The following is a 72,089-nucleotide window of genomic DNA, read 5'->3' as shown; positions in this document are numbered from 1 at the left end:
TTTTGATGTGAGAAGCCAGCCTCATTATGATGCATTTTCCTAATTCATACGTGTACCTAGTCATACACTGACTGCATAATAAGGTTGAGTTACATTTTGAAGTTCACACTGGGATTCTAAAACTAAGAACTGGAGTAAAAAAAACAGGAAATTAAGTCAGAATGGCATCATAGGGAAACAGAGCCAAGGATATGGGGAAAGTCTGTACTGAAGGAAGACCTTCTACAGTTCCATCTCCCATGCTCACAGTTGTCACTACACCCAGAGAAGATACTGGGCTCCATGTATTCATTTGAGAGCAACTATAAGACGTAAGGATTGTTAGGTGAAATAACCCTTTTTTCCCCTAGATTTCTGACCTAAAACTTCATTGGTTTTTGATGGCTAACATTCACCAGCTTTTCTTTCTTGCATAATTTCCTGACTCTGTGATAAAGGGGTGCTGATTAACTCTTGTTTCTTCACTATTTAACGACTTTTAAAAAGCAAACTATATACTCTTTTGTTAGGTAATAAACCCCAGATATAAGGCTAGACTTATGTCATTATAAGAGGCAAAGATTTTAGTCCCAAGAGCAGATCAAGAGGTTTTAAGATGCACAGAGCAACCCAAGAACTGTCAGAAGAGATTTTCCACTTGACTACATGTCTGAAGCCTTATTATTTCCTGCTCTGTAGTCCGATTTTGTTTTGTTTTGTTTTGTTTTGTTCCAGTATATCATATTTTAGTTTTCCCCTTCCAGTTTGACACAGTGCCCTTTGGTCTTGACTAAAGGCTTGACTTGGCTTTTGGGAGTAACTTCTTCTGTAACTCCTACATAGTCCCTGTACATAAACAACTCTTCTAAATAGTTGACCATAACTTGCCACTGGAGTAATCATCCTTTTTCGAAGGCTTTCCTGAGGAGTAATTTTTCCCCAACTAAGCCAGCTGCTCTGTTTCCCTTCACTGCTCCCCTCTGGCGATAACTAGTCATTGCACTTAACCTCTCGAGTTCTGTTTGCATTCCTACATCCTCGTCTTAGTTCCTGACTCAGTCTATCAAAGTATTCATACACCTTTCCTTTCAAGAAATATTTACAGAAAAAAAAAAAAAGAAAAAAAAAGAAATATTTACAGAGTACAAACCAACTGTCACACACAGACAGTTGTACAAAATCATATTCTTTTTTGACCTTACTGACCACAGAGTGTGGTGGGGATGGTAGGCATTAATCACATAATGCCTTATCATCTACATTTCTTCCTGGATCCCTGTTATCTATAGTTATCTTAATCGCTGGGATTGTTTCTTTTGGATTTCATCGCATTTGAATGATTAATTTTTAATAAATTTTCTTATTCACTTATTCTTTCATCTGTTCATTCAATATTAATTTATTAAATTATTATGCAGTAAGTTTAAAATACTGAATATGAGACATCTCTAGCATGAAATCTATCATTAAGTCTAGGAGAAAAATAGCTATCAAGATAATTAAAATAAAATTAAGAAGAAATGCTGAACAAACTAGGAGTATATGAGAAATATATTAGAAGTATATATTTTCAAATATATAATTTCCATCTACTGATGAAATTATTACAAAATTTCCACTGGTGTTTGCACCTGCTAATATTGTCATCTTTATTTTTGTGTGTTTGTATGTGTATGCTTTTTGTGTATACATGTCTTAATTTATATAATTATAGTATTTTTTTGAAAGTAAGGAAACTACATGTAACAAAATTTTATGTGGTAAAATATCTTATTAAAATGTTCTTTAATATACTGAGTTGAAAAAACTTGTAATTTGGCACAGAGATCACAAGTAGCCAGAGAGGCAGGCAGAGAGAGAAGAAGGGAAGCAGGCTCCCTACTGAGAAGAAAGCCTGATGCAGGGCTTGATCCTAGGACCCTGGGATCATGGGCAGAGGCTTTAACCCACTGAGCCACCCAGGCACCCCTGTAATTTGCTTTTAAAAGTATTAAATAGTTAATAGTATCATAGATTCTATTCTAAATGCTTTCAGAGGTATCCAGTACATTCAAAAAAGCTATGAGGAGATATCTTTTTGTTTCTCACAGAAAAGGAAAATGATCCTCAAACAAGTTTAAGAGACTTAAGACTAAATATCTAAAAAGTGGCAGAGAGATGGAGCACTGGGTGTGGTGAAAAAATAATGAATACTGTTTTTCTGAAAATAAATAAATTGGGGGAAAAAAAAGTGGCAGAGATGAATTTTCAACTCGGAGTTTCTTCAATAACTCACCCTTCCCACCATATCAGAAAATGTTGCTGATGCTAATGTTCATTTATTACACCATCAGGGTTATGCCCACAGAGTTCTTTAAATCATGTTTAGAACTTTGCAACATTTTAATGATGTAACATCTGCCTTTTCCCCATTTCTAAAGGTTAAATATTTAGCCTATCATTAATCTGTACTGGATTGTGCCATGTGTCAAGTCTTCAAATGGAAGTTTTGTTGTTGTAGCTTCTAGCTGTGCCAGTGGCAAAGAGCCTTCTATTTCCCTCTAGGGATTGTCTCAGCTAAGGGAGTCTCCTCTCTCAAGATCATGCTCTTTTCTGAGGTGGTGTGCAATCAATCACTGATGAAGACCTGATAATTTTGGGGTGCCTGGGAAGCTCAGTGGATTAAGCCTCTGCCTTCATCTCAGATCATGATCTCAGGGTGCTGGGATCGAGCCCCTCTGGTCAGTGGGGAGCCTGCTTCATCCTCCCTCTCTGCCTGCCTCTCTGCCTACTTGGGATCTCTGTCTGTCAAATAAAAAAATAAAATCTTAAAAAAAAAAAAAAAAAAGACCTGATAATTTCAATTCAAATTGGAAAGATTCTGAAGGATCTTTCTGGTTCCATATTTCCTTGTGGTTTGCCAATTTGGTCATTGCACCTACTTTGCAGTGAGATTCTCCCTTTGCCCAAACTTCCTCTTCCTTCTCTATTTCATATATGTTGATCCCACACAAAGGCATTCCATAGCACATATCTAGGACCTCAAACTTCATCTCAGTTGAGTCTGCTTTCCAGGGAGTTAAACTGGAAACAGTTGCAGCAGTCATGGTCCAAGAAAGTAGATACAGCGTGCTTCAACCCTGGAATTACTGGTTTGAAAATTGACCAGGTGACATGAAGTGCTGCCAACTTTCATTGTAGCTCAGAACAAAAAAGAGCTCTGAATCAAATTGAGACTGTGATTATGGCAATTCTGTCTCATTGGCCTCATGACTTAATAGGTCCTTTAATATTAGAGACATCAGTAATTGAAAGAGATGCCTTAGAAATATCATGGCAAGCCCTAAAGGTAAAATCATAACATAGGCCCCTAGCATTCTAGAGTATGGCTGCACCACCTGCAGCAGAAAATCATATGCCTCTAAACACATTTACTAGAGGTCTAGTGGAGCATAATACAGGTCGAACATCTTACTATGGACACCAAATGTCCATGTGGCTATGACTGCCTATCATGAACTGACATGTCAGATGCATCAAGTCATAAGTACAGGTGACCCAAGCAATGATCCATCATTAGAAGGCAGGAATCCATCCTTCAAGTACACACCGAATCAGCGAGCAAAAACAAGATGCACAAGCTGGCTCCCATGTTGTCCACCTCCCTTGACTCGCACTTACAGTACTATACAAGGATTCTGTGACCACCTCATAGAGGAGGAGAAAGAAAATTATATGTATGGATATAAGCCAAAAATGGATGGAAATTTTCTACAGATTCATTCAGTGGTGAGCTTGAAAGACAAGAGAAAATTCCATTAATGAACAGAACATCGTGCCAAACACCTTATGGAAAGAGACATGGTGTTGGGTTGAAATTTATACTTATTAATAGGCACTAGCAGATATAAGGAAAAACAAAGGAAAGTCATGAAAGGGAAGTCTGGGTTAGAGGAAAAAGTACTGTATGTGAGAGTAGGCACAAAGTGTGAAGATGTTCATACCACAGGTTAATGATGACCAGAGAGCCTCTACCATGAACAAGGCAATAAACAAGCATGTAAAGTGACTCATCCAGTTGACATCAGCTTTACTATCACTGGCCATCATGGTGTTTGCCAAAATAGACTATCCATGGGTCCAGAAAGATGGGCTTTCACTTACCAAGACTCATACAGCTCTTGTTGCTGCAAATGTCCAACATGCCAACAACAAAAACCAAAGCTTAATCCCCATTGTCACATCCCTTGATCATACCAATTCATTATAAAAGATAAATTTGCTAAATGAACATCTTCTACCATAGGTCTGAGCACTGAGTTGAAATAGATGATGTCTCACTTTTCTTCACTCCCAGTAACACACTAAGGAACTTTACACATCCTGTATCTGACTTTGAGGTCAATTCTTAGGTCAATTTAACTTTGTAGCTCATTATGGGTATCCCCATGACTACTGGGCCTGCAGGACAACTTAGTGTTTTGTTTGTCCAAGCCTGCTCCCTCTCCTTCCCTTCTTAGGGTTTTGATCTTAAGGGCAATCTTGAATATTTCTCCTGAACACTCAACTCCATCTCAGAATCTGTACCTCAAGGAACCTAACCTGCAACATGAGCATTCTGTGATTCGGTTTCAAAGTTTTATTCCTCTCCCCCTAATTTTGCTGGGCATTTCCATATTTAATTGGGCTAGGCTCATACCTAACAATGTTACCTGTTAATGTCTTCTAGTATATAATGAGCATATTCTCTATGCTAGTATTTGATATTCTCCAGAATACTAACTCTTCCCTCAAAATTTGACACATTTAGTTATATAAAATCACTTATGATCACTCTATACATTCTACAGTTTGCATTATCTTTAGCTATTATGTAAGGTCTACCGTTCTATTGTTTTAAACTTAGGTACCTTTATTTTGTCATATACAGAATTGTGCATGTTTTTACGTGGGCTTTCATGAAGTAAGAGGGTGAGGATATTGCATTATAAGTAGATAGATATATTTAGGGTAAGAATTCATGGATACTATTATCTACACAATTTCTAAATTTTTAGATTTGATTCCATGGTTTGAATGACCATGACAATACAGCTCTGACAGTGAAACATTTCAAACTAACTTATAAATAACTATTTACATGGAAATGACTCCCTAAGCAAGTACTTTTCTAACAATTCTTATTTATATGTACTTCTAATTAAGTCAAATTATCTACATCCACCAATGCAAATTACCGTAATAGCAATTTCATGAAATTTTAGATATATTTCCACAAAGTTCGTAATTATAATCATGCTTTCTCTAATACCTATTTAACTTTTTATCCATTCATATAAGAGTGTGCATGTTGGGGGAGAGGGGCTCCTACCACAGAGATACTTTTTCAGGTTTTATCAAAATACAGATAAGTAAAGGGAATTAATTTATATATTTGAATTTTTATAAATTCAGAAAAATTGAAAAATACTAAATTAAGTCCTGTGTAGATGACCAACTGGACTAACATTTATTAATATTTTACTAATACTTTGCTACTTTTGACATGTAGGCAGCCCTCACTTTGCACACTCACAGGGTAACTAGAATTTAATCTCAATTATCACTGGAGCTTGGAAAACATGGATTCCATTCTGATCTGCATGTGTTCAATTTAATATGATACTGTGCATTTGAGGACTGCCTCTGTGTGTGTGTGTGTCCATGTGTCTGTGTGTCTGTGTGTCTGTTTATATTTACCAATAGAAAGTAAATTGTGGATATCATGACTCTTCACTCCTACATACTTCAGTTCACATCTAAGAAATACAACATCCTCTTACAGGACTACAGTGTAATAACCCTAAAATATAATATCTAATTTATAATTCAATCTTATCTCACTAATAATGTATTTCACCTTGTATGTATATGACTAACAATAATTTATATAATTATTAATAATAATAGTGAATAATGTATTTCAATTTCCCCAATAATTGCCTTTTCTCTCAGTCTAGGATCCAATCCAACTTTACATAATGTTTCTAGTTGCAATTTTATTTTTTCTTTTAAAATATACAGTTTATTTGTAACTTTTAGTTGTTTCTTACAACTTTCCTTTGATGCATCCAGGTCAGTTATCTTTGATGACCTGACCTCTGAGTTCTTTCTCCCAAGTGACTTTTGCCTTTAAATAGTTTTATTGTTAGAGACGCACATACACATACAATTATTTTCCACTTCTATTATCATTAATAAAAGATGCATTGTATTCAATCAGTTCTTTTACAAGAGCCATTCCTAATTCTCCCACCCACCTGCTTTGACATATATGGCACTTTTTCTGACAGCAAACTTCTATTTCTGTGTACTGCATAGAAAGCCTCTTTATTGAGTGGGAACTGAAATTAATTTTTGCTATTCCCCTACCAAATAAGAACTCAGGTAGTACTAAGATTTTTTTTGTTCCAAAAGGCTGAGATCGGCATAGATATTTTTTCTTCCATTATAAACGCTATTCTCTTTCCTTTCATTATGTTATCTTAAAGAAGAAAGAAAAATATAGAGCAGTGTTAGCAATTCAGTCAGGCACCAAAATAATATTCAAGGGCTTGGCATATTACATTGAAAGATTTGTTTCTTTTGAGTATCTCTAACATGCTTTCATAATTCCTGATATTTCTGCTGTAACTTCACATATACACAATCAGCCCCTGTGTAGGTAGGTGGTGGTAGGGTACTAGAACTTTTATAAACTTGCACATCTGCTTGTACCACAATGGAACACATGCGTGATTTCAGTGACTTTCCTAGCATGTATTTAGGAACTATATATGCCATACGAAAAAATGTACAGAATATAGGATGTGTAGGGTTTTTTATATTAGTAAATGTTAGCTATCTAGATATGTAATTAATATGTGTATAACTTTTTATATAAACATTTGTTTTCATGGATCAAAACTTTGTATTATTTTTAGATTTTATTCAAATTCAAGGTAGTTAACATATAGTATATTATTCATTTCAGAGGTAGAATTCAGTGGTTTATCAGTTGCATATAACACCTGGTGCTCATTAAATCAAGTTCCTCACCCACGGGCCCATCTCTCCTCCAGCAATCCTCTATTTGTTCCCTATAGTTAGGACTCTTTTATGGTTTGCCTCCTTCTCTGTTTTTTTTTTGTTTGTTTGTTTGTTTGTTTTAAGATTTTATTTATTTATTTGACACAGAGAGAGAGATCACAAGTAGGCAGAGCAGCAGGCAGAGACAGAGGAGAAGCAGGCTCCCTGCTGAGCAGAGAGCCCGATGCGGGGTTTGATCCCAGGACCCTGAGATCATGACCTGAGCCGAAGGCAGAGGCTTTAACCACTGAGCCACCCAGGTGCCCCTCCTTCTCTGCTTTTATCTTATTTCATTTTTCCTTCCCTTCTCCTATGTTCATTTTTTTTTAATTCCACATATAAGTGAAATATCTATTTTTATATGCAACAGTTGACATGTGTTTTGTTTTTCCTATGCTAAATTGTCAGTAAATGCATAAATCTGGGTTCACTATTTCTTGATTTGTATTATCCAACTTGGAAATATTTTTAAGGAACGAAACATATGGGAACATCCCAGTTTTTAATAAGAAACACTGATTCATAGTAGTTTCTGTAAGTTAGTTAATATACAATTAAACTTAGAAATTTCTACATTTTGTGATAATTGTATAAGCACATTTACATTGTTCCACCTATTTCTGTCTTTTGCATGGACAATTTTTAAAATCTAAATTTGGAGTAAATGCATTTTCCATGGTCATATGGTAAAATTTCATTTGCCTATATACCTTTCTGTTCAATTCTCTTGCTTAACCATAGAAATCCTGTTATAGTAAAGAAGTGGTGTCACAAGGCAAATTCAATAAATGCACAGATAGAACTGGACATAAATATGCCTAAATAAAATTACACTTTCTGCTTTTCCAAGAATAAAGATTTATTCACCACTCCACTGCATTATCTAACTGAAAAGGAAAATTGTAATATACAAATCATATTTTTGTCTGCCTTGATATTACTGAATATTTAAAGAAGACAGTTTAAACAGTTATCATAGTCTTTCCTTGTCAACTTAATAAAGAAAAGGACCTATTTAATAGAGATGTTTTCTATCCTGTATGAATGCGACATCATGTCAAGATGAAGCAGAATATGGGAAGTTACTATAATATAATTTTCAGTTGGCACATTGACTCTCTTCACTGTAAAAAAGGATATTAAAATCTGGCTTAAATATAAGGAATGGGAGTAGAAAGTACTGTGTATTTTTGCAGTGACAATGAAGTGTTGGGGTTGGGAATAATTAATTGTTTGTCTTTATAAAACAGCAGGAGTTCACTTAGACAAATAACCAGCATTTATAAATACTTGTAAAAAAAAAAAAAAAGGTAAGACAAACTTACCAGCAACTACTAATCTGAGAACAAAGACTATAATAACATCTGAAAATAGTCTTTATTTCAGACATGCTATCACTAAAATGTTTACTTCTCTACAAATAGAAGTAAAGCAGCTTTTGGTTAAATGTTAACTTCTGTGAAAAATGGGTACAAAAAGTACTTTATAATAGCAAATGTGCTTTACTATATTGCAAATATGCAATATAAAAACTTTGAAAATTCTATTTCTCTGGATAATATCTTAATACAATGTGCATGCAATATGCTCTAAATATCTACATTTGAATAAAGACTTTCTGAACACTCAGGCATCTCAGTGTTTCTGTATTGAATTGGCAAATAGGTCATTAGTATATTAGGATTTGGTTTACTATGTCTCAACCAAAACATTTCAGTATACCTTAAAAGTATTTACACAGGGGCACCTGGATGGCTTAGTCTGTTAAGTGTCTACCTTCAGCTCAGGTCATGATCTCAGAGTCCTGGGATCCAGCCCTGTGCTGGGCTCCCTGCTCAGTGGGGAGTCTGCTTCTCTCTCTGCCCTTCCTCACCACACACCCCCACTCATGCTCTCTCTTTCTCTCAAATAAATAAATAAAATCTTTTAAAAATATTTCTATAATATGCTAGAACTTAAATAGAACGTTAGCTGAGAATGATTCAGGAAATGTATTCATATTCTGGCTTGTTCCAATTTATAAATGTGCATTAACTTTCAGGAATGACTCAGTCCACTCACATTTATCTATTGGTAATGTGATCAAAAGAAAATATTTGGGTTTAACTTTTTTTTCAGTATTTTAAGGTACTGTTCATCTCTTACAATTTCATGTTTATGATAATAGCTAAAATATATGTAATTCTCTAGTGGTATCTTAAGTGAATATAGATATACTTAACACTTTTGCTCTACTAATGTAAAATTATATTTATTTTGTATTTCAATTCATAAAAAGAATTTTGTGTGCCTGAATATTTGTACTTGAAAGTTTTATTCTAAGGCATACATGGAATAAGGCATCATGGTCTGCATAAGTAGCAGGCATATGATAATTTTTTTCCTACTGTGGAATGTTGGTAGAAAAGACTTTGGGAACCTTACCCACGTTTAAATGATAGAAAATATTTTATCCATGTAGATGGAATATAGCGCTCATAAATTTTAGAGAGTGTGACAAGGCTGACTCCTACTGTCGAAAGAACCTAGAAACTTGAGAAGCCCAGAGGGGCGTTACCGCAATATTTTCCAATCTGGAGCTTGAAGAAGTCACATGAATTCAGTTATTCCTTCCAAAGTGTTTTCTTTGGCCCTGAATGCACAATGGGAATACAATGTAGGATTTAAGGGCTATTGAACTAGTGCTTCCCACTCAGCATTGGAAATAACAATTTAAAGTTGGATCCGGTGCCCTATAGCTACAAGTAACCCAGCTGCCTTGTAGTTTAATAGCAGAGAATATTGCAATATCCCCAAGAGCTAAAAAGTCCTATATGTGGAAAGTTTATTTTTTTCTATAATCAAAATATTGCTCAGCTACATCTATTCACTAAAGCTGGAGCTGTATTCTGAGGCTCCCATGTCCCTGCTGAGGCCCTTGCTATCCAGATACATATACCCAACATAGTGCAAGTTATGCTTCAACCACCAGAAGCCTTTGGATCATCTGCTCTTGCTAGAAGCCTGTGCTTTTGCTGACAGATGTGTTGTTGAGAATTATAGACCACGTCTGCTAAGGTTGCTCTTACAGCCATCCAGACACTCACATCGTTCTATCTCCCTTGAGCTCCAAGACTCTGCTAAGGCCCAAGAATCTTCTGAAACCCAGCACTACTGGGACCTCAGCACCCTTGTTTTAGGTCATCATAGCCCGGGTTATCATTTGCTTGTAGCCAGCCACTGCAGTCCACCTTCTCCAGAAGGCACCTTTCAAATCAGGGCAAAGCCACTGTGGATTGTAATCACCCTCTCAACTGTGCCAAACACACAGCACTTAAAAGTCTATTGTCCACCCTGGTGATCCTCAGCTACTCATACATGAGCTCTTGTCTCCTGCCCATACGTGGAATTCTAAACCCATGGCCTGGACTTATTTAAAGTTTCTCCATGTGTCTAACTTGCTCTCCTAATGTCCACTCTTATTTTATATCTAAATGTGTCAAGACTACTCACTAAATATTAGGGTCGCTGAGGTCCCTTTTTTGCTGAAATTCTGAAAAAGAAAAAGGGAATTAAGACTAGCATATGGAAACCAAACCGTCAGTTTTCTTATGAATAAAAGCTAAACCAAATGGAACAACTGCTTCCCAGAAAGGCAGATTTATGCACACTAGACTTGGGGGGAACTTGAAGACTACTCAGTGAAAGCATTCCTTTTCCCAGTGGACACAGTGGGTTCCAGAAGAGGAAAAGGACAAGGCTTTGACTAAACATGCCCAGTTTTCTTCTTCTCCATGGATGAATTAAATGGGTAGTCTTTCTTCCCCTGGTAGTTACTGTCATTACTGTTATCATCATTACTGTCTTTCTCCTGACTGTGATTTTCCACAAGTGTAAAATGGGAAATAATGAGAAATAATCATTTCTCATGTGTTTTCTAATATAAAGAAATGTGACTTTCTCATGAAAATTCCACACATTTGAGTCAAAAATCATAAATTCTCAACTTCTGTCTACTAAGACTGTCTACTAAGGATTGTCTACTAAGGACTGTCTTCTAAGACAAAAGGTTATAGAATTGACTCAAGCTCCAAGTGGTACAGGCCTTGTAAAATCTGGTGATAACATCCAATAAGCAAAGTTCACTTGCTGCAAAGCCACAGAAATGCACTGAGGGCATGACAGTCCCCATGCTGTAGGAATCTGGCAACATCCTACTCTGAGCCAGAGTTAATGAACACTTCTCAGATTTTATAGACCTCAATGTATTTTAAAGTTTGTCACCAATTCCACCTTTCTCCTAACTCTATAAAAAACAGCACTGGGAGTTTTTTGTTTCTATCCTGTCCTGGTGTCTCATCTCTTTGATATTCTTTGGTATCTCATACATAAATAGGCAGGCTTCATACACTGTGTAGAGGAAACACCCAAATAAATATTTACACATTTCTCATTCTCTACTTTTGCCTCCAAATATTCTCACAGCTGAAGACTTCCAAGATCATTAACTGTGAAGAAAAAGAAAAAGATTTTTTCTTTGAATGCATTGAGTATACCATCAGAATATGTTCTTTTTTGAAGAGTTAATATTCTAGTTTTTTTTAAATGTGAAATGAGCTAAACTACACATTTTTTATTCTGTTTTCCTTAAATATAGATCACAGCATGATAAATAATAGGTTTCTGTCGTGTTAGGCATTTGTAGTCTTAATTTGTGCTAATACCCCCTTAAAACACTGTGGTGTTTCTTTATCTGATATTTAATGAAATTGTGATAACATGCATAATATATTCCTTCTAAAATCTGCATGGTCTTTAATCATACCAATTACTAATAAAAAACATCAACTCAAGCTTATAATCCTGAGTAAATGCACCCAAGTTAAAATCAAGCTAAGGATTGAATTAAAACCCTCATTTTCCAAGGTGTGTTTTGAGTAATAGGTGAGTACATCTAGCTATCTGCTTCCTAGCTGGAAGTTTTCAGGATTGTCTAGATTCACATTACCAGTTCCCTTTGCTCATTATTCCCTTTTGGCTAATTGCCTCCTTTCCTTCATTTGTACTAATTAGACTACATTTTGTTTGGCACATTAGCTTGAATTGTGTCACCAAGGTAAAACAGCTTCAATAAAGCCTAGTTATGCAACATTGCTACTAAGATTGTTATCAATTATAAAAAGTGAATTTAAATAAAGGGTAATTAAACTAAGTAGAAGGACATATATTTCAGATTTTTTGCAAATGTATCCTCAAAAATGCTTTTTTTTTTAGATTTTATTTTTATTTATTTGACAGAGAGAGAGATATCACAAGTAAGCAGAGAGGCAGGCAGAGAGAGCAGGGAAAGCAGGCTCCCTGCTGAGCAGACAGCCAGATGTGGAGCTCGATCCCAGAAACCTGGGATCATGACCTGAGTGACCTGAGCCAAGGGCAGACTGAGCCACTCAAGAGCCCCCAAAAAAGCTTTTAAATAAAAAATAAACTATGTAGAAGGTCATATATTTCAAATATTACAATTTTAAAGAATCAATTCAATTTTCATATTTTTTATTTATCTTTTTAAAAATTTTTGTTTGAACTTCGTGATAAAATAGGCAATCTATGTTTCTTGGATGTGTAACAATTTGTGTGCCCTTAAAGTCTTGATTATGTTAGTTTTTTCACTCTCATATTTCTTGCTGTTAGATGCTGTTAGTCCCAATGTCGTCAGAAACTGTAAAAAAGTTGGTTATGATCACTGCTATTTGGTGGCAGATTGTTTCAAAAATTATAGGAGACTGCCATCCAATAGGTTCACTTGTTCTATAGTTTTTGCAAGTTGATTGTGCTGATGGATTTGTGACCATATATAGAAGCCCCACCCCAAGAGCAGAAGGTGATTTGTTTCTGGCAAAGATGTTGAAACTTACTAAGCATTTCTCCTTTGCCTGAAGTAGTTGTTCTTGTACATACAGAGGGTAAGAGAAGATTCCAATTCCATTATCTGTTGCTATCAGGATGTTACCCATGTCCTGAGAGACTGCAATCAAACTATTGTTGAGAAGTGGCCATTCAGTAAAAACAGATGGTGACAACAGACACAGGGGAATATAGACAACTTCCAGGTTTGAGAAAAATAGAAGCCTGAGCTTAGCTTTAAAAAGAACTTAAGTGAACAATTACTCAACAAGGGAGGTAAAGCATATTCAATGGATTCATGAATAAAAGGGAACAATACGACATGGCCTCGTATGGGTTTACTGCCATCTCTTAACAGAAAAGCTCTCAGACTTAAGCTGCCATAAGAAAAACCTAATGACAAGTTTTAAATTCAGAAGCAAGCTAATTGACCTTGTGGATTAAAAAAAAAAAAAAAAAAATCAGTAAATAAAAATCCTCCAAGCCCTCAAACTTCATTTTTTTCAGGAAATATTCACTTAAAATGTTATTTAAATTTGCTACTTACTCCATCACACATGGAAACTACCTTTTACTTTATGTCTATATTTCCTTTTATGACACTACTATTTGGAATTATTTTGTTTCTATAAATATTTTTTTCTTCCTCCACTAGAATGTTAGCTCAGTAAGAACAGGCACCTTGCCTCTTTTATTTACTCTGTATTGACTTAGATTGGAAAAGCACATATTCAAATTAAGTTTCCAATAAATAACTGTCAAATAAATGAATTAATTAATTAATGGGAGTAACTACATATCTGCAAAGAATCTGTACAATTTGATGAAGTAATGAATGAATCATAAGTTTATTATCAGAATTCTAATATGTTCCAAAGTTCATTTAGCTTAAAATTAAAGCATAATAGCATTTTAAAAAATATCTTGGCCAATGGACATTTAACTAATTTTAAAGTGAGTGATAGAAAACTCTTCACATCTCAATCAGAGGGAGTTCTTTTACAAAGACAATTTTTTGTGAGAAGTGTTGAGTATGTTCATTATACTAGTTTCTTCCCTCAGAATTTAATAATCATGCTACATTTGCTGGCTCAGAGATGTAATTGCAATACTGCCATAACTTGGAAAGTGTTATAAATCAGGATTCTAAGTGTTTTTATTCTGGATCTCATCCTTATTTTAATACTACCTATAATCTAATGTTTCCCTCCTTCTTTCCCTTCTTCATTCCTTGACTTGTTCATTCCTTCCTGTTCCTTCCTATTGTTTCATCTCCTTCCTGCCCTTCCTCCTTCTCTTCCTCCTTCTCTCTTCCGCTCTTCTTTTCTTTTTTCTTGATTATAGACTAGCCTGGAGCTTGAAGTTTCTAAATGACTTATAAGTCTTGCTAAATGTCACCTTATATAGTCCATTGTGTCACCCCAACGGCCAGAGTCTCTTGGGGATTCTAATTCAGTCATTTAAGTTATCTATTAATCTATGACTTTTTCTGTGTCCTAAAAATTGTTGTCAGTATTATCCAAGTTACCAACTACATTTGTAAGCAGAATTATAAAGGTGAGAGAGCCAAATATTATGATAAATTTCTCTCTAGTCTGAAATCAACACATAATTTCATACATATTTTCAGGAACACATTATGTATGACGTGAGAATTATGCAAATAGATATAACACATTAGGTTCCAATTGCATAAACTAAAATATAGTAAACATTTTCTAAACTCATTCAGACTCAGTTACTCTGTTAGGGTTGAAAGCCTTTACTCTTGCTGTAATAGCTTGTAATGAAAGCCAACAGTCAGCAACTCCTACAGCTATCCACCTGCTACCCTGGCATCAAGGAAAGTGCATCTATGTAATACAGCTTCGCTTGGGCTCTCTGCTACACAGAATATCCAAGTCACATGGTCAGGCAGTTTTCAACTTTAACCTATGCGTGGAGGGGCTAAATGCCTGAATGGAGCTGAAAAGTACAACTTTCTTCTCCATATTGTCATCCTAGACCATCCAAGATAGGGCTTGAACAGCTGTTCCAAATCTGCACCTGACAGCTGTCAGCTTGCACAGCTGCATCCTGTTCACAGCTTGCTACCGTCATTCACCCTCTCACAACCCTCCTGCCTGTGTCATACAGGAATCAAGGACAGGAAAAGTGAGAGTTGGAGGAAAGAGAGAGGGCAGTTGGAGGAAAGAGAAAGAGGGCAAAAGAATTCTTTATAAAATTAACAATTGCAGGTAGCAGAGAAATTATAAGCCTTGGATTGCAAGGAGGCACCAAAAAACTGGAAAGAGGTAGGGTGGGAAGGTTGTTGAAAATTTCTCCATCAGTCTTTACAAGGTTTATAAACACCTTTGTGGCTGTTTTTGTTTATGTACCTTTTTTCCTGTGGCTTGATTTTTTTATGATTTCACCAGCAAATTTCAGGCTGCAACAACATGTTTGAAATCCTCATATAGCAACTGATATTTGAAGAGATTTTTTTACACACATACATATATGATATTACATTTCTGATTATAGTTATCTCCAGTCATAATCTTATGGTTTCTAAAATTATGAAGATAAGCTAGACATTTCAGCAGGAACTGGATATGGCAGTGATGGCTATTTGTCTTTTCTTGACTATCATTGTTATTACAGTCATATGCTAGCAGGTTTTGATGTCACAGTAATCTACAAGAACATCAGTTAACGAACCCAGATTTCATATATATCTATCCATATCCTTGTACTCACCATTAAAAAAAGACATTACTTATTTATGTGTTCTTAGAAAATGAAGGCAACTGAACCAAAACTGAGATCTGACTCTTTTATCTCTACCATTCATAGTCCCTTTAGCACTCAAAGCACTTATTCAACAATGAGTGATTGAAAAATTAAGATGTGATCTCAAAAACATACTATTCTGATAAGCAACAAAATATAAAGAGAGAGATTTCTTTTCAATGTCCCTTAAAAATTTTTAATTGCTTTCAAAAACAGTTTTATGGAAAATAGCTACAGGAAAAAAAAATAAATTCAGGGGATGCCTGGGTGGCTCAGTCTGTTGAGTGTCTGCCTTAGGCTGGGGTCAGGATACCAGGGTCCTGGGATCCGGCCCACATCAGGCTCCTTGCTCACTGGGTAGCCTGCTTCTCCCTCTCCCACTCCCCCTGGTTGTGTTCCCTCTCTCACTGCGTTTCTCTCTGTCAAAAAAAAAAAAAAAAAATCTTAAACACACACACACACACGCATACACACACAGAGAGAGACAAAAAAAAAATTGGTTCAACTATGTAATGAAGAAAAGAGGAATAAAAGTTAAAATGACAACAGTCAGCAATTCCTAAGAATCTCACCAATTCCTGGAGTTGAAGAGTATAGTTACTTATCAGCAACCAGAAATGGAACGCCTGGTGTCAGGGGAGGGCTTTTGAAGGATGCAGAGGAAGGGGAGGCTGGAGTAGCCTGTGCAGTAAGTGGCATGAGGGCCTACGGAAGGTCGCTGGGTACCCTTGTGGATATCAGGAAACCCTTAGAAGATTCCTTATTTCTTCAATCTGGGTATTAATTCTATTCCTTTTAGGTCAAAAAGCCAGAATATGAAACGAAAGCTGGACATATACCCCATTTATTAGTATTGGCACATGCTGTTGGAGCATTTGGCAAGTTCTGGTTCCTGTATGAAGTTTGTCTCTGGTTACAAGTATTCACGAGGAAATTATCTTTCCAATTTTCAATGTCTTTGAGTCTTTACAAAAGGTATTTTACTTTTTTTTTTAAACATATAATGTATTATTTACTTCAGGGGTACAAGTCTGTGAATCACACAATTCACAGCACTCACCAGAGCACATACCCTCCCTAATGTCCATAACCCAGCCACTCTATCCCTCCCCCACTACCCCCCAGCAACCCTCAGTTTGTTTCCTGAGGTTAAGAGCTATTTTATTGGTCATTTTTCTTTGTTTGCAGTGAGAAAATTGAATCACCTACACTTCCAACTGCTATTACTGAAAACACTGAAGGTGAAATTTGACTGTTTTATCTATATCCCTAAGACTTACATATTCAAATTTGCAGAAAGTCCCTTCATGCCTTTGACCACAGACTCCCATCATTTTAGTCAGAGCACACTCTGAATCATGGAATGGCATCTCTTTCATTTATATAAAATTTTTTATACCATACCTTGGAAAAATCTATGTATCTGCTCTGCCCAAGTCTCTCTCTGGCCATTAGAAATTCTAGAATGACAGATGAGTTTTACCAACAGTTCCCCTTGTTCAAGAATCAACTTTTTGTTTAGAAAGTCATAAACCACATGATTGTTTACTCTTTCTGCTAAATAAAATAATCAGTAAGGAAAATTTAGAAATGGCTTGTTTAAATTGAAAATAACTATTAAAAATATTAAAAAATTCTGTCTTAAGATGATTTACCTTTCCATCTTAGCCTTTTCATGCTGTGAACTTGAACCCCAAGATCTTGATCTTGGCTCTAAAACTTGATTCTACTCTCTCTCCAAGTTTGTTTATTGTTGAATATACCTGCTGTAAATCAGATCTACTTTGTGTTGTTAACTTTACAAACATGTTTCATTGGCACTTTCTGGACCCAAGGATATACCTGATTGATTAATCTAGTCTTAATGCCAACAAAATAAGTTAAAAAAGCATTTCCATAGTGTCATCCAGATAGCTAATATTAATTAACATTAATTTTTATAATTTGAAATTAGTTTCTGTAATTTTTTCAGAGTCATCTATATTATTAGTTTTCAGAGTCCGTGCTCATATGCTTAAGAGGTTTTTTCTAGAGTAAACTGCATCATTTCAGCTCCTAGTTCTAATATTTATTATCTTCTATGTCAGCAAGTTACTTTGCTTTTTTTATGCTCCTATTCTCTCATTTGTAAGAGAATGACGTTACTACCTAACTCATACCATTATTTTCAGAATTAAGTATGTAATCCTTACAAAATGAAGGAAACAGTAGATGCACATGGATAAGTACTGAAATTTTAGTTCTTATTATGATTGTGATTTTAGTGTAAATTTATAGTAAATAATTTTGCTTTTATTATATGCTGAACAGTCATGCAAAAGATTGTGCAAAAGATGCATGCAAAAGATGTGCTTCCCATCTGCTATATTAATAATTATGTTCACATTATAATTAATAATACATGTTCCACATTTTCTTTAAAATACCTTACTAAACAATACTATCTCCTAACCTAATTATCAAATATGAATGAATAATTTCAATTCAGTTTTGGTAAAGATTGTGAACTACTAGATTTCTCTTATTTTTACTTTAGAACACTTATCAATTTATTAAAGGTCACATGTATTTTCCTAGATATTGATCATAAAAAAATGTTTAGGGGCTCCTGGGTAGCTCAGTGGGTTAAAGCCTCTGCCTTCAGCTCAGGTCATGATCCCAGAGTCCTGGGATCGAGCCCCACATCAGGCTCTTTGCTCAGTGGGGAGCCTGCTTCCTCCTCTCTCTCTCTGTCTGCCTCTCCACCTACTATTGATTTCTGTCTGTCAGATAAATAAATAAATCTTAAAAAAAATGTTTAAAAATCTAGATTCCTTTACCTAAGGGATAATTTCTTGATAATAATAGTAAGATGAGACTCAATTTTAAAGCCACTAATTGTCATTATCTTAATTAAGTGCCTTCTATATTTAATCTTGATATGTTGAAGTAATACATGTGCAGGAAAATAAACAATAGGGATATAGATGGAGAAAAAATTGTATGCATTTTGAATGTTGGCACAAGCTAAGGGATCGGGGAGGAAGAACACATGAGTACCCTCAATTTCACTAAGCAATGTGGGTCTATTTGTGTATAGTCCTTGATAGAGTCAAGGTTGCTGATCGGGTTGACAAAGCTCAAAACAAATATGGGCATATGTATGTTGTAATTTTGTAAGCACAAACCCACCTTGAAAGCAGTATTTTTGTCAAACAAAAGCTCTCTTAAAAGTGGCTTTCCACTAAAAACAGAGCTTGGATTTCCCCCCGCCAAGGGTAATTATTGTTTGAAAATAAAAATCACTGCTTATTAAATTCATCTAAAATATTATTATAAGATTTTTACTGTGCTGTTTTAAAGGAAGCTTTAGAAAGTTGATAAATAGAATACAAAACAACAAAACAAATTACCATTTTTCAGTGGTAGTATACTTTTAAGCCATATAGCAAACTACAGCCTTACTAATCAATTTGGAATTTGATAACTGTAAGAAACAACATAAAAAATTCATCGTTTATCATTCTCCGTTCTTAGAATCTAAAACTACATATAATCCACCAACAACTATAGCTGCCTCTGTATAAGTAAAAATGGAGCCTATGGATAAATTTTGGTATGGTCTATTTTCAAAGGTCAGAATATCCAATCATTTTAAATTATTAACTTCAAATTTATCTTTTAAAGAATTTTTATAGCATTAAAATTTGCAGTGCAGTCAGGTAATTTGCACTAAAAGCAGATTACTAAAAATTAAGATTTAGAAATGGGGAAATATAGACTTCATTAATTAAAGAATGTATAACTAACAGCACATCCTCAAAAACATCTAGAAATCCTGGAAAACCTTGTACATATTAAGAACAATACAACTAGGGAGTATTGGAACACAGGAATCCAGAGAAGTATTTTAATGTCTCAAACCAAAAAGGAATCATTTGCTGTTTTAAAATAACTAAAACAATTTTACAATGCTTGAAGAATTGATTTTTTTTAAAATTGATTTAATTATTTGAGAGAGAGAGTTGGGGGAAGAGGGGCAGAGGGGGAGAGAGAATCTCAAGCAGACTCCCCACTGGACAAGGACTCTGACTCAGGACTGGGTTTCAGAACTCTGAGATCATAACCTGAGCCAATATCAAAAGTCAGAAGCTTAACCAGTTGAGACACTCAGGAGCCCAAAGGATAGATATTTTTTTGATAGAATAATTTTCTAAAGAAAAGCAACTTATCACAGAAAGTTACTTAACAGAAACAAGTTTCAAAAGAAATTCTGCATCAATAGAATTTCATATCATTCTGTCATTTACCTTTATGGCAAAAAAAAAGTATCGGTTTTTTAATCATGACATTAATTTTTATATTTGTTTAAATGACAAAGAGAAATAGATATCTATCTATAAATATAGAGAAAAAACAATATAAAAACCGACACTGTCCACATCCTTTAATATCACTACATTTTTGGGTCCTCTCAGTGAGTCAACCAAATGGTAAAATTCTACCAATTATTATGGTAACAACTAACTGTTCTATGAAATCTTTTATTCAACATCTAAAGGTATATAATGCAATTTCCTTATCAGTTATTATATAATAATTATATCAAATTTATATGTAATCATGTTTTCTATTCAAATCTTTTCCAAGGCCACCCATATTTGTGTAAACTATGCAGAAGCTAAGCTAAACATTTTAGAATAAATTAGTTCACTCTTAGATCACTGTGGATAATTTGAATAATGTTCTTTATAATAAGGTTATCATAAGAATTTTTCCAATAAAAACTGCACTATTTTATTTGAATTGTATACATGTAGTAGTATCACAATCTAGATTACAACTAATAATTAGAGTGGTCTGTAATTTTTGGTTAATTTAGCACAGAGAATGCCATTTTATTTATTTATTTGTATGTATTTCTTTCTAAGTATTTTACTTATTTATTGGCAGAGAGAGAGCACAAGCAGGGGAAGCAACAGGCAGAGGGAGAGGGAGAAGTAGACTCCCTGCTGATCAGAGAATCCTGGGATCATGACCCAAGCCAAAAGCAGATGCTTAACCAACTGAGCCACCCAGCTACCCCTAGATAATTCCATTTTAAAGACACATTAATGAGGGTGCCTGGGTGGCTCAGAGGGTTAAAGACACATTAATGGAGGTCATTTCATATCTGACACTGTATTTATGTGTGTGTATGTGTGTGTAGGTACATTTTAGCTTAGGAAACACAAATGAAATGAGAAAAGGGTTTATAATAAAAATTCTTATTAAAAATGGAAGGAATTAAAATAGCATGAATGCAGACATGGAATAAAAATATTTATTAGGGGAAAAACAGAATATTTATTAGGGAGAAAAAAAACAAAAAATTTATCTCCTTGAAATTTTTTATCTTATATTTTTAGTGTTCTTATATATAATATAAGGCTAAGTTATTCACAAAGGTACCTTCAAACTGAAATGTTATTCTTTTTTCTTTGTTTAATTGAAATAACTTAACTAAAAAAATAGATTTCTGAATGTCTATTTTGTTCACATATTTTTATTTTCTAAACTGTTCAACAAAAAGAAAGAAAAAACACTTTGACAAAATTTTGTTATCCTCTTATCTCATGTTAAATACAAATAATGAATACCCAATGGGTTAAATTATTGCAGCCAAAACTTATGTCCCAGTTTTCCCCATTGCATATTCAAGTTCATTTTATACTACTTACTGTTCCTTTACTTTTTCATCACTTTTTTTCCCTTTTGAAGAAACAGTCTGGTTAACATTGCTGTCCACAGTGTTCTCTAACATTACAGCTAATTCTTCCTAAGACATGCAAAGAATCAAACAGTGTAATTTTTTAAACTGGTTAAAGAAAAAGGAAAGAAAATGTTGTGTCTACTTCACTCACCTATGAACCTTTTTCATATTCTCTTCCTAAGTAACTGGAAGTGCCAGGACCACAGTTTACCTTCATTCTACAGGAAAATAAATAAATAAATAAATAAATCTGTAAGAATTCCAGCAAAAACACTGCATAGGAGCAAAAGTTGATTAGGTTTTTAAATAGAACCTGCTTTAAATGCAAAGAAAGCACGTTATTCCTTGCAGTTACTATCAATTAAAAATGTAAATGTGAATACCAACAAAGATAAATCTATATATATATGCAAATTTGTTTATATTAATTAGCAGAACTACCAAATGACAAAATGAGGCAAATGATTATGTCCATAGTTACTTCTTAAGATAGTTGGGCTATCTATAAAATACTTATTTTTTAGTTACAATTCAAAATCTAACCGTTGGTGGTAATGGATAGAGAAGAGGTTGATTTAGAAGTTGTAGAAGTTGTAGAAAAAAAGAAAATTATAAATAATAAACTACAGTCTTCTAACCAAGCTGGAAAGGCAAACTGAACAAATTAAGCATATTTTCCTATTTTGTTGCACAAATTTTTATAGACTGGCTAAAATTAGTAAGTCAGGAAATGACAAATGTTGGCAGGATGTGGAGAAAGAAGAACCCTCCTACACTCTTGGTGGGAATGCAAGCTGGTGAAGCCACTCTGGAAAATAGCATGGATGTTTCTCAAAAAGTTGAAAATAGAGCTACCCTATGACCCAGCAATTGCACTACAGGTATGTACCCAAAGATACAAATGTAGTGATCCGAAGGGGCATGTGCACCTGAATGTTTATAGCAGCAATGTCCACAATAGCCAAACTACGGAAAGAACCTAGACGTCCACCAACAGACAAATCGATAAAGAGGTGGTATATGTATATATATATACATATACCACCTCTTTATATATATATATATATATATATATATATATATATGAATACTATGCAACCATCAAAAGAAATGAATTCTTGCCATTTGCAATGATGTGGATAGAACTAGAAGGTATTATGTTGAGTGAAATAAATCAATCAGAGAAAGACAATGATCATATGATCTCTCTGATATGAGGAATTTAAGAGGCAGAGTGGAGGTTGTGGGAGGTAGGAAAGGGAAAAATAAAATAAGATGGGATCAGGAGGGAGACAAACTGTAAGAGACTCTTAATCTCACAAAAACTGAAGGTTGCTGGGGGGTGGGGAGGTAGGGAGAGGGTGGTTGGTTTATGCACACTGGAGAAGGTATATGTTATGGTGAATGCTATGAAATGTGTAAGCCTGATGATTCACAGACCTGTACCCCTGGGGCAAATAATACATCATATGTTAATAAAAATAATTAAAAAATATATGTCAATGGGGTTAAATTCCTAATTTAGTCTATAGATTACAAAATATCAAGACAGAATCTGTATACAAAATAAACAAATAAATAAAATCACCATAAAACCATTATGCTAAGGTGTAGATAACTACTTTTGAATAAACTTAGAAACACATCACGTTCCTAAATCATAATATCATATCATAAAAATGTTGTTTCCCTCAAACTAACATAATGTTTGCACAAAACTTAAGAAAATATGGTAAAAGTGGGCTTAATAACCTATAGTTCCTAAAAAATGTCATCATAATTTCCAATAAAAATATTTACATAAAATAAAAAATGAAAAACATACCTTATTTTATTAAGAAATACAATGAAAGAACTCAGTATGCATCAAAAAATTACAGTATATGATAAAAATGACACTTTAATTGAATTAAAAAGTGATAGTTTATATAAAAATGCTTTGGATTAAGTGGTGTATATCTGAAATGAAACACAGAACATAGCCACAAAAGTACTATGGTACATTTAAAATCCGTATACAACTTAAGCGCCAACAAACTAACAGACTATTTATTACTATAGGAACTATGTAAAATCAAGATGTATAATCTGAAACAAAGCCCCCAAAGATACAGACGTAGTGAAAAGAAGGGCCATATGTACCCCAATGTTCATAGCAGCAATGTCCACAATAGCCAAACTGTGGAAAGAGCCAAGATGCCCTTCAACAGACGAATGGATAAAGATGTGGTCCATATATACAATGGAATGTTACTCAGCCGTCAGAAAGGATGAATATAACTTTTGAATCAGCATGGATGGGACTAGAGGAGATTATGCTGAGTGACATAAGTCAATCAGTGAAAGTCAACTATCACATGGTTTCACTTATTTGTGGAACATAAGGAATAACATGAGGACATTAGGAGAAAGAAAGGAAACATGAAAAGGAGAAATGAGAGGGGGAGATGAACCATGAGAGACTGTGGACTCTGAAAATAAAACTGAGGATTTTAGAGGGGTGGGGAAAGGGAGGATGGGTGAGCCTGGTGGTGGGTATTAAGGAGGGTAGGCATTGCATGGAGCACTGGGTATAACATGTAAACAATGAATCTTGGAAGACTACATCAAAAACTAATGATGTACTGTATGTACTGTATAGTGACTAACATAACACAATAAAAAAAAGTCTAAGCAAGGCAAAAATATTGATAACATTAGTCTGAAGTTGGATTACTATGCCAATAAAGTTATATGCTGACATATAATATAACATCTAATTTAAAAGACGGACTCTAGACTAGTCTGAATAGGTTTATATCATGGCATGAATTTATTAGTTTTGTGATATATACAGATTCCTGTCAGGTTTCTCATATGAGAAAGAATGAGGATAATAAGTCATGCATACATAGTTTATAGTTTTGTTTGAAATTATGTATCAGTGTTGACATATATCGACAGATGGTAAATGTTCAATAACTCTTAAATCTTATTACTTGTAAATATCATCAATACACAGAGTTTTTATAAATCATTAAGAAAGAAAATTTAGAGAAGGGAGCAAAGGGCATTTAGGCCAACAACTGAGAGAGAAGGAAACTTAGAAACAAATAAATGCTCTTTGATTAGATTGGCAACATTAAAGTATGAAATTGCTGATCCAGACTTTTGGAATTTGGAATCACCTCTTTAATTCTATGCTTGCCAAAGCCATTAACAGGTAATCATACTTTTCTCTTATAAATCTATTATTTGGAATTAAACATGTCTTCATGTTCCAAAAAAAAAAAAAAAAAAAGAGAGAGAGAGAGGGAGAGAGAGAGAACAAAACCCCCAAACAACTTAAATGCACAGTACTAGAGAAATGATTAGAATAATTATGCTATATCTGTATGTGATCTGTATGTGCCCCATTGTTGGGCTTGATGATGTGTGTTTTGGTTCAACATCTTGTGAATCTGCCCCTTGCTATGAGGACAGAGTGTTTCAGGGGCTCAACCAACAGCCTCAGTCACAGAATGAGAATACACAGGGAACATTAATTTTAAGTGACCTATATATAGCCTGGAGCAGAGGCTATAGTTTTCATGAAAATGAGTTGGCTGTAGTTTTCATAAAAAATGAATCAGAAATAAAATTTGTTAGAGTGTATTATGCTTAGTGAAATAGGTCAATCAGAGAAAGACAACTATCATATGATCTCCCTAATATGAAGTGGAGATGCAACGTGGGTGGCTTGGGGGTAGGAAAAGAATAAATGAAACAAGATGGGATTGGGAGGGAGACAAACCATAAGAGACTCTTAATGTCACAAAACAAACTGAAGGTGGCCAGGGGAAGGTTGGTAGGGAAAGGGTGGTGGGGTTATGGACATTGGGGAGGGTATGTGCTATGGTGAGTGCTGTGAAGTGTGTAAACCTGGACTGTACCCCTGGGGCTAATAATACATTATGTTTATAAAAAATAATAAAAAAAGAAAATTTGTTATTGTTGTACACAGAGATTCAGAGATTATTTGTTTTTGCTGCAAAAGTCAATCAATAATTCTACAGTGAGATAATACAAAGCTATTTAAATAATTAGATATATGCACATATAGTAACATGAAGGTATAACAGATATAATGTATGTGTGTGTTTATAAACTGCAACTTAATGAGTATTCTCTAAATTCTGACGTTTTTTAAAAAGCATGTTTAAGGGCGCCTGGGTGGCTCAGTTGGTTGAGCAACTGCCTTCAGCTCAGGTCATGATCCCGGACTTCCAGGATTGAGTCCCACATCGGGCTCCCAGCTCCTTGGGGAGTCTGCTTCTCCCTCTGACCTACTCCTCTCTCATGCTCTCTCTCACTCATCCTCTCTCAAATAAATGAATAAAATCTTAAAAAAACAAAAAAGCATGTTTAAAATATTTGTAGTACAGATGTTTTATATGTGTATGAAAGTCCTAGGAATTACGGGTATGGAAAAGGGCTGAACTTTAATTTTGTTTAGGATGAAAGAAAAAACAACGTTTAGGGTGGGTAAGAAGAACAAGATTGAAGGTGAAAATATTAATTTTTATACAACATTTTGCTTATTTACCTTATCAAAACTATCTTCCATTGCTCATACAATTAATAATGATAAATAAATTACTAATAATATCAAAAGAAAATGGTAAAAATTCCATATAGAACTATTTTACATCATTTTATTTCTTTAAAAACCACTGAAAATAAGGGCACTTGGGTGGCTCAGTCAGTTAAGTGTCCAACTCTTCATTTTGGCTCAAGTCATGATCTCGGAGTCATGAGACAGAGTCCCTCATTGGGCTCTGTGCTCAGCAGGGTGTGTGCTTTAGATTGTCTCTAACCCTCTTCCTCTGTTCCTCTCCCACTCTCTCTCTCTCTAAAATAAAATAAATAAATCTTAAAAAGAAAAACACTGAAAATATTCTTAAAGGAAATAAAACTTGTTAGAAATACTAACTTCAATTTTAAAATGAAATAACCCTTACTAGAATAATCTTCTAAAATCCGGAAGTTCAGAACAAATTTGGTGTGAAAACTGAGAAATGATAAAAGCTTCCTCAAATTTTGATTTTTAGGTGAATAATCTAGGGAACAACAAAACTAGAGATTGTTCACACAAAGATGCAAAAAAGCAAATGGCAGAATTGCAATTGCAAATCTAGAGGACTCTATTCTCCAAGTAAAAAGCATTCCAAGTATCTTACAGTTTCTCTAACTGACAGAAGTATAGAAGGAAGAAAGAGCATTGATCACAACACAATACTGTGGATTCAGATGAAGGTTTTTTTTCTGTTAACCACATTCACCTTATAAATGAGGAAAACTGAGTGAAGTTGGTCCATCTGGAACAGAAGATGTAACGGATGGATTCACTAGTGGGAAGGACAACAAATTAAAATTGATGAAGTTTAAGATTACCTCTGGTTTCTTCCACACCACTACACATTAATTACTTTGATGGGTATTTATGCATTTAACTTGCAAACACCAAGGAAGAATTTAGTCTTTACTGAATTTTGATGTACAGGTAAGAATCCTATTCTTAAACAGGTGGAAAAACATCTCATAGCACATCCAGTTCAGAAAACTGGGAAGCGAGTTCTACAAAATTTTGAGGGTGGACAAGTATGACATGTGACATTGATGTCTAGTCAAGTAGTCGTCCAAATAATAGACCATAAGAGCAACTGATAAAAATTTTTAAATCAAGTAAGAATTTAGGAAATATATATAGACTTTGAGTAAATTTTGAGTCAAAAAAAAAAAAAGGTTAATCACAAAATCTAGCAAAGCAAGATAGGAATCACAACACAACATATGGAAATGGGAGCCCTTCTTAAATTAACTGGTATGGCATTTAAGACATTTAAAAACTAAAGATAGAAAATAATCGTTAGGCTGTGATATGTAATATAATAGCATTGGTAACATAAATAAAATTTTGAGTTAAAAGATATAAAATAGATCTAAACATGCTTTCTGTTCTTAAGCAGCAAAATGATAATAATAATCACAAATGATAATAAACACAACAAAAGTAATTCTAACTTAAGTGTTGCCATAAAGTGTTTCATTTGGGACATACTGATACTAACAAAGTAATAGTTATCAAATTTAAGTGGATGTCCTAATTTTATTTGGCAGACTTATTGACAGAGGGGTATTTGCTGGGAATTCAAAGAAATACAGCAACATAAAACATGATACTGATTTGGATCCTAAACCGTTTAGGACAAAAGAAAGCTGTTAACATTTTTAGGAGAATTGGGGAAATGTGAATATGGAATAGGTGTTGGAAAATGAAAAACTATTGACATAGAAAATGTTACTGTTAACTAAAAAAAGCTTGGCCATATTATGTAAAATGCGATATTGATTTTATAAAATATGAATCTATGTTTATACAAATACAGAAAAAGATCCTGAAAAATATAGTTTTAAGAGTAGTTCTCTGAAGGATAGGAAATGTGGTCAATCATTTTGTTTTTATGCTTTCCTGTATTTTCTCTTCTTGAATAGTGTTATATAGATAGATAGATATAGCTATAGATATATACACACTATATATATATAAAATAATTTTTTTGTTCTCCATTTGAAATGTTGCATAATAAAAATAATATAGAGATGTATGACTACTCTGTATTTTCTGCTTAATTTTCTTTGAAACTTAAACTGTTAGAAAATATAAAATATGTTAAAAACAATATATAAACTAATATGTAAGTTATTTTTTATTTTATGTTCTCATCACAGCTCATTTTTGAAAACATATGAATGAATTTTCCTTAAGTCAGAAATTTTGGATTCTTCATTTTCCCCATAAACTTCTAATTACATTCCTCTCACATACAGTATTTCAGACCACACTATCACACTGTTTAATAAAAAAGTATGTAAATTGAAATTTAATATATTTAAAGTTTTCCTTGGACTATAAACTTCTAAGTACTGAAATATCTTCAAAATTGAATTATCATTATGAATATTATTTTTAAAAGCTAATAAAATATAACTATATTTTAAGCAGACTAAAATAATAAAATTATATGGGAAATATATCAGTAAGTGGGCTTAATGAAACTGCTTTCTTTCACTGATTTAATGTATCTATGGAGGATTCTACTTGTAACTAGAATGACATTAGTTTGCAGAAATTCAGGCACCAGTGAACAGAAAGTACGGGGCTTCTAGTAAGTGTAGGTCCTATAGAAAATAATTTAATGATTCTTATTTGATGTATTAGTTACCACAAAAGAACATATTGTGTTAGGGGTATTCTAGTAAATAATAAATGGAATAAAGAAAATAAAATCACAAGGAGTGCATGGGTGTCTCAGTTTGCTGAGTATCCAGCTCTTGGTTTGGCTCAAGTCATGATCTTAGGGTCCTAAGATTGAGCCCTACTGCTTTGGGCTGTGGGCTCTCTGGGGAGTCTGTTTGGGATCCTCTCCCTCCCCCCTACCACCCCTGCTCAGGCATGCTCTCTCTCTCCCACTCTCTCTGTCTCCCTAAAATAAATAAATAAATCTTCAAATAAAATTGAAGGGAAGTAGTTGTTGAATGAAAGCTGCTATCAATATCTCTTATTATTGTGTTTGACTTCAGAATCACTCCTCAGGAGTCAATAGAATCTTTTGGACTACTGGAGGTTGGAAAAGTCAAGATCATTACATGAAAAATGTCAAAAATGGTTCCTGTTTCCTTACTCTATCACCTGTCTATACCCAAAATACTCAAACATAGGTCAAAATATCCCATCTCTAATGTCATGCATCTGTTTTAACAGTTTTATATATAACACAGAGAATGATTAAGCCTCACAGTAGTTCACAATGGCTTGGAAGAGTAGGTTTCTCGTACACTGATATTTTAAAAATGTCCCTTTTTTTTGGAAGGTTTTACCTCTTGAGAAATGTACCAAATTAAATATCATGAAGAGTGAGAGGATAAGGCTTTATTCGGTAAAGTAGAGTTAGTGTTGCTCCTGAGGGCCTTCTCTAGCAGAGCAATTTAGGAAAGATTACAAAGAGAAGTTGATCTGAATGTTGATTCCCTTAAAGAACTTCATGCTGGAATAAACTCATTGGAAGGTCTTTTTGTACCCCAGGGTTCTCCCTAACCAGTTTGAAGGACACTTATAAAGAACAAAAACAATTTAATTGAAAATGTGGCAGCTGGAAACAAAACCTAGTACATAATAGAACACTAGTGAAAAGAGGATAAGAACATGAAAAATCAAGGGTGGATAACTTTTTTCCAAGTGGGTTGGCTATGAACAGGGAATAGAAATACATGTAAAAAGAGTAGTTTCAAAGGCTACTGAGACCACTATCCTAGATCTGAAATAGAAAATCACTGTTAGGGCCGATTTAATGGGCCTGCTTAGCCTATTAGGGCCTGCTTAGCCAGAGTGATTCTATATCGCCTAGGTAGCCATATTGTTGTTTACATCCATGGACTTCATTCTGGAAATAAACGCCCCAGTCGTTCCTGGTATCAGTTCTGGGTATCGATTCCGGGAGTAAACGCCCTAACAATAGAAGCCATGTACCTTGAGGTCTGCAGTTATGCTCTATAAAACCAGCCTGTGACATCGGGATGGGGTCGCTCTCTTTGGAGGCGGCCCTGGCCGGTCAGTCTGACTTCTAATGCTTGGTGTAGAATAAAGATTTGTGTAACTTTCACTTTGTCTCAGTCTCATTCCTTTGATAATGTACCCCATCTATCACAATGCTGAATTTATTGCTTATTATAGTAGTAAAGAACTATGCTCATAAGGACAGTCTCTTTGAGCAGAGAAGATTGCTGAGTTGATAATAGGCAAAATATTAGTGATCAGCATTTGGTGCATTACCTGAAATCTAAGTCAAGTTGGTGGGTATCTACAGGAGAAGTCTCACTCAGATAAGACTGTTTTCACTTAGAGGCAAGTTAATTGGAGAGCTACAGTCTTGATTGGAGGACAATCAGAAGCAATGGAATAATGCAGATTGAATGTCTTGCAAAAGCATGTTCCCTGAGCAAGCTGCCCTTGATCACTTAAATTGGTTTAAAATAAATTCCGGTAGATATATATATATTTTTTTTTATCATGGGCATGGGACAGTTTCTATTCCAATAGTTGCCATCCTATTGCTTCACTTCTTTGCAGCAAAATTTTTCCAAAAGAGTTGCCTATATTCACTGTCTGATTCCTTTCCTCCAATTTTGTCTTATAATTTACTCTATTTGGGATTTTTCCTATCTCCCAACACAAATGCTTTCATTAAGGTCATAGATCCTCTATGTTGTTATATCTAATGGTCAATTGTGAGTTCTAATCATGCTAACCTATTAGTGGCTTTTGCACAATTGATCACTCTTCCTTCCTCAATATTTTTTCTTTTTCATTTTACTTCTGAAACAACAAACTTTTTAAAGAAATTTTCTTCCTGCTTTAATGTTCTCTTCTTCCTCAGTGTTCTTTGATTTTTTTTTTTCATTTTTATCCTTGGACTCATATAGGGTTGGTTGTTTGAAACTTTTTGTTTTATCTCAACACCCAGTCTTATACTGATCTAATTCACTCTAATGACTTCAAATGCCATCTATACGTTAGAAATTCTCAATTTATATTTCCCCTGAATATAGTACATGTGTCATGTATCCATGTATTCCAACTGCTTTCTGAAAATTTCCTCTTGGTGACCAACTGTGACTTCAAAACACTCAAAAATGATCTGTAGGGGCACCTGGGTGACTCAGTGGGTTAAGCCTCTGCCTTTGGCTCAGGTCATGATCTCAGGGTCCTGAGATCGAGCCCCGCATCGGGCTCTCTGCTCGGTGGGGAGCCTGCTTCCTCCTCTCTCTCTGCCTGCCTCTCTGCCTACTTGTGATCTCTGCCTGTCGAATAAATAAAATCTTAAAAACAAACAAACAAAAAAACCCACTCAAAAGTGATCTTCAAATATCACTCATCAAATTCCTCTGAAGTAATTTTCTACATTTCGGTTTATAACTCTGTCTTAGAAATGCTTAGGCTTCAAATTTGAGTGTTATCCTTATTTTTTCCTTATGAATTTCATATCCAATTCATCAAACAATTATTTTGATACCCTTACAAAATCTAAAGTTTAATTACTTACCACTATCTATCCCTGGGTCTCAGTCTTTACCATCTTTCGGCTGTATTATTGTTGCACCCTCGTTACCGTCTTTCGAGCTTTCACTACTGAACATTGTCATTATGTTCTCTACATAGTAGCCTGAAGGATCCTTTTAAACATATTTAGATTGCACCACTTCTGCTCAAAATCTCCAATGATTCTCCATTTCACTGAAAGCAAAAGTTAACCTCCTCCCCCATGATCTACAAGATCCCATCCCCCTTTTCTTCCTTGACTCCATTCTCTACATCCCCTGTTCTCGCCAACTCTTCTCTAGCTACGCTGACCTTTTTGCTGTTATTCACATTTATTGAGTGCTCCTTCTCAGAATCTTTGTACTTGCTGTTTTCCATTCACTTCCCAAGATATCTTCTTGGCTTCTTTGCTCACCTTTTTCAAGTCTTTGTTCAAAAGTTATTTACTCAGCAATGCATCCTCAGTGATCTTATATAAAAATTGCATTTTTCTTTCACTTTTCTCACTCGCTATCCTCCTTAACAGCTTTTTTTTTTTTACACCTTAAAAATTCCTTCATAGTTTGTTTCTTTTTGTCCAAGAAGGCAGATATTTTTGTGTACTATGTTGACTGCTATATCCCATGATGTAGATTCTTCTCTTTTTTTTTAAGATTTTTATTTATTTCTTTGACAGAGACAGATCAGAAGTAGGCAGAGAGGAAGGCAGAGAGAGGAGGAAGCAGGCTCCCTGCTGAGCAGAGAGCCCGACGTGGGACTCGATCCCAGGACCCTGAGATCATGACCTGAGCTGAAGGCAGAGGCTTTAACCCACTGAGCCACCCAGGCACCTCTGATATAGATTATTCTTAAGCAAATAATAACCATCAAATTTTTTGAGTAATCAAATGTGTGGTCAAGTAATTTTTATTGATATTATAATTATATCTTTAAGTTAATAGATAAAATATAATTGAAATGGTGTCAATATACAAAAAAAATTTGAAAAAAGGAAAGAGAGATCATGTTAAGATTAAATATCTAGAGATACGGAAAACTGTTACTTGCAGAGTACAGATAGAAGACATTAGATAGGAGGGTCATTTCATTTGAATAAGAGGTTGGGCAAAAAGGGATTGTTTATGGATGCATATAAGTTTACAAATTTAGTGGCTAGATGTTGAAATAATTTCCCATTTGAAAGTTTCTTTTCTTCTCTGTTTACTTTGGCAATATAGTCATACTCTTAGAATGAGCTAGTTATTGGAAAAGTAGACTTACTGAGAAGTATGTAGTGATGTACATTATAGATGGTAGGTTGGTATGCATTATAAATGAAATCAGTCTACATTTTCTTTGATCCCCTGCAAAAATGTTAAATAATCTGGAATCCCAGCTTATTTATAGTATGATTTTTTGGGAAAGATTTTATAGGAATACAATGAGAATCCAAGAAAAATGATAAATATCTCAGTAAAATCATGGTTAATAGATTGACCAGGGAGTTCAGACTACACAGTGAAACGCTGAGGAAGAGGGGAAAGTGTATGAGTTTCAAAAAGCTGTGGATTCAGAAGTTATTAAAACTTTCAGAAGTTTGGGGCATCTGGGTGGCTCAGTGGATTAAAGCCTCTGCCTTTGGCTCTGGTCATGATCCCAGGATCATGAGATGGAGCCCCGCATCGGGCTCTCTGCTCATCGGGGAGCCTGCTTCCCCATATCTCTCTGCCTGCTTCTCTGCCTACTTGTGATCTCTCTCTCTGTCAAATAAATAATTAAATTCTTAAAAAAAAAAAAAAAAGCAAACTTTCAGAAGTTTAACAGTCTGGAGTGATAATTGTGAGCATGGTAGGTAAATACAGAGTTGAAGAGATGAGCAGATCTAGAAGATAATAATCTCTCTTAGGAACTGGTGATTCATACAGATCAGGTGTCTAGTTTGAGGATGGAGAGAGAGAGAAAGAGAAAGCCTGTGATCCAGGTTTCAAAAATACTTGATCAATGTTAGTGGTGTATCTATATAGAGATCTTTTTTTTTTTTAAAGATTTTATTTATTTATTTGACAGAGAGAGATCACAAGTAGGCAGAGAGGCAGGCAGAGGGAGAGAGAGGAGGAAGCAGGCTCCCCGCTGAGCAGAGAGCCCAATGCGGGACTCCATCCCAGGACCCTGAGATCATGGCCTGTGCTGAAGGCAGCAACTTAACCCACTGAGCCACCCAGGCGCCCCTCTATATAGAGATCTTACTGGTAGGTAAAATATATTTTTAAAAGGAGAGAGAAGCATAAGTAAATGACAAGAGTTCAATACGACAGTTTCCTTGTTTTGTTTTACTTTGTTTTTCATGAAAGTAGTAATCAGATTGCCAGATGGGGTCTTGGGGCTAAAGTAAGAGTGATTAAAGTCCAAAGATTTGTTCACCAAAACTGAGCTATTTTTGGTGTGATCAAGGGCAGCCTCATTTTCTGGGGCTCTTGGGAAGTCAAAGTCTTTAATAGAAAGATAGATTTCATTTCAAGCACAAAAAGGTTGGAGAAGTAGGTGATCTTATGCTTCATTAATAAGGAACTTAAGAAGCCATAGTTTCCTAAAGTTTCCCAAAGAAATGGAAACTAAGAATTCTGGTCAGAGAAAAAGCAAGAACAAAGTAACAAGATGACCAAAGACAGTGGAGACAGTGTGCAGAACAACTGTAACATGGAATTTGTGGGCATGGAATTTGTGGGCATGGAATTTGTGTTGAGACTGAAGAAATGAGCAAGAGTCTTGACATACTTAGTTGTTTGTCAGACTAACACTGAACAGTTTTCTCTGGATGATATAAATAGGCTACTCTAAATTCAGCTGTAGCTAGAATCTCATTTCTCCTTGATCTTTATTTATTTTTTTATTATTTATTTACAGAGAGAGATCACAAGTAGGCAGAGAGGCAGGCAGAGAGAGAGAGAGAGAGGAGGAAGCAGGCTCCCTGCTGAGCAGACAGCCCAATGTTGGACTCGATCCCAGAACCCTGAGATCACAACCTGAGCTGAAGGCAGAGGCTTAACCTACTGAGCCACCCAGGTGCCCTCTCCTTGATCTTTAGAGATGAAAGCCAGCAAGATATGAAGAGTGATTCTGGTGGCCACCCAGCTAGTCAGGCTGTATGAGGACTTGGTTTTTGTTGTTGTTTTTTACTCAACCTTCCTCTTTTGATAAAGTGTTTTCATAAATATATGGGGAGACTTATTTCATAGTTTTGAACCCTAAAAATTTTAAATTATTTCTAAAGCATTGGGTTGGGGATTAAGTCCCACTTACTTGATTTCAATTTCTATGTCTGATAAAATGGATTTAGTATCACAAAATATAAGCACAGTCTGGATGTGAAGCACCAAATCTAAAGGCATGAACAATTTCCACCTTACTCCTTTATCTTAAAAGGAGTGTTTTAAGGGATAGTGTCAGAAGGAAGAACAATATAGTAGCCATACAAAGCCCTATTTTTATTTTTCAACCACGAAAGTATTTGCTGGCCCACAGATAATATATTTGGAAAATGTTTACCATCATTATCATAATGTAAAACCCCTGGATTTTTGTGTTCAAAATATTACAAAGTATAAAATTCTTTAAATGTAATGTATAAAAATACACAATTCATATTATCACTATATGAAAATGACATTAAAATTTACACACTGAAATAAGTAGTCTTGTTTCATTTTATACAACCCTCTAAATTCTGTGTTTAGTATATTCCAGAAGAAATTTTTTTCTGGGACACTGAAATCCTTTATTCCTCAATTTTTAAAATAAAATTTTTTAGTATAGTTGACATACAATGTTACATTAGAAAAAATCAAAGTAAAGTGATCTCATTTCCAGCAAAATTTTATTATGGCTGTTTTATTTATAAATAAAATAAATTTAACTATGTGTAGTAAATAATTTCAAAATGCAGGATTTAAAAGTTTTGCTTTAAAATTATAATTTTATAACAAGGCAAAATTAATCCATTTTTGGCATTTTTGTATCAATGTTAGATTTTTGTATTATTATACTTAAATTTTCCTGTACATAATATAAGTTTATTATATCTGGTCTTTTTTTAGAACAATTATGAAATATTTTATATTACCGATGTATTTTGTATGTTAGGTGTGTTTTGAGTGTTAGAATTTCATACTATAGATTGGATCACTGGAGTCTAACAGGGTAATATGATAGAAGAAATAGAAATAAAAATCAGATTTCCAACATTCTCTTTTTTATTTTATTCCTAAAATAATAGTTTGACCTTCAGCCTCTCACCAGGAAATATCTATTCCACTCTGTTCAGTGATGCCTAATAATTCTTTATCAGGTGACAAAATGTGCCATTACCCAATTAGGACAAAAGACCCAGGAAAGATAAATTTAGGAAATATAAAACATAAAAATCTTTGGGCCAGAAAAGAAAAGCGCTATACCTTTATTGACTAGATAGTGCTAGTGTTCTACTTAGCACCTAATATTTCTGGCAAAGAAAATTAAAATCCAGAGAGAGGGCATAGATTAAGGAAGAAGTTAATTAAACCGAGTTTTCATTCCATAACCAGTATAATATACTGTTTTCTATTGTGTGTCATCAAAGATTTTTACAGAAAAAAAGAAAACATTTGTTCCCGTATTCCCTGCCTTTTGCTCTGTCTCTAGTAGTCATGATACCACCACAACAACGTGCATCTTGACCCCTCACCCTATTTTTAGTGTCTTTGTATACATTTGGATTAACTTACTGCACTTGATCAGATATGTCTCAAGCTATCATACCATTTAAACGTAGTATCCTAACTCTCATGCATTCATATCATTGTTTTCTGAACTTAAGTATTTATATAAGCTAGTTAATTGATATTTCATTTAGGTTATTTAGGGTAAACTATGCATACCACTTATTCCATTGTGCCATTATTGTTCTGTTGAATATATATGTACATATACACATAGGTATGCATTGACCATTTTTGCTTATCAAAATTCTGAAAAACAGTATCAAATGGTTGCTAGTCTTTTTATTTGTATTAGCTTTTATGTGCTAAAAGACAACCTCCAATTTATTCACATTTAACAGGTAAAGGTGTTCTTTGTATAAGAGCTATTTGATGTCTAGAAAGCCTGCAGAGTCTTTTATTATGAGGCCTTCTGGCCATGATTATTTCCAGAAAGGAAGTTACATTTGACAATAAAAAAAGAAAAGAAAGAAATTCTAGTCCTGAAAAATTTGACCTCAGCTTCAGACATGGAGCCCATGTTGTTTTGATGAGCTCAAACTCTAATAACATAACTTCTTAGTGAGAATAATGCCTGTGTGTATGTGTGTGTGCATGCACATGTGCGCATGTATTTTTATTGTTTTTCAAATCACCACATCAAAAATTCCAATGTCAAAACAAAGAATCTTTGAAAGCATGAAAAATTACTGACATAACTTATTTTTTTTGCAAAGTCTTACCATGAATGAATTCTCAAGGACAATCAAGAAAACTGCATCTATAGAATTTTATTGGATATATATGAATGTACTACATTTAATATCTTGATTATTTCTGCTCCTGAAATATAATGAAACTTTGAGTAATTGAAATTTAGGCAGTCTAAATTATTAATTGATCTTAAATTTATTAATTTATAATTAATCTTAAAATTGGGTTATATCATTTGTTCATTCTCATTTATGCAGAGGCAAGTGCAAAATTAGTTTAACAAATTTTTCTCTTATATCACTTTACTTGTTAATTGTTTCATAGTGTTTCTCCTTTAGAATAGCTTACTTCATAATTTCTAACAGTAAGAGCTAGAAGTACACCAACAATCAATATGTAAATATCTTGATTACAATATTAATCATGAAACTAACATCTATTTTTATTTAAAATACATCATCCTGGGTCTTGAGCTAAATTTTTTAACTATTTATTTAATCCTCACCATAATCCTATGAATGGAATATTGCTGTTATCTTTCTTTTACAAAAGTGTTTCTTACAAAACCTAGTCTTAGAAAGTTTAATCATCCCAAGTTAGATAAGAAAATAATAGAATCGGAATGAAAATTCAGGTGGTTTTACTTCAGATCACAAATGCATACATACTACTCCTTTATCTTAAGTAGGCCAGTAATGTGACATACTAAAATGATTTTTTCTTAATTTGTGTATTTTATCATATCATGAGGTATTTTTAAGCTCCTCATGCCTCTTTATTTTATTGTATATTGGTGACTTAAGGAAGGCAAAATGGCATGACAAGTGTTCAGATCAGACATTAGTCTTTTTTGACACTTCTCAGTTTTTTTGAGCTGAACTTTTCTACTTTTTTTAACCTGATGAAATAATATTGTACTTTCAATTATTGGAAAAGATGACATTACACAATATTTATAAATAAAATCTTATAATCCATACATTGTGTATATGTCAGTTGTTAACATTAAGTAGGACCATTGCTCTCTGAATTATGTGGAATAAAGAAAAAAATAGATAATAAATAGGCTACTGTATAAAAATTCATAAAATCTTTGAATTTATTTTTTCTTCATCTGTTCACTTTTCCATATTTCTTTGCTTTTAGTTTATAACTTTCCATAAAAGGTCAAGTAAAATCATTACTATTTAGTATTAAATGGCTAACATGTGGCTTCATCTCCCTGAATAATTAGGTGGATGCCTTCTTTATTCTGCTGAAGTTCTGGTACTTCACTCTGGAATCATTTCTCCTGCCCAACACCTGACAAAAGCCAGCCTTGCATTGTCCCAAATCTAATGGATTTAGAACTTCACTGTTGGCAAAAGAAGGGAAAAGAAAAGAAAGAAAAGAATAATATCTCTCTGCATGAAATAAATAACAAATAAATTCTAGTATATTGACAAGAGATGATAAATTCATTTGCATTAAAGCATGCTTGAATGATAATATATTTTCCTAAGATATTTGTATTTTAACAAACAATAAAAACTTTCACATAAAGAAATGACTAATACTGAATTTTAAGAACATGATCCCAGGGTCCTGGGATTGAGTCCTCCATCAGGCTCCTTGCTCTGTGGGAAGACTGCTTCTCCCTCTCTCACTCCCCTTGCTTGTGTTCCTTTTCTCGCTGTGTCTCTCTCTGTCAAATAAATAGGTAAAATCTTAAAAACAAAAACAAACAACAAAAAGAAAGAACTGGAAAGTTGACAGATTTTTTCTCCAACTAATGTATTTCTTTTAAAGAGAGAGTTGTTAGATGTTGGATATTTGTGACCTTCAGATTTCCTTGACATTAAATCTTTAAGTCAGGCTTCTTACATAAAATATGATTCTTAATAAAAACCTATTTCAAGACTGAGGAGTTTTGTGAAATAAGAATTACATACATGAGAGAAGTAAAACCTATTTCAAGCTACAATAGTCTATAGGATTTCAGATAAACTACCCAGACTTATGGACATTGTTCTAAAAAATTTATATGCCCTGACTAATTAACTTGTATAATAATACTTAAAGTTAGGTTCTTTTCCCATTATACAAAATGAAGAAACAGAGGCACAAATGCTATTAAAATTGCTCTCAAGTTACAAAGCTAGTGGGTGGCAGAGAAGGACTTCCAAACCTAAGCATGCAGCATCGGTAACCATTATGCAACACTGCTTTCTGATAATTCAGCATAGTTATTTTCTTGTGCTGGATCAGAAACTTCTCTGTTACTCAAGTAACTTTTTATATTAGCAAAGGAAGTCCCAGAAATCTACTGGAATTGCCATACATCATGGTTTTTGTTATCAAACTTTAGAGTTTTCACTCTGGAATCATCAGAAGTGCACTTATCTGTGAACAGAGAAAATAGACCTTTACTCTTATCTGTCCTTTTAAGGCAATAAATGTGATAAGATTCCTTTTCACTAGGGCAGCTTACTTATTTCTGACTTTTCTTGTTTTTTTTTTTTTTTTAATGGAGTAAGTTAACATTTGGCAGCTTTTTTCCTACTGACAACATAGCTAATGCTACAACCTTTCTCTTTAGTAGAAAGGTGTGTGAATAGCCATGTGTCAACCTAACCAAATTCTCAGTAAACAATCCTTCCCACTTGAATTCCCTTGTTTAAATTGCTTTTGAACACTTTTATACTCTAAATATTTTGATTTTTGAGTGAATCAACTTTTCTGAACTTAATCAGGAAATATTTATTGTCAATTAAAAACTGTAAAAGAGAATGAGAACTAATTTTTTCATTATATCTATTTTCCACTTTAAATGATCTTAACCATCTCAGGTTGATGTTAAATAACATTTTAGTAGTAAATGAATGTAAATAATAATAAGGCATTTTAATTTCTTATAGTTCTTCTTCTTATAGTAATCTGAAGAACTTTCTGAACATCTTCATCTATCTTTTTTGAATACAATGATTTTCCTCATCAACAATGTGCATTATGAAACCCACTTCCTCACAGTACTAGGCTGTGCAGTTTCAGTGTTGAAGAAAGTGTGATAATATCTCTTGAAAAGATAATACATTTCTTTCTATAGTGCATCTTGTCAGAGTATCTCTAAGCAATTAAAAATAAATGGAAAATACTGTTCTCAGGAAAATTTGTTTCACAGTTAGAAATAGGTACATCCATTTCACCGTTGGAAATATTGACAACAGATTGTGATTAGATCAGTTTTTAAAAGCCGAAAGTTTTCCAAGAACTATCCATGCAGTCTATAGACTTCCTTATGTTCTAATCTCTAAGTAACTCTTCCTTTCTTTTCCACGTAATTCAATCCATGAATTGATCTTTCCATGCACCATTTTGCATTACAGTACAAATTTAGGAATGTCAATGCAGCATAGTACATTAAACTGAATATTGGACCACGATTTGAAAGAAGGAGTTTTTAGTGTTGTGTTTACAGTTTTTTGATATGTTAACTCTAAGCAAGTATTTTCCATTTTAAAATCTTGTTCTGGGGCACCTGGGTGGCTCAGTGGGTTAAGCCGCTGCCTTCGGCTCAGGTCATGATCTCAGGGTCCTGGAATCGAGTCCTGCATCAGGCTCTCTGCTCAGCGGGGAGCCTGCTTCCCTCTCACTCTCTCTGCCTGCCTCTCTGCCTACTTGTGATCTCTGTCAAATAAGTAAATAAAATCTTTAAAAAAATAAAAATAAATAAAATCTTGTTCTGAAATAACCAAATCATTGATATGATTGCCTTGCCACTGTCAAAGAGTTTTTAGGAAAACAGATGAAATAAAAACAATACAGATTGATGCTACAACTATTACATATGTAATTTATGATGATGAATATCATGAATATCATAATAATGATAGTAATAATAATGATGATGCAGGAAAACGATATTTTTGTAGTAACAGATGAGTTATCTTCAAGAAATAACCATTAAAAATGTTTTTTTGAATACTTTCTGACTATTTCACTAAGAGTCCAATGAGCCATTGTAAGTAGACTTCTGTTAAATATATGATGATTTATTCTTGCAGGAATTCACACAATATTGGTCAAAAATATTTAATCCTTTTCAAAATATAAAATGGAAAATATTGTAGTCTCTTAGACAACTAACATTCCTAAGTATGGTTTCTTGATTAAAAAAACAAATATATTATTTTTGTGTACATAAATTTGCACAATTTCATCATCAATTTTACATAACTAACTTCCCAAAATTGGGTTCAACGTTACTTGGAATAGAACCATCCATATAAACATAGTACAGGCAGTCAATAATGGCAGCATGTCTCTTAGATCTTGGTTTAGTTATCACAGGTACAAATTATACAACCTAACTATGGTAGACCTGTCTCTGTTCCAATGCCAGTTTGAAAATTAATTGAGCCAAGTAAAAAGAAAGGAACGGAAGGAAGTTCAATTTAGCCCCAAACCATAAAAGTAATCTTTATTTACAGGCTCAACAATAAATAATAACATTTATACCTCTAATACTAAGATGCTTTGTGTAATTTCAGTATGGTTATTTACATATGGAAAAATAAAAAAAAATAATAATTCTCTAAAATATTCATTAACATTTCTTTTACAAGTGTACTAATGGAGTGACAACAGTTATGTTCCTATTTTTCAGTAAGAAACCCCAAAAGCCAGCCATAAATTTTAAAAAAATGGAAAAAATGACAAAACTGTCAGAATCAGTATCATCTGAACCTTGGAAACTAATCAAAAGCTTTTGGGAGCTCTTCTTCTGGGCCAAGGGGGTGGGAATAAAACCCCAAATCTTATTAAAAATAGTGAGTTTTGTGGCATTTTAATTTACCTTAGATTCATATTCTGTTCCCCAGCTCAGTGGTAGCCTTGAAAACACCAGTGCTGGTATAGGAAAGAGAAGTTTGGAAAACATTCACAGATTGTTTTTAGATGATGTGTCTAGTGGCTTCATAAAAGTCCCACTCAAAAGGCTTGTCTTTATATCACCAAACCTGAACTTGATTTTTACTAAAGTTTCTGTCCAGGGACATTTCTTTAAAATGTTTATAAACAAATGTTTTATTTACTGCTGCTGAGGCAATAGTTAATAATTGGGGCAAATGATAATCTAGCCAAAAAGCTTCAAAGGAAATTTTCAGGGTGAGATGCTGGGGAATAAGGGATCTAAAAAACGTTGACGTAATGGTCTGAAAATATTCATGGAATAACCTCCATCTTTTCGTACTGGTTGAAACATGACTTATGACCCAGTATGTGATTATGTGATCTATTCTGGAGAAAGTTCCATGTGCTCTCTAGAAGAATGAGTATTCTGTTTTTTAGAATGGAATGTTCTCTATGTATCTATGAGGTTGTTCTGGTCCAATGTGTCATTTAAAGTTCTTGTTTCTTTTTTGATCTTCTGCTTAGATGATCTGTCCATTGCTGTGATTGGAGTGTTTAGGTCTCCTACTACTAATGTAGTGTTATCCGTATATGGTTTTTGGTTTGTTTGTTTGTTTGGTTTGTTTGTTTTGATTATTAATTGATTTGTATAATTGACTGCTCCTACATTGGGAGCATATATATTTATAATTGTTATATATTCTTGTTGGATAGACCCTTTAATTATGATAGAATGTCCCTCTACATCTCTTACTACAGTCTGATTTAAAATCGAACTTGTCTGGTATGATCATTGTTATCCAGGTTTCTTTTGAGGTCCATTGGCATGGTAAATGGTTCTCCATCCCCTCATTTTCAATTTGGAGGTGTCTTAAGGTTCAAATGAGTCTTTTGTAGACAGTATATGGATGAGTCCTTCTTTTTTATCCAATCTGAAACCCTGTGTCTCTTGATGGGAACATTCAGCTCATTCACATTGATAATAACTATTGAAAGATATAAATTTTGTGCCATCATATTGCCTGTAAAGTCCTTGTTTCTATAGGTTTTCTGTTTCTTTCTGCTCTATGTGACTCTTGGGGTTCCTCCTTGCTTACAGAATACCCCTAATGTTTCTTGCAGGGCAGGCTTGGTAGTCACATATTCTTTCAGTTTATGCCTGTCCAGAAAGCTCTTTATCTCTCCATCTGTTCTGAATGACAGTCTTGCTGGGTAAAGTATTCTTTTTTTTTTTTTTAATATATTTGACAGACAGAGATCACAAGCAGGCAGAGAGAGAGAGAGGAGGAAGCAGGCTCCCTGCAGAGCAGAGAGCCTGATGTGGGGCTCGATCCCAGGACCCTGGGATCATGACCTGAGCTGAAGGTAGAGGATTTAACCCACTGAGCCACCCAGGCGCCCCCTGGGTAAAGTATTCTTGGTTGCATGTTCTTTTCATTTAGTACCCCAAATATGATCTGCCAGCCCCTTCTGGCTTTCCAGGTCTTCATGGACAGGAATGCAAGCTAGTGCAACCACTCTGGAAAACATGGAGGTTCTTCAAGAACCTTCAAGAACATAGAGCTACTCTATGACCCAGCAGTTGCACTACTAGGTATTTGCCCCCAAAACAGAGATGTAGTGAAAAAAGGGGCACATACACCCAATGTTCATAGCAGCAATGTCCAAAATAGCCAAACCGTGGAAGGAGCCAAGATGTCCTTCAACCCATGAATGGATAAAGAAGATGTGGTTCATATATACAGTGAAATATTACTCAGCCTTCAGAAAGGATGAATACCCACTATTTGCATCAACATGGATGGAACTGGATGGTATTATACTAAGTGAAGTTAGTCAAGCAAAGAAGGCAATTATCATATGGTTTCATTCATATGGAACATAAGGAATAGTGTTGAGGACCACAGGGGAAGGGAGGGAAAAGTGAATAGGAAGAAGTCAGAGAGGGAGATAAACCATGAGAGACTCTAGACTCGGGGGGAAAAAAAAAATTGAAGGTTACAGAGGGAAAGGGGTGGGGAGATGGGGTAACAGAGTGATGGGTGTTAAGGAGAGCATGTATTGAGATGAGCACAGGGTGTTGGATGCAACTAATGAATCACTGAACACTACATCAAAAACTAACGATGTACTAGATGCTACCTAACTGAACATAATAAAAAAATGAAAAAAAATAATAAATAAGACAAAAAGCTTCGACATATTCTTGGAAAACTAGAAGAACATGCACATGTTTAAGACCTAGAAACCTCTAACCTCTGACATCTGGCTGAGCTTGAGACCACACAAGCAGAATCAGAAGACTAAGGTAGAGTTAAAGGCTTCTTGGTTGAGTTTTAAAGGTATGTCTCAATACATACAGAACCACTCTGCAAAACTCACATGGAATTGGGAGTTTTTTCTGGTTCCAAGCATTTCAGAAAAAATGTTTAATCCTTAGACAAGCTAACAGAATAGAGATTTAGGCAGTTACATATGAGAAAGAATACATCTTTATAAAATTATTCCAGAGAATTTATTAAACAAGGAATAAATAAATGAGCAGCAGCAGCAAACTCTCATGGAGAGGGGAAAATCTGATTTCCAGAGCTGGCACATTATAATATTCAAAATGTCCAGAATTCAACAAAAAATTATGAAATAGAGTGCCTGGGTGACTCAGGGCATTAAGCCTCTATCTTCAGCTCATGTCATGATCCCAGACCCCTGGGATCAAGTCCCAAATCAGGCTCCCTGCTCAGCAGGGAATCTGCTTTTCTTCCCCTAGCTCATGTGCTTTTTCTCTCTCCCTCTTGCTCTCTCTCTCTCTCTCTCTAAGTAAACAAATAAAATCTTTTAAAAAAATATGAGGCACACAAAGAAACAAGAAGATACAACACATACACAAGAAAAAAGTGATCAAAACAAATTGAATAACCATAGGCACTAGATTAACTAGGTGAAGAGTTTAAATCAGCTATTTTTAATGGGTTTGAAGAGCTTAAAGAAACCTTGTCTAAAGAACTAAAGGGACACATTAAAATGCTATCTCACCAAATACAGAATATTAATAAACAGACATAAATTATAAAGAGACACCAAACAGAAATTGTGGAAGTGAAAAATATACTTGAAATGAAAACTCCTCAGGAAGGACTAAACTTTCTGTGAGTATGCAAAAGAAAAAAACCATTGTACTCGAAGATATGTCAATTGAAATTATCCAATCTGAGGAAAACAGAGAAATAAAAATGAAGAAAAATGAACAAAACCTCACTGATCTGTGGGACATCATCAGATTTCCTAACATATGCATAATGGGAATCCCTGAAGGGAATCAAACAGAGAAAGAGACAGAAAAATATTTGAAGAAATAGTGGCAAACCTTCTAAATTGAATGTTAAGGTAGTCTTTAACTAATATATCCAAAATATTCAACAAACTACAAGTAGAATTTAAAAAAAAGAAAAGTATGCCTGAACACATCATAATCAAACTAATGAAGTCCCAAAACAAAGAGGGAATATTGAAAGCAAGGAAACAGTTAACTTCTTACACACAAGGGACCCAGAATATGATTTGCTTATGCTATCTCATGAGAAATCCTGGAAACTAGAGGAGAATACAGAATCGTATGTTCAAACTGCTTAGAGAAAAAAATCTGTGAAACCGTAAATTTTATATTTGTAAAAACTCTCAAAACTATTGAGAAATTTTAAAAAAAGAAAAACTTTTACTAAAGGAACACTGTTCAAAACAAACAGTCTGAGATTCTTTGAATGTTTTATCTTCATACCTGGAAACAAATAGTTTATCTTGGAGAAAAGGAGTCATCATTTATCCTAATGTTGCCTCATCAATGGTTGACTTGTGAGACATTTTGCCTCTCAAGAAAGAGTCATGAAAGTAGAGCAAGAGACAGAGAAAGAGAAAGCAAGAAAGTAAAAGAAAGAGCAAGAAAAGAAAGGGAAAGAGAAAGATTGTATTTTTATTATATTTACGTATTTATATTACTTTGTTTCTATTTATTAATTTCTCCTTTCTACTATAGCAGCACATTTAATATGCAAAGATGTATTTGTATTGAATATATTGAACTAAATACATTTTACTGTAAGTAAAGAAAGCTAACATTCACACTTTGTAACTCCTTTATCTATTACTTTCAACATCAGATTTTCTCAAAAACAAATTATCTGTTTTATTTGTCTTTAAATTTCATCTCATATTATCTTCTCTAGTTTTTCCAAGCAGGCTTTCCTTCTCATAATTCTACTGAAAAATTTCATTACAGTCTCACTAATGCCCTTGACTTATTTTCAATTTGCATATAACTCAGCCTCTCAGTAGTCTTGATATCCTTGAAATTTCATCTTTATTATTTTTCTCCCTATTATAACTCATTTGTTCCATGAATTAATATGCCAGTTTTATACATATTAACTGCAGAATCTCTATTTTTAACACGGATATTGATTAGGGAATCTGACTCCTAAATAACTGTCTATCTGAAACCTCCATTTGTGTGTCTAAAAGTATCTAAAATGTAACATGATATAAATAGAAACTCTGTTTCCATATCCCACCCCCAAGTTTGCTTCTACCCAATTTTGTCTTATATTACTTATATGCTAGATTCATCTATCCAGTTACTTAGGCTTATATATAATTCTTGTCATCATCCCAAATACAACATATCAAATTAATATGAAAGATCCATTTCTCCTACCTCTTAAATATTTCTTAAAATACAGAATTTTCTCACTACTGCCATTGTTACAACCTTCATTCAGGCCACCATCCATTACCACTCACCTGGGTTATTTTCTCCAGATCCCTGGGTGCTCTACCCACCGCCACTTTTTCTCTCCTACAGTCCAATCTCTGTCCATCTCCAAAAACAAGTCAGGAAGGTAGTCTTAAGTCCAAAATTATGCCGAGTTATGCCTCTAATTAAAACCCTCTAATGTTTTTTCATTGCTGTGATATCAACTGAAAAAAGAAATTTTGTAAGGACTGGAGGAGAAAATGTTTTTTGATGTCCCTTTCTTAAATTTGACAATCATGTATTTTATAAGTCTTCCAAATTTTGTCACCACTCTCACTTCAATTCTAACTATACAACAATATAAGAAACATATTCAACAATGAAATGAGTTAGCTCGGAGTGATACTATGGTGATAAGAATAATGTAGCCACAAATACACATAAAAGATACCTGTCAAGAATACCGAGTTGATACTTCAACCAACTTAAGCAGCAGTTTTAGGAGGGAGATTTCTAAGTGTTAGAGGGGTTTTTAACATATCAGAGTCTGTTTGATAAACAACTGAAACTATGTACAAAATTGTATTTACACAAATATTTTCAACCTGTAATGAGACTTAAATTATACATCTGCATTTTTAGTAGTATTCTGGTAAAATGGAAATTGTAAGATTTTTAGTCACACTAACCTAGCAAATACATGGTGAGAGATAAAATATATATATATATATAAACAAAGTAATTGGTTTGAAAAGGGTACAAATAGCCTTTGAGTGTGGCAGTGCTCTAAGCAAAGCTATGGAGCAGTATAAGAGGTCTCTATGCTTTTCAGAAAAATACAGAAAATGAAGACATAGTATGTAAGGTCACCACAATGAGTTTTGTAACTTAAACCTGCAAAGAAACTGTCTTATCTTCCAGGTTTTTCATGTGTGCTTTTTTGTTTGTTTGTTTGTTTTACTTTGTTTTGTTTTGTAATAAATTCACTTTATTTGTGCCTATTTGGCATTATTAAATCTAATATTCCTTTTCTGGACTGATTTTTCTTAGAAGAAAATAGGGAATTAAACTGATTTTTAACTCAAGTAACATACATTTAAATTTTAAAGCTCAAAGTTTCTAGAATTATGACACCACAAGAGAATTTATGGTCAAGTTCCACCTTCAATTTGCATAGTTGAGGCTCTTACAAAATTACAACAGTACACTATTTATTTACTTACATTTATTTTTACATCCTGACAACTCATCTTCAGAGGATATCCTTTACTTTTCTCTTGCTTATTCTTTACCAATCCAACACCTACACTGAAGTTGTAGGTCTGTTCTAAGTCATATGCCAATAGAAATTTAGTGCATGCTAAGGTGTTATGGCGATAACATATATTTTCTTTTTTTTTTTTTTTTCTGTTCTTTTACCTAAGGAATTGTAGAGAAAAAAGAAAGTGGTTATGAAATCAATCGTGGGGTAAGCTCTTATACAAATGGCCAGATTTTTCATGTCATCTTTCAAAATACATATACTATTCTGTGTCTCAGTCTTCGTGTATTCTTGACATAGCTACTATGTGAAAATGATCCTGTTATGGTTTATGAAAATTTCTTTAGTCTCAGAAAGTAAAAAAAAAAAAAAATGTTTCTTACTAGAGTACAAAAAAATAGAAAGGCTATTTCACTTGATAATATAGCCACTGGCCTGAAATAATTTTGTCTTATAAACAGTAAAGCATTTTTATGTTTTAGTATCATTACACAGCATACTATTTGATTAATTTAAGAGAGATAAACAAATAACAAATTGCAGTGTTAAGAAAAAGGTTTTTGTGTGTGTATAATATGTGTGTGTATATATACACATATATACATATGCATATGTAATATACAAGTATACATATTACATATGTAATAAATTTAGTTGTATGCATGTACATATATTTGTGTATTACACATGTAATTATGTATACATACATGATACATATAGTTATATATGCATATATGTGTGAATAACTCTATACCTTTATCCTTATCATCTATATATCCATCATATACTATCTATCTATCTACCTACCTACCTATCTATCTATCATGTATCTATCTAGGGGAAGAAAATTTTTTTTTTAATTTTTTTTTCCAATTTATTTATTTTCAGAAAAACAGTATTCATTATTTTTTCACCACACCCAGTGCTCCATGCAAGCTGTGCCCTCTATAATACCCACCACCTGGTACCCCAACCTCCCACCCCCCCGCCACTTCAAACCCCTCAGATTGTTTTTCAGAGTCCATAGTCTCTCATGGTTCACCTCCCCTTCCAATTTACCCAAAAGCACATACCCTCCCCAATGTCCATAACCCTACCCCCCTTCTCCCAACCCCCCTCCCCCCAGCAACCCACAGTTTGTTTCGTGAGATTAAGAGTCACTTATGGTTTGTCTCCCTCCCTATCCCATCTTGTTTCATGGATTCTTCTCCTACCTCCTTAAGCCCCCATGTTGCATCACCACTTCACATATCAGGGAGATCATATGATAGTTGTCTTTCTCCGCTTGACTTATTTCGCTAAGCATGATACCCTCTACTTCCATCCACGTTGTCGCAAATGGCAAGATTTCTAGGGGAAGAAAATTTAAAGATGGTACAATACGTTTAGATTGATTGATGGCCTCATGGTTCTCAAGTTAATATAAAGATGACAAAACACACCTACACATACATACACATTTGAAAAACAAAATAAACCAAAAAATTTAGGTATATTATAAAGCACATATAGACCTGAAAATTAATTTGACAGTGACAATTTTCTAACTTCTATGTTTCAATATAATTCTGTTTAAAATATCTATTAATATATTTAGGTTATTTTTTAAATTTTAATACATTGAGAAATAGAGAAAAGAGTTCTATAAATGTAAATAGTAATTTGCTCTTTTCTTTGAGAGAATATGATTTTCTAGAGGGTAAATATCTAGCTCAAAAAATAAAAAAGAAACCATTCTGTAATATAAAAAGTATTACCTTCTATTTATTAACTTTGTTACACATAATCATAAAAGGATTAGTAATACTCTTTTTTTGGCTGTATTTCCTGAGCTACATTATATTTGTGAATGTTAATATCATAAGGTATTACATAATTTCTAGTGTGCTGTAAGTCATATCTATTTTTCAATAGGAAGTCTATTAAACTCAGTGAATCATATGTCTTTGCATAGGTTCAATTTACACTGCCTGGTAGTTTTTACAAAAATGTTATATTCAGTATCCCTGATACAAAATAGAAACAGAAGCCAACAAACATTTTCTGAAAATGTTATGGCTCTATAATGTGGTTTTGTAACAATTTCTTAGTGTTTTCCAAAAGAGCTAATATATTAGCATACTGGTGAAAAAATTGAATTAATACATTGCAGTTTCTAAGGCAGTTTTCATGATTTCCATCTAGTTCACACAATATAAGTATAATACATTGAGAAAATCTTAAATTTAGATTATAATGATCTATTTTGCAGCATAAAAATACTGCATACATGCTTCGCAGTCTCTATAAAGATTTTTGTTTCCTAAGTAAATGATTGATATTTGATTTTGCTAGAAAATTCCTACCCAGTTTAGTAAAACATTCCTTTCCTTTAGTAACAGTCTTTGATTAAATTTTGAGGTCTACATATCATATGCAAAAAAATCTGTTCTCATTTGCAAATAAGAAAATAAATATGAGATAAATCATCATCATCATCATCATCATAAATGTAGTTTCCTACACTTTAGAAATCCACATTCTAATGTAAAAGATAAACCAGTAGGCAATTTTAACAGTGTTCAAGTGTCATAGAATGTTCAAAGTGGTAAGAGAGCAAAAAGAGAGAGAAATCTAACACTTTTTTTAAAGACTTGAAGAAATTATAGTGATGAATAAATGGTTGCCCATGCAGCCTCCATTCTTCCTCTTTTTCCCTTTATAACATACTCATATTTTCTTTGGCAGAACCAGCCATTAATCAGCAGATAATATTTATGAATTTTCTCTGGTATTGATCCTACACTCATGTCAAGCAATGGAGACTGATTGGCAAAAGTTAGTTAGCTCGATCTCAATTATCCAGCCAAAGTGGTTGGTCTAGATTTATCGAATCAGAACTTCTGTTTCATCATGATTTAGAATCTGACCTACACCTAGATTATAGGACTTGAAAGCCAAATATCCGATTATCTGGGGTGTTCTCACTGTCTATCTTCACTTAGTTCTTTATTTGATTCTTCATGTCTAACCTCATTCATTACACAATGAGGGATGTCCTGTGTACTTTTCAAGTCAACCATTCCTCGAAATAATACAGCGTCTTATAGCACCATTAGCCTTTTTCTCTTTGCATTTGCAATTTTACATAAACTAGTTTGTTTATTTGATTAATGACATTCACCCACAAAAACTACCACCTTTCAGTCCAGGAACTATTTCTTTTTTTTTTTTTTTTTAAAGATTTTATTTATTTATTTGACAGAGAGAGATCACAAGTAGACAGAGAGGCAGGCAGAGAGAGAGAGGGAAGCAGGCTCCCTGCTGAGCAGAGAGCCCGATGCGGGACTCGATCCGAGGACCCTGAGATCATGACCTGAGCCGAAGGCAGCGGCTTAACCCACTGAGCCACCCAGGCGCCCCAAGGAACTATTTCTTAAGATTTTTTTTTTTAATATCCCTGTTGCATAACCCAGCCTATATAATAGATGATCTGTAAATAAATAGGGACATTCAGTACATCTAATTTCCTATAGGCATTGTATGTGTATGTTTTTCTGTTGCATTGATATTATTATCTTCAATTAAGCAGATAAATCTTTCCAGCTTTTAATTTTAGTGTTGGTGACAGTGTTCTTGAACCTTTTCTCAGTTTATTAAGTCTTGGTCAGTGACCACAAATACTTTTTTTCAAACTGAAGCTACCATGTGTAGCATTCCAAATTTTTCATTCATATTTTCTAATTGAGAGAAGAACTTCAATTTTCCCTGAAAAAAATATTCATTATTCAAGACTACCTTCATAAGTAGAACTGACTTTTGAGCCTGCATATTTTGTAAATATAGTTGCCCATTTGAAAATCCTAATGTGTCCACACAAAGCAATCTCTCTGTGTTGGCTCTCCAAGTAAGAATGGAATGATAGAGATGTGGAACCACGGCTTATAAACCTTATTTATATTAGGCTGGTCTCTTTCTAAAGTAAAGGTTATCTTCTAAATGACAAGGTTATTTTCCTCTGAAGAATTTTTGAATTTATGAAGGAATATTTGAGAGTGCCTAAAAGGTATTTTAAAATGTTTCCCAAACCTGAAGGCAGCAGTGAGTAAAAGAACTTTATTCCTTCCACTTTAAATACTTCAAATACTTGAGCGTATTCAAAATATCAGGTTTTAGAGATTAATTCAGGAAGATTCTTGAACAAAAATATATATTGGAATGATTATTCCTCAAAACTTTATGTTTAGGAAATAATTCTCAATATGTGACTTTAGAAAACATACTTACTATATTTTACTCTTTCTGTTGACATGTATATAAGCTTGTATTATTCATGCCAATAGCACCAAATTATTTTAATTATTATTTAATTATTATTAAGTTTAACTGCCTAGTTGTCCATCAGTAGTTCACCTTTTGAATTTTAGCTGGGCAGGTGGTCATCAAGTTAGAAATATCTTTCCCAGGGGCACTGAGTGGCTCATTTGGTTAAGCATTTGCCTTGGGCTCGGATCATGATCCCAGGGTCCCGGGATCAAGCCCCTTGTGGGACTCCCTGCTTAGAGGGGAGTCTGCTTCTCCCTCTGTCCCTCTGACCCCTCTCTCTCCCCCTCTCAAATAAATAAATAAAACCTTAAAAAAATTTTAAGCTGAAAAAAATAAAATTTCCCAGGGTCCATTACAATTTAAGTTCTACCCAATAGGATGTGAGATTCTGAAATGATGTGTGTCACTTCAGACACTGGATTTAAAACCATGTGGATGTTCTCTTAATCTGTTATGTCTTACTGCCTGAGTAACAAATACAGCAGGCATCTTGGAGCCAAACATAGAAGCCAATTGCACAATCTGTCCTGGACCTGAACTGAGAGTTAAACTTTTCTTAAGTCCTTTTTTGGTGTCTTAATTTTCCAATAACACAGCTTAAGTAGTATTCTAATTAATAAAATGAAACCTCTCATATTATTTCTAACTAAATAGTGTAAAGCTGATTATTAAACAACCATAAATACTTTCATTTTTATATCAGAAATAAGTACTATATGTTGGCTAACTGAACATAATCATAATAAAAAATAAATATTAACAGCGGGTCATTTTATAAAAATGAGTTACTTCTCTTATCGTAAGATTTTTTAAAATGTAATTTAAAAATTTTTAATTTAATAACTCTTTTATTATACCTATGTTTATAGTGACCCTTATTTATATCAAGGCATATTGCTTTGTCCTTCATGATAGTGATGTGGAATTTTCATGTGTGGATTTTCTTGGGAGTAAAAAGTCAGTAAACTTAAATAATAATATTGAGTAAGTAACTATATAGATAATACATAAATATAGCAAAAATCATGAAGCTGGCATGCAAACTATAGTGCAAAAAGCACTTTCAGAATTTGTTAATACTTCCTAAAAAGAAGCTGTTGAAAAGAATGAGATCTATCTATATTCTCCTCCAACACTGTGTGACTGAGACTCTCTCTCTGTGAATTTATTCTGTGGGTAATATTCTCAGATTATTACGCTGTAAGCAAATGTAATAATCATCCCAATACAATAAGATTGTAATGTGGAAAAAATTATATATATCTTTGAGACTGCAGTTAAATAGTTCTTGAACAGTGAGTATTCATAAGCATGGCATAGAATGATGTGTTCTAATTAGCAAAATTCCTCCACAAATTCATATTCTATTATTCATGTAGTGGAAGTACTACAAAAAGAACATTTCTGACTATACTTAGCACTAAAACTACAAAATCATCTTTCATTTGTACATCAATTATCACTAATTCATCTCTTTAAACACAATAATTTATAGTCATGTTTAGTTAAGAAATCACCAATTACACCTTGTGTACAAAAAAAATCTGGAAAATTACAAAAACATGACTTGCTGTTTACTACTACTCCAAAAGAAACTAAAGTTGTAAAGAAAAGAAAAAAGAAAAAAAAATAAAGAGAATTAAGTTGTAAAGAAATATATAAATGTTTCCCAAAAATTAAATTAAGAAATTTAAAAGAAAGGGAACTCAGTAGAAATGACAAAACTGGTTTTAATAGGTAAGATCATTCTGAAGTTAGATACTGACATTTGAACGTAAGTATTACAGCAATTAGAATCAAAGGACTAAAATGGGTTTCCGTAAATTGGTGCACTAGAGTAAAAACAAACAAACAAACAAACTTCAGTAGGTCTTAGGAATGGATAAATAATCAGGTGAATTTAATTTTTTTAGTTTAGCTGATCCGTTTTGTTGAAAAAGATAACCTATAGGTTCCCTACCATTTAATTCTTGATGAATTAGAGTTAAGTGAACACGTACCCTTTGCTTTAGTATTTCAAGCAAAGGTAATAAAGTTCTGTTTTGAGGAACTTCTGAGCATTCTCCAGCCATTCTCACTTCTACTTAGGACTTCTAGTCATATAAAAACAGTAGTTACTTGACAGATACTTGCTTGGACAGGTATTGGTTAAGTCAGGCATCATTGCACATCATAATGCAATTTTACCTTCAATAAAAATTTAATATTTTTACATTTCTAAATTTTTTTTTATTTCATTTGCTGAGTTTCCCAATTCTGCCTACTGTTTTATTTAACAACTTAATAAAACTTGTGAAGTTTATCCTTTGGATAGGCTTTAGGGAATAATTTCTTTGTTCCATTTCCTAAGGAAGAGCTTTACAATACAATAAGAATTATTGCTAACCTGCATTTATTCTTCAGGGAAAGAGCATAAGGCCTGATTTAATATGGAATTTAATTACCACTATCATTAATATGTGATGACCACTAAGAGAATAAATCATTGGAGAAAAGAACCCACAAAAAACAGGGCAACACTCCATTCACCTTAAAGTAATATATAAGTTGCAAGTGGTTGCTCAGGTAAAGTTATTGTGCCCATATTGCTTGCTTGCTTGCTTGCTTTCTGTTGTTTGTTTTAGCCCCTTTGGATGATACTGAGCTTTTTTTTTTTTTTTTTTTTTCCCCAGCTATTCTCACTCGTTACAGATTTATCTTATTATTTCCTAGATCACTTTCTCCATTCCTTTACTTACACCTTGAAAATATGCCTTTGAGAATTCAAACTTTAGTGTGATATAGCATTTAGGTCACTATTCTAAGTTATATTGAATTTAATCATAGGGTCACTTGAACCAAGTAGCTTTGCTGTTTCTAATCTACTAACTGCACATTTTCTCTGAGATTGGATAGAACCAGTCCTATTAGGATTTCTGACACAGAAGGTCAATAATTCTTTTTTTCACCCATAATTTTATATTTTATTGTCCTACAGCTTTCAAAAGTTTCATGGTTTTGGTGGAGAAAATGAAATACCTTATCACTAAAGTAGATTGTCATTTTTTTGTCTTCTTTATGTTATCATGGGACTAATTATTCTTTTTTTCTCAAATTCAAGTTCTTCACTTGGTAAATTATTTTTATCTTTTTAATTTTTAAAATATGCGTCTAATATTAAACATATAGTGCATATTCATTTCTATGAAGTTGTACTTTTGAATTTGAAACAATGTGATTTATTTAATTTGTGTTTTAATTAATATGGTAAGATTGTAAACAATTTACCTAATGCAATTTTGGTGTGTCTTCCTGAGGTTTTAAAAATAATAAGCCATGCTATGAGGCACCTGGGTGCTTCAGTGGATACGCGACCTCCTTCCATTCAGGTCATGATCCCGGAGGTTCAGAATCAAGTCCCGCATCAGGCTCCCCGCTCAGCAGGGAGTCTGCTTCTCCCTCTGACCCTCTCCCTTCTCACTCACTCTCTCAAATAACTAGATAAAATCTTTTAAAAATAACAATAAGCCATAATAATAAGCTATATAATAAGTTATGATATTTTCAGTAATTCTATGTAAATATAAGTAAACATAAGTAATATTTATCAACAATGAATTCTTTTTAAAAATTATATACTGGGTAATTAAAAATATCTAAAATGTACTTTTTTTTTAAGATTTTATTTATTTATTTGATAGACAGAGACCACAAGTAGGCAGAGAGGCAGGCAGAGAGAGAGGAGGAAGCAGGCTCCCTGCCGAGCAGAGAGCCCGATGCGGGGCTTGATCCCAGGACCCTGGGATCATGACCTGAGCCAAAGACAGAGGCTTTAATCCACTGAGTCACCCAGGTGCCCCTAAAATGTACTTTAAAACAAATGCAGAAGTATTTCATAATTTCAACTAGAAAAGTAGCTTTCACGTTAAAAGCTGAGACAACAGAACCCCATGTTCTAGACCAGACTGAGACACTATTTTCTTCGACTTTGGACAGATTGTTAAGCTTAATAGAAACTGGTGATATATTCAGTGTTTTACAGTTTACAAACTCTTTCAAACATTGCATTTGGTCTTTACAACACACTAGTTAAAAAAAACAAATTGAGATTTAAGATGTTAAATGATACATATAAATGTGATAAAGCAGTTTACTAGAAAAATATTCAGTAGAACTCAGATCTAGTTTCTTATCCCATATGTTTTCAATTGCAGAATGCTGCCTTATTCAAATCAAGTCAGTGACTCTGTTTCCAACATATGAAAATTTTATGTTATTAATAAAAAAACGAGTGACTACTTTATTGTGTTTTTATAACAAATATAAAGAAATGTAAAAATGATTTTAAAATTATAGAACAATATTTATCTTTTCAATTTTATTTTTAACATTGTACTTAATACTTTTTTAAAGGCAAATTGTCTAAATATACCAATTACAGACAGATATTGTCAAAATGGGTTAAACTCTCTAACCTAAATATATGCCATCTACATGAAACTTGCTTCAAATATGGCAAAGCCAAATTGAAAGTAAAGCATAGAAAAAGATATATATCATATAAGCACTGAAGAAAGGAAAACAACAATGGCTATATCAATATCAGATAAAGTAGATACAAAGCAAATAAAATACCAGAGACAAATAAATATTGTATAATGATAAAAGGGTTAATCTATAAAAGGTTTAACAATTCCAAATGAATATGTACCAAATGACAGAGCTACAAAATATGTGAAGCAAGAACCGAATGAAGAAATTTACAAGTAGATAATTGTAATGGTAGACATCAACATCCCTTTCTGAGGAGCTGGTAGATTAGCTGGACACAGAACCATCAAGGATATAGAAGAATTTAGCAACACTATCAAAAAGAGAGATTAATTGGTATGTTACAGAATACAGATTGATTTTTATCAAGCATTCTATTGAATAGGAGAATACACATTCATTTCAAGAGTCTACAGGACACATACCAAAACAGACCATATCCTGGACCATAAAACACACCTCAACAAATGTAAAAAACTTAAATAAGGTTATGCAGAGTATGTTCTCCAACCACCATGATAACATAGAAGTCTGTTACTATAGATAACAAGAAGATATCCAAACACATGGAAACTAAACAACACATACCTAGATGGCCTGTGGGTTAAAGAGAAAGTCTCAGGAATATTTAAAAAAAATCCCCTGCATTAAATAAAAGTATTTGTGGAATATAGCTTAACAAGTGCTGAGAGGGAAATTATTAACACCAAGTGCCTACACTAGAAAAGAATCAAATCAATAATTTTAGTTCTCACCTCAAGATCCTAGCAAAAAAGGAGCAAAATAAACTCAAATCAACAGAAGGAAAGAAAGAATGAAGAATGGAAATCACTGAAATTAAAAACAAATACAATAGATAAAATACATAAAATAGTTATATTTTTGAGAAGTTTAATAACAGTGAGAAACCTCCAGCAAGACTTTCAAAGAAAACAAGAGAGAAGACAAATTTTCCACTTTCAGGAATGAGATAGATGTATTAGTACACACTCTGTATACATAACAAGAATATGAGAATACTACAAATAATGCTACACACACGCATTTGACAAATTAGGCAAAGTGAGGCAATTCCTTCAACACAAACTATCACAATTCACTCAATAGGAAGTAGATACTCTAACTAATATTATAACTTTTAAGGAAATTGAGTCTTTAAAAAAATACTCCAAACAGAAATCAGAAGGCCCACGTGGTTTTGCAGGAGATTATGAACAAATGTTTAAAGAAGAATCAGCATCAACTCTGTGTAATGTCTTCCAGAAAACAGAAGGAACAGAGGAACAAATATTTCCCACTTTGTTATGATGCTAGCATACTCTGATACCAAAGCCAGACAAAAGCACTCTCAAAACAAACAAATACTTACATTTTAATGTTAAACTAAAGTAGAAATCAATAGCAAATATTTTTAAAACTCCAAATACTTGGAAGTTTAAAAACACGTATCTAGAAACTGTCTTTAGTGTCTTTTCATGATGGTGTAGGCAGAAAATTCTAAGAACTCCTAAAAAAATTTGAGTGATTATATGAAAAATAGTAAGTATTTTTAAAATGAAAATTACAGAAGATGTAGTCTATATAGAAAAATCAACTGCAGAAAAAATAGAAAAAATCAACTTACAGAAGATGTGGTCTATATAGAAAAATCTACTGCAGTCTATAACCAGAAATAAATGCATAGAAAATGAAATAAAAAACACTCATAATAGTATCATTAACTATAAAATTCTTAGGAATATATTTCATAAAAAAGGGACATGCACTCTCCACTGAAAAATACAAGTTTCTTTTTTTATTAAATATTATATTTATTGGGGCGCCTGGGTGGCTCAGTGGGTTAAGCCGCTGCCTTCAGCTCAGGTCATGATCTCAGAGTCTTGGGATTGAGTCCCGCATCGGGCTCTCTGCTCAGCAGGGAGCCTGCTTCCCTCTTCTCTCTCTCTGCCTGCCTCTCTGCCTGTTTGTGATTTCTCTCTCTATCTAATAAATAAATAAAATCTAAAAAAAATATTATATTTATTCATTTGACAGAGAGAGAGAGAGACAGAGCACAAGCAGGGGAAGCAGCAGAGGTAGAGGGAGAAGCAGATTCCCTCTTCTCCCTTCCTGAAGAGGAAGCCCAGTGTGGGGCTTGATCCTAGGACCCTGGGATCAAGACCTGAGCCAAGGCAGATGCTTAACTGACTGAGCCACCTAGGCGCCCCGAAAACTACAGGTTTTTATTATGATAAAATATATATTTACCCTAACGTTTGATAATTTACCCAAAAATATGAAACAAAACAAAATCCACAACCATTATTACCGCCCCCAACACAAACCCTCCAAAAACATTCCCAACTATGTAAGGACTCAAAGACCATGCTAATAGCTAAATGACTTCCCACAAATTCTACTTAGAGATGCAAGCCATGAAATAATAAATTAATTAAAATAAAATTTTGTGATAAGAAAATTGTAGGGGAACTGATGGTTGAAGTCCACTGCATCAACTTAGCATAATTAGCAGTATAGAATAAAATATATTGGATATAACACATCATTGGAACTTTAAATGTTTAAAAAACAAAATTCAGTCTTTGAAATATGAACATTTCTGCTAATTCTATTTAAATTTTAAATGTGAACTTTTATATGATATGTATTATGGAAAACAAAAATTGAATGAACATTTTTTTAGAAAAAAAAATCCCGATTTAACTCTGGGTGGCTCAGTTGGTTAAGCAGCTGCCTTCGGCTCAGGTCATGATCCCGGCGTCCTGGGATCGAGTCCCACATCGGGCTCCTTGCTCGGCGGGGAGCCTGCTTCTCCCTCTGCCTCTGCCTGCCTCTCTGTCTGCCTGTGCTCGCTCTCTCTCCCTCTGTCTCTGACAAATAAATAAATAAAATCTTTAACTCTTTCTCTTAACTCTTTATTTTCCATTATGTTATGAGTTGTTAGTGGCTGTTTAAGACTTATTAAGTACATCTTAATTTATCATACTCTACTTCAGATTTCTGCTACCTTAATTCTGGTGAGATGTGGTGAGAAATGTCATTCCTATATAGGTCTGTCCACTGATTTCTCTTTCAATGATATTTGTGTGTGTGTGTATTTACATATATAATTCTTACATATAAAATAATGTATATATAAAATTTGTGTATGTATATATACATGAATATATTTACATGTATATAATAAATTATATATGCCTTATATCTGTATATGTTACAATTCTATAATACATTGTTATAATTATTACTTTGAATATTTTTTATCTATTTTTTTTCCTTTTCTTTTTTTTCCAATTTATTTATTTTCAGAAAAACAGTATTCATTATTTTTTTCACCACACCCAGTGCTCCATGCAAGCTGTGCCCTCTATAATACCCACCACCTGGTACCCCAACCTCCCACCCCCCCGCCACTTCAGACCCCTCAGATTGTTTTTCAGAGTCCATAGTCTCTCATGGTTCATCTCCCCTTCCAATTTACCCAAAAGCACATACCCTCCCCAATGTCCATAACCCTACCCCCCTTCTCCCAACCCCCCTCCCCCCAGCAACCCACAGTTTGTTTCGTGAGATTAAGAGTCACTTATGGTTTGTCTCCCTCCCTATCCCATCTTGTTTCATGGATTCTTCTCCTATTAAAGAAGTTGAAAAATAAGAAGGAATCAAATATATATTTACAGAATTTGTTGTATTTGCCTTGTTCACCATTTCTGATTCTATTTATTTATTTATTTGGGTTAAAAATACCATCGAGTGTCATTTCTTTACCCCAACTGCAACTCTACTCTCACTAACCTCCTCTGTTCCTTCATTATCAAATATATTGCATTTTCTTTATTTTATAGGTCCAACATTATAATTCTACCTATATGTTTATACAATTCTTGTTTAAATCCGTTAAGAAAGGTAAGAACAACAAATATGCATTTGTACTATCTTTATAAATACGTAACTATCTTTAGAAGTGTTCTTTGTTTTGTAATGATTCAAATTTGATTTGGATATTCTTGTAATTGCCTAAAGAACTTCCTTTAGTATTTTTATAAGGCAGATATAATAGCAATGAAGTCTTTTAGTTTTCATCTGTGAATGGATTCATTTTGCTTTCATTGTTGAGAGGTAGTTTGCTGAATGTAAAATTTTTGGTCGCCCCCCACCCCGCCTTTTTTTCCCCTTTCAGCCCTTTGACCATGTCATCCCACTGCCTTGTGATCTCTGTTATTTCTGATGAGAAACCAGGTCTCTATCACATTGGGCTTCCTTTATACATGACAAGTAGATTTTCTCTTGTTTCTTTCAAGATTCATTGTTTTTGTTTTTGACTTCCAGCATGTTTACTATGATATGTCTGAGTATGACTCTTTTTGTATTTATCATAATTGATGCTCCCTGAGCTTGTTGGATGTGTAAATTTTTTTTTTTTCATCAGTCATTCTTCTAATATCTGTTCTTGGTCTTTTTTTCCCTCTCCTTCTAGTACTCCCATTGTGCATATGTTAGTGTACTTAAAGACGTCCCATATTTCTCTGATATTCTGTTATTTTCTTCATTCATTTTCTTTCTGTTCTTCAGATTGATTACTTTCTATTGATCTGAATCCCAATTCACTAATTCCTTCTTCTGCCAATTCATCTGCTCTTAGCCCCTCTAACAAATTAAGTCAATTATTGTACTTTTCATTCCAGATTTTTCATTTAGGTATATTCCAATTTAAAAATATTTACAATGGTTAATCTTAAATTTCTGTTATATCTGATATCTGATCCCTCTTACTGGCAATTTTTATTGCCATCTTTTTTTTCTTTTAACGTGTAAGCCGGCTGTTTCTTTGTATGTCTTATAATTTTGTTGTTGAAGACAACATTTTAGATAATATATTACAGAAATTCTAGATAGTTATTTCCCTCTGTCATTCTTTGTGGTGGTGTTTGTTTGTTTTGTGACTTAGCTAGACTATTTTGCTGAAGTCTATTTCCCCTGTAGTGTGAAGACTTTTATATTGCTTAGAGAAAAGCAGACTTAGGTTTGCTTATAGCTTAGGTTTGAGACGGCAGTGGTTTTAGCAATCAAATATTGACTTTCTCTATTCCTGATCTCTCTGGTAAGTTGTCCACTTTATTTGGTATTATATCCTTGCCCGTTAGTCTCTTCCACTTCCCACAGATTGAACTATTGATAATACCCTAGGACATAAATTACTCAGTAGTCTGATCCAATTATATCATTTGGCAGAAGTAGTTTTTGAGGTTTCTTTTACATTTTGACTCCAGGAGGGCTCTTCTTGGCAGTCTCTTTCCCTGGTTTTCTTTGGTGAACTGGACGGCTTATGGTTTAACATGCTTTTAATGGCAAGGAGCTGTTGCTTTCAAGACCACATTTAGCGTGTACTTTCCACACTCTGCTCCAAATAGCCACTCTTTGGGGGAGAGTGTTTGATTTACAAATGGTTTCTTGCCCTAGGCAAATTATCTAAGTCACTATTCTAGGTTTTGGGCCAGGGGTAGCTTCTGCTCCTTTTGGCTTCCTTCCCGCATGCATCTCCCAGTTGGAGAGTGAGGTAGATCAGCTCAGGCCCCAGTATTCTTGAACTACTTTGCCGGTGAGGGATTTTGTCCTGTGGTTAGGGCCTGGGTGGAAGAAGGAATATCCTGTCCTCTGAGCTGTACTCACCAAGAATGTAGCCTCTTCCACTTTGGATTAAAAATGCTGGAGACCTCCCCCTTACGGAGAGATATGGTGAGGCCGGATTGGAGCGTGAGGGGATTTCAAGGACAATCTTCATTTTCTTAGAGATTTCTACCTGAATGAAGCCTCCATCAAGCTGAGATGTTGGGATGGGAAGGGGCACAATGGAGTGGGTGGTGGCTCAGATGTTTCATTGACTGTGTTGGGTTTTAGTAGATTTTCTTAAAAAAAAAAATAACACTTTCATTAACTATGGCAACTTCCAGAGATTTAGAATAGTTTGGATTTTTGTTTTGCTTTTAAATTTTTTCCACCTTTTTTTGAGGGGCTGGGTGGGTAATAAACCAGTGAGCAGCTGTCAGCCTGGAAATGGAACTGACTTTCAAAACTTTTTTCTTTTTTTAATTTTCTAATACATGACACAAATAAAACTACAAATAACAAAGTTTATATTAATTGTAAAGTGATCTATAGAGATCACTGCAGAATATTGTGAAAGCCTATTTCTTGGTTCATAGATTACTGGCTTCTCACTGTGTCCTCACAACTTAGAATAGGCTAGGATAGAATAGGCTGCTCTCTTTTTACATGGGCACCAATCCCTTCCTAATGACCCAATCACTTCTCAAAGTAAAAAAGCTATACTTTTTAAAAACCTATAAAAGCATACTCAATAAGAACATTGACACTGACACTGACATAGCTTTTAAAAATACTTCCTCAATAAAAAATTATTGGTTTTTACTCTGCACACTGTCTTTATATTTATTATGCAACATTTCTGCATATTTTAATGTGCATATACTTCTTGAATCCTGGCTTTCTAAAATGCTTTATCCATTACTTACAACTAATTGAATTCTGTTCCACAGCACATCATGAAACATTCCTACTTGGCACTCTACATTGAAAACGTTGTCATAGATAAATATCTTTGGCTTTAAAAAAAAAAGAATTATACAATTTGATAAATAATAATTGATGACACAATTCAAAGAATCCTTAGTATATATGTGTGAGGTACTTACCAGTTGAGAACAGCCTTGTCTCTAAAATGTTTATAAATAAATCAATAATTAAAGTGTAAAAAATGAAAATATAAAATAATGTAAAAAATAAGTGACCTCATATAGTAAAGAGTAAGGAAGGTCTGGCTAAGTATGTTATAAAAATGAGAAACACAGACAATATAAATTTGATTACATGAAAACATCTAAAAATCACTCAACATGTAATAGTCTATATAAAATTTGTATAATCATCTGAGAAAATATATAGAAATTTCAGTCAAAGATTTAATAACCCTACTAAATCAAAAAACCAGTGAGGAATTGGGGAATTCTAATATAAAGATAGAAGAAGATCAAAATATAAACTTTATAAGGTTATTGTTGAATTTGACAAAACTGCAGACAATTTGGAATCTCTGCCTTAGTTATGGACAGTGGGGTCCATCTTTGGAGACAGAGAGGTCTCAAGTCAAATGCTTACCTAGCCAGCTACTTGACGATTATCCCCACTGTCTACTTAGATCTTTTACTACAGTATGACCCCATTCTCAAATATAAACTGTTTCTTATAGCTAGAACCCCACAAATACATAGTGTTTTTATGGGACATACATCTAGGTCTCAAGAAGCAACTCTTAGATAACTACCCTTCCTGTGTCAATAAAAGAAAATGAAATTCGTATGTGAGAAAAAAGTAATAAGTCCACATATGGTTGAAAAAGAAGCATCAGGAAGAAAATATTTGTGGGTAAAATGCCATTTATAATATGTTCTAAAGAATAGATAGGATTGTTTCTTCTTGCAGTTCAATTAGTTTTTGCCTGAAATATTTTGATTCTCTGTTGTTACATGCATACACATTGAGAATTATGTCTTCCTGGAGAACTGGCAGTTATATTTTCTAAGCCTTTCCTTACCCCTGATCATTTATCTTGTTCTGAGTTCTGTTCTGTCTCAAATTACTGCAGTCACTCCCACTTTTTTTTTTTTTAATTACTTCAGCATGGTATATATTTGTAATACCCTTTACTCTTAGTCTATGTGTATTTTTATATTTAAAGTTAGCTTCTTATAGACAACATCCTGTTGAATTTTCTTTTTTTTCTTTTTTTCTGATCAATTTTGACAATGTCTTTTAATTAGTACATTAGACACTGACTTCTAAAATGATTATTGATATAACATTTATATCTACCTGTCTTTGTCTATTCAGTTTATTATATTAAAAAAATACCACATACTAAATAACCTAAATAACAAACATTTATTTTTCACACTTCTGGAGGCTAGGAAGTCCAAGATCAAGTGTCAAGCTGCAGAATATTGTGAAAGCCTATTTCTTGGTTCATAGATTACTGGCTTCTCACTGTGTCCTCACAACTTAGAATAGGCTAGGATAGAATAGGCTGCTCTCTTTTTACATGGGCACCAATCCCTTCCTAATGACCCAATCACTTCTCAATGGCCACATATCCATATATCGTCACATTATTGGGTTTTAACATATGAATTCTGAGAGGACACAAACATTCATCTATACTGTAGTCTATTTGTTGTTTTTGTTATTTATTACTATTTTTGTGGTTTTAACTGAGCATTTTGATTCCACTTTCGTCTTTTCTTAGTGTTTCATTTATACATTTAAACTTTTTTTTTTAACAGAGAGAATCAATAATCAGATAGTTTCACTTATTTGTGGATTATAAGGAATAACACGGAGGACACTGGGAGAAGAAGAGTAGAAGCGAGTTGGGGGAATTTGGAGGGGGAGATGAACAATGAGAGACTGTGGACTCTGAGAAACAAACTGAGGGTTTTAGAGGGTGGGGGGTTGGGTTAGCCAGGTGGTGGGTATTAAGGAGGGCACGTATTGCATGGAGCACTGAGTGTGGTATATAAACAATGAATCTTGGGATACTGAAAAAATAAAATAAAGTTAAAAACATTAAAAATTAAAATAAAAATATACTTTTTTTAGGAGTTGTCTTGGGATCTATAATATACATTTACAATTAATCAAGACTACTTGGAAGCAACACTATACTACCTTGGAGTAACTGCAAGTACTTTTATTAACAAAATAACTCAATCTCTCCCTTCTATCTCTGTGTCACTGTTGTCATTCATTTCACTTTCCTTATATTATATGTCATATATATAATACACAGTATATTATATATACTGCCTATTAATATATACTCAAATACATTGTTGCTATTATTTTGAACAAACTGTTATCTGTTAGATCAATTAAGAATAAGAAAAATAAAAGTTTTTATTTAACCTGTGCTTATTCCCTCTTATGCTTTTCATTTCTTTATTTAGATCTGAGTTTCTGATTGGTATCACTTTCCTTTTACATTAGTCTATTAAAGATGTCGTAGCAAAATATCACATTATTTGGTTTAAAAAATAGGAAATTTATTTTCTCATGGTTCTGGAGACCAGAAAGTCCAAAGTCAATGTTCTGTCAGTGTTCGGCTTCTGATAAGGACTCCCTTATTGTTTGTAGATAGTTTGACCTTGCATGGCTTTTTCTCTGAGTGTACATGGAGAGAGGTTGAGAGAGAGAGAAAAATAGAGAGATTTTTAATAAGGCCAACAGTCTCATTAGATTAGAACTCCACCCTTATGATCTTATTGAAACTTAATTACCTCCTGAACTCTAGGTTTTAATACAATCACATTAAAGGTTAAGGCTTCAACATATGCATTTTTTGGAGAACACAATTCAATTCATAGAATTCTAGTCCTGATTCCCCCAAATTCATGTTGTTCTTTTTGCAAGAACATTCATTCCATTCCATCAGTCACAAAAGTCTTAACTCATTCCGGCATCAACTGTAAAGTCTAAAGTCTCTTTATATATATCATGATATATATCATCTAAATCAGGCACTGGAGAGATTTGAGATACAATTCATCCAGAGGCAGAATTCCTTTCCATCTGCAAACCTATGAAATCAGACAAGTTAGGCATTTCCAAAATAAAATGGTAGGACGGAGTAAGATATATATTCCTATTACAAAAAGGAGAAATTGGAAGGAAAAAGAGGATAATAGGTCAGTCTTATGGCAATCCAAAACAAGCAAGGCAAATTCAATTTGATTTTAAAGATAGAAAATCATCTTCTTTGATTAGATATTGTGCTCTCTAATGGGCAGTGGGTAGTCCCATTACCCCTGGGACCCTTATGTGATGGCCTATTTCCACAGCTCTACTGGGAATTTTCTCTCCTGTGGTGCTTGCTAGGCCATCCAACCCTCACAGCTTCAGGTGGTGCTATCCTGGCCTGCTGAAATTAAGCAAGAGGCTCCATTCTTTGAAACTGAGGAGGTAGCCCTGATAATTTCTGAATCACCTTTACTGCCTTTCCCTCCTTTTCTTGAAGAATAGTGATAGTGCACCATCTTAGCCAAGTAGCCCTATTGTCCAGTACTGTAGAATCCCAGAAGTATGAAAGCCTTCCTATCTCTGTTCCTTTTGGTCCAAACCGGTAGAATCTTGGCTGCCATAATCTCTTTATTGTTGATTACTGTTGTGATGGTGGATTAGATCTGTCATTCACACTCATACCAATCTCCTTACTGAATAGTTATTCAATAACATTCTTACTATTTCTTCAGGAAAAAAGCTTTCTCATTTTTTGCAGTATGGATATGTACAGAGAATTTTCCAAATCTTGAAGTTCTGGTTCCTTTTTGTTTAACAATGTCTTCAATTTATCTCTCTCCTCTCACATTTTAAAATGAGGCAGAAAGAGGGGCGCCTGGTTGGCTCAGTGGGTTAAAGCCTCTGCCTTTGGCTCTGGTCGTGATCCCAGAGTCCTGGGATAGAGTATCACGTTGGGCTCTCTGCTCAGCAGGGAGCCTGCTTTCTCCTCTCTCTTTGCCTGCTTCTCTGACTACTTGTGATCTCCATCTATCAAATAAATAAATAAAATCTTTAAAAAATAATTTAAAAAAAATGAAGCAGAAAGGAAAAGCAAAGCCACATCTTCAAAACTTTGACATTGGAAAGACAATATGGAGGTTTCTCAAAAAAAAAAAAAAAGTAAAAATAAAAATATCGTAAGATTCAATAATTGCACTTGGGTATTTGCCCAAAGAAAACATAATCACTAATTTGAATAAAACACATGCAAATCTATGTTTATTTCAGAATTATTTGCAATAGCCACAACATGGAAGCAACCTAAGTGTCCACTGATCAATGAATAGATAAAGAAAAAGTGATTTTATACACACACACATACACACACACACACACACACACACACACAATTGAATAGTATTCAGCCATGAGAAAGCATGAAATTTACTATTCACAAAAACATGAATGAACCTAGAGAGTATAATGCTCAATGCAAAAGTCAGACAGAAACAGACAAATACCAAATGTCTTCATTCATATGTGGAATCTAAAGAACAAAACAAATAACAACAATAATAACGAGAGAGAAACAGACCCATAAATACAGGGAACTAACTGATAGCTACCAAAGGGGAGAGAGTTGGGAGGATAGGTGACATCAGTGAAAAGGATTAAGGGATATAGTCTTCCAAGTTGCAAGAATGAAAAGTATACCATAGGAAATATAGTCAATAATAGCAAACTTTTTATGGTGACAGATGATAATTGCATTTATTGTGGTATTTCATAATGTATATAATTGCTGAATTACTATCTTGTATACCTAAAAATAGTGTAATATTATATGTCAACTATACTTCAATTAAAAAATAGACTAAAAGTAAATAAGGAATAACTAAATATAAAGATATTTTTTCTTTTTCTTTGATTTTCTGCAGCTTGAATATGATGGGTCTAGGTTTCTTTCTTTTTTCTGTTTTTCTTTTTTTGGGGGGGGGCTACTTTTCTGCTTGGTGTTGACGAAACTTCTATGTTACACCTTGTACAGTTGTACCACAGTTTTTAAATATTCTGTTGTTTTTTGTTTTTTTTTTTCTACTCTTTTTTTTCTTTTTCTTCCCATTTCGGAAGTTTCTTTTGTGATATGCTCAAGCTCAGAGTCATCCTTCATTGCCATGTCCAGTCTATCTATGAGCCCATCAAAGATATTTTCCTTTTTTTTAAATAGTGTTTTTAATTTCTAGTATATCTTTTTGATTCTTCCTTAGAATTTCCATATCTCTGCTTATTTTGCCCATCTGTTCTTACATATTGTCTTCTTTATTCATTATTATAGTTAGTATATTAATCATAGTTGTTTTAAATCCCGTCTAATAATTCTAACATGTCCACCATGTGCGAGTCTGATTCTGATGTTTGCTGTCTCTTCAAGCTGTTTTCCGCCTTAATATGCTTGCAATATATATATATTTTTTTGACAGCCAGGCATGATGTACTGGGTAAAAGAAATACAGTAAATAGGCCTTTATTTGATGGTGAAGTGAACGTTTTACATGTTTCCTATGACTAGGTCACTATGTTTTGGTGAGTTTATGCTCCTTCTTAACCTACAATTTCACAGGTGCTTTTCAGTGTCCCTCCATCCCCTCAGGTGGGGCAGGATGTCTAGAGTTGACTGGAATTGTGTACTTGCCTTCTCCCAGATCAGTTAAACTCTGATAAAACCCCAATAATCTAGGTTCTGGCAGAAAGTTTCTTTTAAAGGCAAGCCTTGTTAAAGAACAGAATAGTCTGGTGCATTTCAAAATCATTCCTTTTTTTCCTTTCTCCTACTGAAAGCATGAGGGGATTTTTCCGTGACAGTCTGTTTGAGAAACAGTTTAGGTTTCTGGGGGCAAAACTCACAAAAGTGTGAGAAGCCTCTATGATTCATCTTCCCTGAAGTTTTTAACTCTCGGGTTTGTCTTCACTGATCCTACAACAATTTGTCAATTATAGTTTAGGTTTTCCTAACCCAGTATTTGTTCCTGTGGCAATTTCTGCTCAGGTATTTTGTGATTCTCTGTATCATCCAGCTATCTCTCCAATTTTGGGGCAGCAGATTGCCATGTGACATCACTTCACTAATGGATCTAAGAAGAGCTATTGACTTTTTAGTTTGTTCAGCTTTTTACTTATCAATTAGGACAGAGTGATGAGTCCCAAAATCTTTATATGCTGGACCGGAAACCAGAAGTTTGAATACGATTTTAATTAGTACCAATGGCACATTACTTTTAGTTGGGAGATAATTAAATAATAATAATTGAGAGCATTTTTGTAGTGCTTAGTATGTGAAAAATTCTTCTAAGCACTTTGTGTTCCACAACAACCCCGTGAGGCCATGATTTAGGACTTGAATACATAATAACAACAAATAAAAAGCATGAGAGGAAAAATATAAAGCTATGCATACCTTTCTCCAAAAACACAGGGTACATGGAAGACAGTATTTAGACTTAAGGCAAAAACCAAAGTTTTTGCTAGTCTCAATTAAATCAAGTACTTTCCAGACACTTAAAATATCATCTCCAAGAATAAATGGAGATGATATTTTAAGTGTCTGGAAAGTACTTGATTTAATTGAGACTAGCAAAAGACTAATAATTTTGAACAGGAAATTTTATTTTAGAAAATAACATTATTATTATTTTAGAAAATAACATTAATCTCTAGGATAAAACAACCTCAAAGCCATGTATGTTCAGAAGTTCAAATACAAGATAACAGAGAGCAGAACTGTTCCTCTACCCCTCCTACCACGACCATTAATTACTGCTCCATATAGACCATCGCTGTTATTATCACCACTACTATGGCTAATAATCCTAACAAACAATATTTATAAAATTTCCTATATGCCAATTACTGTCTTGGAATCTTAGACCTGCCACTCTCTTTTATTCTGCAATACTCTTTGAAGCAAATATATGAATACACTTGATAATCTCAAGAATGTAGTGAATACAAAACTTGCCTGCAGTCACTCAGGAGGTAAGTAGGGGAACTGAAACAAAGAGGGAATGATGATGCTGTATTACTTTGTAACAAACAACTGTTCCTCTGCTGAGTTAAATCTCAGGGAGGATGAAGGAAATATTATTTCGGTTGGCTGAAGTATTGCATCAAAGTATCTGGTACTTACCCTATGTCTAGAACATACTGAGCTGAACAGTAAATACATGAATAAACTGCATCACACATGCTTGGATCCACACCTCACCAATTTTTAATTTCTTATAATAAAATCCTTATACAAAAAATATTAAGGCATTTTCTGTGTTACTATCAGTATATTAGAATATAGAACAAATTTACATTGTCATAAGAAGTATTTAAGGGTGTCTTTTTACCTACCTAGTAGATCACAGTGGTTCTTGCTACTTCGTATTAAATTTTGCAGTTTTGAAAGGTAGGGTATAAAATTTAATATTTAATACTAAATGTCTCATTAATAACGAAGATATTTCAGTTTTTTTAAAAAAAATTCTATGGACTATGTGTATTTTTTCATCGAGTTGCCTGCTCATTTTTTTTTCATTTTATAAACAATTATTTATATGATTAAAGAAGTTAACCCCATATGATTATAATACTTGTGATTTGCCATTTTTGCTTGACTATGCCAGTAATATTTTCAGTTTCATGTATCAATTCAAATCAGTTCTACAAAATCCGCTTTTTTTTCTCATTCTAGAATTGTAAAAAAAAAAAAAAGGCTAGAATTCTTCTGCAGATTTTATAAATCTCATTGGTTTTTTACCCACTTATATAAATGAGGAGAACTCTACATATCAATTAGAGACAGTCATAATGAACTCAGGGAAGCACTGTTACAATATAAAGAAACTCTGAAAGAGTAAAATAGAACATGATAATTTATTTTAATCCATGCAAAGAGAAAGTTTTAGTAGTACTAAACAAACAACAAAAGAATAAAGATTCAGAGCACTGGGGGAAAAAACCAGACCAGGATCTCCTAGCATACCGTTTCAATATTCCTGCCATTATCAGTCTTTTTCTCACAGAGAAATTTTGAACAAACCGTCTTAACTAGGTATCTCTGCCAATAAAATTGACAAGATAGTTGCACAGAAGCTTTCAAATGCAAAATCAATTTATATTTAGTTTATACGCATCTGCAGTTAAAGAATAACATCAAGATTCAGCTTTTTCTAAGTAGTCTTAGGATGAATTTCACCAACACTGATTCAGTCAGGACAGTAAAAGTATGCTCCTTATGATTTCCCCCCTCAGGTGGAGTACATGCTTTGCATTATAGCAGGATTAAAAAGAAGAAAATCCATACCTCTTCCATAATATCCTCTGGCGTTGTATGTAAATTTGCTTTAAAAAATCACAGTCTAATCTTGTATAATTAGCCCACCAATTCGCTTGAATGTATATATACAAGGTTAACATTTACAAAATTCAAGACCAAAGCAAGAACAAAGGGATTTCAGAATCTTTCACTGCTGTAAAGTACATTTCTTTTTTCTTGTTTGAATATTTCTGTTTCCTTAAAAAACTGTAAAATATTTTATCCACATTTTTCTCTGGTTACATTCCAGAAATATAGCAAATGATGCCCTTTTGTAATGGCTTTCACCTTATGCTGGAAAATGAGATTAATGCTGCACCAGATAGGTAAGAAACACTTATTTATTCTTTACTGTTAACAGGAAATGGTGCTGATCCATCTCAGCTAGAAGTTGACTGAGCTAACAGAAGATGCTGGGGGAACAAGGAGACTTGAA

General features: G+C 33.8%; 1 long non-coding RNA gene across 1 annotated transcript; it reads right to left on the bottom strand.

The window, feature by feature from the left end:
• Positions 1 to 21,427: 21,427 nt before the first annotated feature.
• Positions 21,428 to 47,979, bottom strand: LOC122890108. Its single transcript, XR_006381058.1, has 4 exons — positions 47,852 to 47,979; positions 46,676 to 46,852; positions 21,600 to 21,666; positions 21,428 to 21,514 (listed from the first exon to the last, which is right to left on the bottom strand). It is a non-coding gene; the product is annotated as an uncharacterized LOC122890108 (long non-coding RNA).
• Positions 47,980 to 72,089: the final 24,110 nt, after the last annotated feature.

Source organism: Neovison vison, chromosome 11 (assembly GCF_020171115.1).
Source record: "Neovison vison isolate M4711 chromosome 11, ASM_NN_V1, whole genome shotgun sequence".
Lineage (NCBI taxonomy): Eukaryota > Metazoa > Chordata > Mammalia > Carnivora > Mustelidae > Neogale > Neogale vison.
This window is presented reverse-complemented; position numbering and strand designations above follow the sequence as displayed.